The sequence below is a fragment of the Chenopodium album genome, chromosome 19 (assembly GCF_948465745.1).
Source record: "Chenopodium album chromosome 19, dcCheAlbu1.1, whole genome shotgun sequence".
Lineage (NCBI taxonomy): Eukaryota > Viridiplantae > Streptophyta > Magnoliopsida > Caryophyllales > Amaranthaceae > Chenopodium > Chenopodium album.
In genome coordinates, this window is record NC_137852.1 from 19,669,353 (window position 1) to 19,741,441 (window position 72,089).

The 72,089-nt window shown below is 35.3% G+C and overlaps 1 protein-coding gene and 2 non-coding genes across 3 annotated transcripts; 1 reads left to right on the forward strand and 2 right to left on the reverse strand.

The window, feature by feature from the left end:
- Positions 1-14,942: 14,942 nt before the first annotated feature.
- On the reverse strand, positions 14,943-15,048 carry LOC145596258 (small nucleolar RNA R71). The gene has a single exon (XR_014103116.1). It is a non-coding gene; the product is annotated as a small nucleolar RNA R71 (small nucleolar RNA).
- A 7,984-nt stretch (positions 15,049-23,032) lies between these two features.
- Positions 23,033-27,309, reverse strand: LOC145594888 (uncharacterized). Its single transcript, XM_081651231.1, has 3 exons — positions 26,769-27,309; positions 26,206-26,605; positions 23,033-24,114 (listed from the first exon to the last, which is right to left on the reverse strand). The coding sequence occupies exons 1-3, from the start codon at positions 26,881-26,883 to the stop codon at positions 23,280-23,282; spliced, it is 1,350 nt and encodes a 449-aa protein (XP_081507357.1). The 5' UTR covers positions 26,884-27,309; the 3' UTR covers positions 23,033-23,279.
- A 26,318-nt stretch (positions 27,310-53,627) lies between these two features.
- LOC145596303 (small nucleolar RNA R71) lies at positions 53,628-53,733 on the forward strand. The gene has a single exon (XR_014103152.1). It is a non-coding gene; the product is annotated as a small nucleolar RNA R71 (small nucleolar RNA).
- Positions 53,734-72,089: the final 18,356 nt, after the last annotated feature.

Here is a 72,089-nt window from a genome sequence, read left to right on the forward strand (position 1 = left end):
CCCCTTTTGGTTTGAGGCTCCATCAAAATATAGAGTCCATGTATCATCCTCTGTCATCATTAAATTTTCGTCTGGAAATTCATTCTCTTCTAAGGGTGTTGAATCTTCTATTGGGAAATCTGCTAGAAAATCCGAGACCACTGATCCTTTAATTGCTTTTTGAGGCATAAACCTTATGTCGAATTGGGCCAAATTTACTATCCATCTTGAGATTCGCCCGTTAAGCGTAGATATTTCGAATAGGTATTTTAGGGGATCCATTCGTGAGACTACGTAAACGGTATGCACGAGCATGTAATGTCTCAATTTAGTTGTGGCCCACACCAATGCGAGGCACAGCTTTTCCAATGGTGTGTAGCGTGTTTCATACTCGAGCATTTTCTTACTTAAGTAGTAAATAGCATTTTCTTTGTTTTCTACCTCTTGTGCGAGCATAGCTCCCATTGTTTCCTTTGTGACGGTTAAGTATAGTCTTAAGGGTATTCCGGGGAGTGCTGGAGCTAATACGGGAGGATTCGAGAGATAGGCTTTGATCTTCTCAAAGGCTTTTTGACACTCATCGTCCCATATGATTGGTACATTTTTCTTAAGTTTTTTGAATATTGGTTCGCATATCGTGGTTAACTTGGATATGAACCTACTTATGTATTGCAACCGGCCAATAAATCCTCGAATTTGCTTTTCGGTTTTGGGCGGTGGCATGGACATGATTGCTTTAATTTTAGTGGGATCTATCTCTATTCCTCTAGAGCTTATGACATAACCCAAGAGTTTCCCTGAGGTAACTCCAAAATCACATTTAGAGGGGTTTAACCTCATGTTGTATTTTCTTAATCTTTCAAAGAACTTCTTTAAGGCTATTGGGTGTCCTTGGTGGTCTTTTGATTTTACAATCATGTCATCCACATAGACCTCCACTTCTTTATGCATCATATCATGGAGTAGGGCAGTTGCTGCTCGTTGGTAAGTAGCACCCGCGTTTTTTAAACCAAATGGCATTACCGTGTAGCAATACGTACCCCAAGGTGTTATGAATGTTGTTTTCTCCATATCTTCTTCGGCCATGAGGATTTGATTGTATCCTGCGTACCCATCCATAAACGAGAGAAGTGCATGGTTTGCTGTGTTATCTACCAAAATATCGATGTGTGGTAAAGGGAAATCGTCCTTTGGACTTGCCTTATTTAAATCTCGATAGTTGTCACACATTCGAACTCTACCATCTTTTTTTGGAACCGGGACAACATTGGCGACCCATTCGGGGTATTTGGATACCCTGATAAAACCTGCAGTTATTTGTTTTTGTACTTCTTCTTTTATTTTAAGGGCCACGTCGGGTTTCATTCGACGTAACTTTTGTTTTACAGGTTTCATTCCTGGAATTAATGGTATAGTGTGTTGAGCTATTTCTCTATTAATGCCTGGCATATCTTCATATGACCAAGCAAATACATCGATAAATTCTTTAAGTAGATTAATTAAATCGGTTCTTTCTTCTTTGTTTAGCGTCAGTCCGATTTTAACTTCTCTTTTAATGGTTGGATCTTTTGAAATATCAACCGTTTCAGTGTCCTCAATTATTGGTGTCTTATTTTGAAGTGTTTCCATTGCTTTAATTATTTCTTTATCATTTTCATCATTAGTTAAGCAATGCTTGTCATCTTTAGATAAAGAAAAACAAGAGGAATACGGGGAAGAAGACATATCATTAAATTCAGAAATCATTACATCAAACAAAGAAATGTCCGTCGGGACTTGATTGCTAACTATCCTAGGAGTAGAAATAGAAGGTGAGGGTGCTACAACTAAGGACTTAGAAGACTCGATAAGGGAAGACTCTAACTCAGACTCTGACTCAGACGATTCTTCGAATATTGGTCCTTGCCCTGTAGTTATTGAAATCTTCTTTCCATTCGTAGTGATTATCTTCACTGTCTTGCGCCATCCACGCTCTTGATCTTCTATTGGAGTGATAAGTTCGGAGGGGTCGAAATTTTCGCTTTGGAGAACTGCTTGGATAAGTGAAGAATCATCTTCCGTGTATCTTGATTCGTTCTTTTCCCTTCCAAAGAGGAGTCCCATGACATTAAAGTCGAAACAAGGAGGTGCTTTTTCCTTATATATTGGAGCTGGGATCTCGTCTAGGAAACAACAATCCAAAAAGATCTCGAACCCAGGTTGCCTTATACCATTCACAACAAAGGGTTCAGGAAATTCATGACAAGGGTAATCCTCTCCTTCTCTTATAAATTGCCCATTTAAAGTGAGAGGATATTGATCCATGGGTATTTCCTTTTTTTGTATGCGGGCATTTCTTCGTGCTTTTGATTTTTCCTGGGCCCGTTTAAGGTCTTCGCGGGTTGGTTCAAAACCAAGTCCGAAAGTATCCAATTTAGGGAGGCCAGGTAAGCCCATGTGTTTAGCTACTCCTTTCTTCTTTCCTAGAGTCATTCCAGGAAAGTGTCCTTGTTTCCTTAGGATAGCATTTGTTATCATGTTTGAGTGGAGGTCATAATGAAGAGGGGTCCTTTCATCTTCCTCTATTAAGGAGACCTCTTCGCTAAAGCCCCACAAATCTTCATCGTTTTCATCATGTTCCACATTAATTAGTGGATTTTCTACTGTTTTAATCCTCATAGATGAAGCGTCAATGGTTATTGGAATGCCTCCAACTATAGCCTTTACTTGTTGATGAAGAGACGAAGGGACGGCCTTTAAATCATGAAGCCAAGGGCGTCCCATTAGCAAGTTAAAAGATGCCTTGATATCTACTACTTGAAATGTAGTAGCATGCTCAATTGCGCCCGCCGTTATATTCTTGGTAATCGTCCCTAATGCTTGACGACGCGAATTATCATAGGCTCTTATTCCTTGGGTTGACGGGGATAAATCCTCATCTCTTATTCCCAACATTCTTGCGGTTCTAAGTGGGCACACATTAATTGCTGAACCGTTATCCACAAGAGTCATAGGGACATTCATTCTTTTGCATATGACTGTGAGGTTTAGAGCTTTATTGTGTTTGTTACCTTCCGGTCGTAGATCTTTATCCGAAAAAGTGACCAAATTAATTGGACTTGGGAGATCGCTCGTGAGGAAGTTTGCAAGTCCCTCAGGAGTGGTGTCCGAATCTATGCCTACTTTAGCCAGTGCATCCATGACTGCAACTCTATGTTCTCGAGATGTGGCTAAGAGTTTCCATACATTCATTTCTACTTTAGTCTTTTTTAACTGTTTGACAAGATCGTTGTCTTCTATAATAGGCACGGGAATTTGCTGAATAAAGGTATGGGTTGTGTTGAAATGGGAGGTTGTATTCTCCCGGACCTAGTGAGGACATCTATGGGTGAGTCCTCCTCATCCCAAATGTCATTTACTGGGTATATTGTTGATAGAGGAGTTTCTTCAATGTCTTTAAGGTAAACATCCTCATCGTCACTGTCCCATACTCCATTAATCATGGCATCTTGTGGAAGTTGAACTAATTTCTTCTCATCAATCAAACGTTGAACCAAGTCCTTAAACTTGAAGCATTGCTCTATTGTATGTTCTCCTGATTGATGATATGCACAATAATATTTGTCTGTTCTTTTCAGCGATTCAAATGGTCTTGGTTCGAGAGGTTGAATTTTTCCATTCTCGAAGAGCATCTTGAATATATTTGTGTATGATGTCCCAATTGGAGTATATTTCCTATTATTCTTTTTGGGAATATCAATTACTTGGAGAGAAAAAGGTTTCTTTTGCTTAAGTGGAGGTTTATTTTTAAGTAACTCATTTTTCTCTTTTATGGCCTCGAAGGTTTGTGAGATTAGCTCTTTCAATTCCGACAATACTAATGTAAATGCCAATACTTCTTGCTTTGTTGAAGGTTCCTGACCGGAGAATTCGAGAGCATCTTCGAAGATTTCTTCTTCGATGGTCTCGATAGGCTCTATGAGACTAGATGGATCCTCTTGGTTTTCTTCGTCGGAAATAGCCAAAGAATCTGATAGCGGTGCAGTATTGATACTTGGCTTCTTACTTGCAGGAGGTAATGGGAGCTTGTTACTATCGATCAAATCTTGAATGGCTTCCTTTAATCTCCAACAATTCTCTGTAGGATGACCCCTACCTTGGTGATATTTGCAATGCGCATTTGGGTTCCAGCTAGCCGTTCTCCTTTCGACAGTTGGGTCCCCAAATGGTCCAATAGGAGTTATAAGACCTTTTGCATGTAAGCGATCAAATGCGGTGTCATAACTCATACCAATAGGAGTATAATTCTTCCTAAATAGTTTCTTTTGTCCTTGATTATTATTCATTGCTAATACTTCATTAAGAGGAAAAGTGCTAACATTATTTGAGTGGGTAGATTTGGATGAAGAAGGATTGTCATTCTTCTTATTTTTCCAGCCACTACTTGAGTTGTTATTAGCAATTTTCTGTTTAGCAAGGTCATCTTCAATGTTAATTCCAATATCATATACAGCTTTGAAAGTGTTTAAGTTGCTTTGGTATTTGAGGTGCTTAGAGTATTTTTCTTGGAGGTTCTTAATGAACATCCTGACGGATTCCTTTTCACTAGGCACTTCAACCATTTTTGCAGTGGTTTCCCTCCATTTATTGAAGAAGGAGGTGAAACCCTCGTTTTCTTTTTGTTTTAGCATTTCTAATTCTCTATGATCGGTTTCAACTTGTATATTGCATTTATACCTTTCAATGAAAGCGCTCACAATAGATTCCCAACTAGAGGTCTTTTCTTTATCAAGTGAAAAGTACCACTGTTGACATACAGCTTCTAAGGATAATGAAAATACAGAATGAAATGCTTTTCTATCTATCCCCTTAATACTCATTACAGTTTCAAAAGCTCTTAAGTGAAAATAGGGATTATCCATAGCCTTGAACTTAGGGATGTCATTGGGATTGAACTTTTGTGGAAGAAGGTCCTTATCCACCGAGACCCCTTGGGAGTTAATCTCTTGAAATCTGAAATCGTTGGACAGTTTGCCCAAGCTTTCCTGGATTAGGTCCATTTGTTTTTGTTTTTCAGGGTTACTTATTTGCAGCGATAAGTTTTGCAACATCTCAGCCAAGTTGGCTACCTGTCCCTTGACTTCATTAAGTTATTCTTGACTAGCCATTGCCTTCTTAGCTTTCCTTTTCCTACCGATTGGTTTGTCAAAAAGTAAAACTTGAACAAAAGTGTTGTCCTTGATTAAACGCCCTTCCTTTCTTGACCACGCGCTGTAATTTAAACCATATTTGTTTTAATATTTGACTCTAATTGACTTGACTTTATGTTTAAAAGATTAAAAGAAAAAGAAAAAATATGGGGCATATATTTTAAGGGAAGTTGAAAATTGGAGGATTAATATCCGACTTACCCCCCAAAAAAAAAAAATGGCGGAAAATACGCATTCAAGACTCTCTAGACATGGTTATAATGTGACAAACATGTTATGTGTGTGCTTTATGTGTATGTGAGTGACATGCTTTGACTACTAGTGTGTGACCATGGGACTTTTAAGTGCCTAAACTCAATTAAAGACTTAAACATGGTTTGAAATATTAACAAACTGATTAACCCGATTAGTAGACTGTTAATTAGACTTGTCGTGGTGACTCAAGCAAGAAAACTGGACTGTCGCTAAAACAACAGGACTGTCGCCACCGTTTAGAGCCTGTCGCCAGACGACAAAATTGTCGCCAGACGACAGACACTAGACTGCAGCGCCACAGTCCAAATTCCTGCGCCATTGCTGGAACATTAATCTGGACTGTTTCCAGTAATTTTACTCTAAATGGACATGCCTAAAGTCGTACTAAGTCGAATTGACTAATTTATTAGCCTTTAATTAATTCGAAATTAATTAATTAATTGATTAGACAAAGTCCTTTTAGTCATTAGTCAATTTATTTATTCTTTAACACAAGTCAAACAAATGGTTAACACACATATAATATATATAAACAAGGTAAACAAGTAGTTCACATAGTCACAATATGATGAGTTTGCAACCTAACTATGGCTCTAGTTCTCTAAAGTTCGAGGATATGGGTTAAGTCAAAAAGGTCCATGGTTAAGAATCCATATGCATTGCACACAAGCCTACCGGGAGGGTTGGAGCGAATGGACAGGATTCCGCGAGTTCGTGATGAAATCGAACTCGACGCCACAGTTTGGTGGATTCACAAACATTACACGTACCCAAATCTGAACTTTGCACATGATAGTGGAATATTCCATTGGGCAGGTGAAGCAGGAACCCCCAGAGGGTTATTTCCATATGTAGAACACATATGGGTTCAGAAAAGTGAGAAAATGACTCAATCAATAAGCAAAATCGAGCCAACAACTCTAGAAATGGTCAAAGCAAGAAGACAGACCCCTGGCTCGGTATTGGAAGAACTTGGCGCCAGACTACAGGGACTGTCGCCGCAAAAAAGCTCCTGTCGCCAGGTGACAAAAACTTTTTACGGGCGACAAGCCCTGTTTTCTAGACACTAGTTCCTACATGCCTTGGCAAGTTTCTGTATTCTTCGAATTTTCCAGATTTCGCATTATCTTTTCGATTCTAGTCATGAAAGATATTTCTCAAATTTCCTATGGATTGACTCATGGGGTACTCCCATGAGGACCTTTTAATGCATATGACAATAATGTTAATCAAATCACGCACATGAAATACTTAGAATTTTTCAAGTCTCATCCGCTCATTCTAAATAATTGCCAAAATTTAATAAATTTCAGGAATATAAATAGAAATCCTCCCCAGTGGAGTCACCAAAAACTGTATGGAATATTTCAAGCATTATGATAACCCCAAACTTGAACCCCACTGTGATCATACACTAAAGTACGGTGGCGTTCCAAAGGGAAAGACAAAGAGCAAAAAGAGTCGCCAACAAGTTTTAGGAACTTGTAAACCCAAAAGACAATCCAAAAGGACCATCAACTACTCCATAAGGTCTTGAACCAAACAGGGTCCGGGGATGAGGGTACGAATCCAATCTACAAAAGAAAGGACCCGCCCTATAAAATAGGCCTCTACTTTGTTCTGCTCGTATTCATGTGCGCTTTTCGAATAACATACAAACATTATACTAAGCCTACCCTGTTTATCTATGTTGGTTGAATATTAATGCACAAATAAACTATTATTGGCGATCACTTGAGTTAAAATCACATTAGCCTAAACCAAATTATTAATTATCTTTTTAAGCGTGATTTCAAGTACAAATTCCCTTTAAACATGCATAAAAGGTGTGATCAAGCAATAACAATAAAATAAATCAAGCAACATAATAATAAAGAATATATAATAATGATGATGATAACATGATAAGGCATAATAAAGCTTAATAATGATAGCAAGATCCTAGGCATGATACTAACAAGATTAATAACAAATCCTAGCATGTCACTAAACAATAAAGATCAAAACTTTAAACCTAACATGGTACTAACATGATATTAGAAAGAATAAAGCAATAAAAGGCACCCTAAACATGATTCTAGAAAGCATAAAATAATATCCTAACATGATACTAGGAATTAATCAATAATAAACATGCTTTCTACATTATGAAAGAGAGTAATAAGATTACATACTTTGAAGCCTCGTACCTCTTTCTAATAACAAAATACACAAGTTAGTAAACTTCAATGAAAATAATAAACAATAATTAAAGAATTAAATTGAAATCAAATTAAATAAAGTTTTGACTAGTTTTGGACCAAACCCTCAGAAAATATCGAACCTTGCACGTCTAGGGCGAAGGCAACTTCGAACTTGGCTAAGAGACTCTAAGTCTAATGAATGCGGAATACTGTATGTGAAAAGCTAGTTTAGAAAGAGAGGGAGAAAGAAAGCATATATTGCTCAAGAGAGAAAAGAGAGAATTAAGGAAGAGTTAATGAGAATTGATGATTCTGAAAACAGGAATTCGGACGCTATTTATAATGAAAATAATCCGGAAAATTGTACAATTTGATAAGGAATAAAACTCCACGCTGTCGGTAGGAATTAACTCTGTCGCGACGCGACAATGTCTGTCGCGAGGCGACGTGCGACAGAGTCTGTCGCGTGGCGACATACTTGTCGTTTGGCGACAGCCTGTATTAGCGCGTTTTTCTTGACGCGGAATCCGATCTTTAATCAACCTGATCTACGGAAACCGCACAGAAGATAAAATACATATTTTTCAAGATAACAAAACAATATTTTATTCCAAATAAAAATCTTTTAAAGATAATTAATTATTAAATCTAACAATATTAGAATTAAAAGGAACTTTCTAGAAACTTCTAGAAAACTATAATTAATCCTAATAAGTTTAGGAATAATAATTAATGTTGGGCCCTCCTCTAGATCATTGGGCCGTATTAAAATAAATAACCGGGCCCAGTTTAGTATTTTGGCCATAACTTCCTCAATATTCATCGGAATTGGGCTTATAATATATCGTTGGAAAGGTCTCTTTGAACCCCATCCAACTACACCATTATTGGACCCTTATCATGGACCAAAATAAACTGAAATGGACGTTTTTAAATAAATAAAGTCATTTTCAAAAACAGAGAGAAAAGAATTAAATTAAAACTAGACCGCAACACTTGGCTTTCGAATCACTTTCACCTAATTCGATAACAACACAACGTGCAAGGCATTCATCACTGGGTTTGGTTTTGGGGAGACACAAATGGGTGTCTACACATACCTGAAGTGCTCTGATACCAATTGTTAGTTGATACCAATTGTTAGTTGAGACGAACACTACAAGAGGGGGCCGGGGAGTGAATTGTATGTGAGTTCCTAGTGACTACTTTTGCGGAATTATAAAACAATGCATATAGAAACTTGCAAAGACACACATATTTTACGAGGAAACCTTCCAAGGCCCAACTGGAAGTAAAACCTCGACCCTATCTTAGGGATTTCAACCACAACGAACTTGCTACACAGTAGGAACCTTTCCTACCCAATCTAAGTACTACACTTAGATTCACTCGTACTCCCAAAGTACAAAAACTCTCAGCTTCACACTAGAAGCTTACACAAAACTGTATGTAAAAATTAAACACACTAACACCCAAATAACCCAACCAATACAAGTAATGATACCTAGTATATGATAGGCAAGCTATGCACAAAACCCGAAACTAATATGACAAGGTTGGAAGCCTGGCAACCTTACACAATTAAAGCTCTGTGATTTCTCCACGCATAAACTCACACAAAACCTAAAAGAATTCGATCTCTACTATTTATACAAGTAGAACTTGTATAGAAAGTAGGTTTTCTATAAGATAAAGATGTTAACTTGCCTTATAAATACGGTTTAAGTAAATCAAATAGAGAAAATATTTTCCGGGAAAATAAGATAGAAAGAAAGATATCAAAAAGAATTTTTTTTTTAAAAAAAAAAAAACCGATTTTTAGAAACAAATTTTAAATAAAATCTTTTCATAAAATCTATCGTTTTATCTTTTCCAATTTTTTCTTTATTTACCAAGCAACTTGTCATGATCTAATAAATTTTGTGCATAACCTACTTAACATATTTAACAATAAATCTAGAAGATAAAATCTTACTAAATAATATTGTTGCGCCATATTCTACATAAGTAGGTTACTTGGGCTTCACGCAGACTAAGTTCCTCAAGGAACTTACTGTCTTCAATCGCAGTCCAAGCTGACACCTCAGCATGCTGTCTTCAAGTTCCTGTTAGGGAACATTCCTATTAGGGAACTTAATTCTTGTTAGAGAACTCTTCTTGTTCTTTGTTTAACTTTCTTTTTAAAGGCTTCCTCATGTCCTCTTAGCTCAAGTTACTTCTTCCATCACCAAGATCAATTTCACCTAAACTAATCAAATACTTATAAACCTTTATTAGTCGAGTTTGCTTTAGTTTAAGTCCATCATCATCAAAACCTTTAAGCTTCAACACTAGCATTATTTAGATTTTCAAAAATCCTTAGACTATTTTCATTGTCACTTCCAAAATCCTATTTTAGGAAGGCGGTTTTGGTATCTATTTTTCCATATTTCATATGTGCAATTATGCTAGATCAATCACGAAAAGATTTAAGCATTCTAATTGGGGAATAGGTTTTTATTAAAATCAACTCCGTGAATTTAATTATATCCTTTTCAACCAATCTATCTATGTATGCATATCCATTTCCATATTTGTTAGTCTTCTCCTTGAAAACCTATTTGCAATCGATGGGTTTTTCACCCTTCATGCACAGTAATCAAATTTCAAACATGATTTTCAAACATGGGGTCTATTTCGGATTTTCATGGCCTCTAACCATTATTCGGAATTTGGATTTGTTGTAGATATCTTACAAGATAGTATTCCTTTACTATCTAATAATAAATAGTATGCTTGTAACTCTTAACTCTATTTCTAACTTAATAGAAATTTATAGGATTCAATCTAAGCCTTTGGTGAATTTTATACCTTTACGGGGCAATTGCATTAAACACTGAGTTTCAAGGCGCTTTATTTTTTGTGACAATATTCTTTCCTTAAATTAATTATTCTTAGTCACCTTAATATTAAAATTTCCATATTTCTTTAACTCTCTTCTCCAAGTAATTTCCTTAACTCTTCTTACCATAATTTTTCCTACAATCTCCTACCATAATTCTTGCATGAGCTAGCCTATAAATACCCCGTCATACCTCTCATATTCTTCACACCAAAACCCAATTCTCTTCTTCTCTCTTACTCTTGTTTTCCCTCAACCTTTTCCTACTTTCATCTCCTCTTTCCTAAAGAAAATCAACCCTTATATCTTTGAGCTAGTTTTCGGTGCTTCTGGTCCGTTTAGGGGTTTTTCTATTTCACAAAAAATTATTCCTCTAAACAAATCCTTGAGATTAGAATCTATAATCACCAAATTCGGTGTTGGGTTTTTGATGAGTGTCATTTTTGGCACTCATTTAATTCTCTTTAGGGTTGAATTTATGCTATTTTATGTCTTTTTTTCTTAGTTTTCTTTTAGTTTTGTTCTTTATTTTTTCCTAGTTTGCATTTCTTGTGGTTGATTTTATATTTTTATGCATCTCTTAGTTTATTTTGCCTTTTTCCCTTTTATTTGTTTGTTTTCGTTCGTTTTTCAGGTTGAGATCGTGTCTCGAAGATTCCCAAGACTCCTTCCCTCATTTTTCATCATTTTGGATGCCTTTTGCTTGCCATTTTAAGCTCTAGTGTGAAGGAACTCAAGGTGAAGTTTATGAGTTGGTGCATGCATGTGGTGGGGGCACCATTTTTGGTGTTGAACCCACCATGGAAGCCATTTCAAGACTACCTACCTTAGTGTTCATCATCATCATCAAATGGAGCGCACGAGGTTGAGCACCATCACAGAAGGGAAGGGGTTTCCCTGCTCCAGGCTGCGCGGCCGCGCTCCCCCTTAGCGCGGGCGCGCCACCTTGAGCCCCTGTTCCGTACCCTCTTTTGAGCGGCTGCGCATTTCTTTGGTGATGGCCGCGCCTGTGTGGGTTTCTTTGGACGATTCAACTACCTTTTCTTTGTTAGTTATACTATATATAGTTTTCCTACTTATTTGAGAGAGAGAATTAGATTTTAGATTAGAGTTTTTAGAATTAGGGTAGATTTCTAGAGAAAGAAACTCCAGTTCTTAGTTTTGAAGGTAGAGAAATTGGGGATTGAAGATTGATTAGTTGATGATTGTATCATTTGGATGATCTCAAGTGTGATTTCTTTGAATTTGCTCAAGTTTGTAAGAGACTCTTTCATTTTAATTGAATCTTTAGTTTGATTTCAATTGTTTTGATTAGTTGACCTAGTTTTATTGATTGTTTGATTGAATTGCTTAAATTGAATTGATAATGATGATTTTGATGAATAGCTTAGTTGACCTTCCCTCGCATCACTCGACTTAGTCAACTTCCTATCCCAATTTGCTATGATTCATTGCTAATATAAGTGGATCCTAAACCCTAGTGTTTCATTATATTGATTCTTATTGCTTGTTTAGTTGATAGTTTCCACATACACACCTACCCTTGATTTCGAGATAGCTTAACCTAAACAGTAGTAGTTAGCTCCCATTCCCTTGGTGTAGACACCCATTTGTGTCTCCCCAAAACCAAACCCAGTGATGAATACCTTTTGCGTCGAACCATAATCGAATGAGGTAAAAGTGTGAAAAGTCAAGTGTTGCGGTTAATTTTTATTAATATCCTTCTTTCTGTTTTCGAAAACCATTTCTATTTTATGAAAACGTCCAATTCAGTTTATTTTGGTCCATGATAAGGGTCCAATAATGGTGTAGTTGGATGGGGCTTGAAAAGACCTTTCCAACGATATATTATAAGCCCAATTCCGATGAATAATGTGGAAGTTATGGCCAAAATACTAAACTGGGCCCAAACCGGATTTTACCTACGACCCAATGATCATGAGGAGGGTCCAAAGGTTTAATCCTATTCCTAAACTCATTAGGATTGATTAGAATCTTCTATAAGTTTCTAAAATATCTTAATTATCCTTTTTTGAAAAGATAAGATCATGGAATTTGATTTGAATATAAACTTTCCTTTTTTAAAACTTTCCTAATTCTATTCGGATTTAAACATGTTCAAAGATAGTCAGATATTATTTTCGTGCCTCATATTTTTATCAAAATTTTATATGGTTGGATAGATCTTGAAATTATCTTTCCAATGATATATTATAATATTAAATCCGAGCTATAACGAAAAAGATATTAAAGATATACGAAACTCTATCCAAAACTGACACCCTTTCACTATTTCAGCCATATCTTTTTATCTACAAAAGATTTCAATCGGATTCTAATTGCATTAGAAAGTAGACTTCAAGAGCTTTCCAACGACATATTATATGACTTATTTGGACTTCTGGATCAAAAGATATGATAAAAACAAAATCCGCAAAAAACTGTCTTGTCGCGAAACGACAGGTTTGTCGCCTCGCGACAGACTCTGTCGCCTGGCGACAAGATAAATCTTTGGCGACAAGGTCGGTTTGATTAGCGACAGAGTGGAGTTTTATTCCTTATCAAATTCTATGATTTTCCAAACTGTTTCCTTATAAATAGGGTCCGAATCTCTGTTTTTGAATCATCAACTTTCATCAATTCTCTCAATCATCAACTTTCATCAATTCTCCCAATTCTCTAATCAATTCTGATTCACTCTTTCTTAATTCTCTCTTTTCTCCCTTTCTTTCTAAACTAGCTTTTTACATACAATATTCCGCATTCACTAGACTTAAAGTCATCTAGCCAAGTTCGAAGTTGCCTTCGCCCTAGACGTGTAAGGTTCGATATTTCTAAGGGTTTGGTCCAAAACTAGTCTAAACTTTATTTAATTTGATTTCAATTTGATTCTTTAATTGTTCTTTATTTATTTTCATTGAAGTTTTCTAATTTGTGTATTTTGTTATTAGAAAGAGGTACGAGGCTTCAAAGTATGTAATCTTATTACTCTCTTTCAATGTAGAAAGCATGCTTATTATTGATTAATTCCAGGTATCATGTTAGGATGTTATTTTATGCTTTCTAGTATCATGTTTAGGATGCCTTTACTCTTTTCTAATATCATGTTATCATGTTAGTACCATGTTAGGTTTAAAGCTTTGATCTTTATTGTTTAGTGACATGCTAGGATTTGTTATTAATCTTGTTAGTATCATGCCTAGGGTCTTGCTATTATTATCAAGCTTTATTATGCCTTATCATGCTATTATCATCGTTATTGTTATTATGATTATTATTGTTTGTCCTTACGTTGCTTGATTATATTTTGTTATTGCTTGATCACGCCTTTTATGCAGGTTTAAAGGGAATTTGTACTTGAAATCACGCTTAATAAGATAATTATTAATTTGGTTTAGGCTAATGTGATTTTAATTCAAGTGATCGCCAATAATAGATTTATTTGTGCATTAATATTCAACCAACATAGATAAACAGGGTAGGATTTAATATAATGTTTGTATGTTATTCGAAAAGCGCACATGAATACGAGCAGAACAAAGTAGAGGCCTATTTTATAGGGCGGGTCCTTTCTTTTGTAGATTGGATTCGTACCCTCATCCCCGGACCCTGTTTGGTTCAAGACCTTATGGAGTAGTTGATGGTCCTTTTGGATTGTCTTTTTGGTTTACAAGTTCCTAAAACTTGTTGGCGACTCTTTTTGCTCTTTGTCTTTCCCTTTGGAACGCCACCATGCTTTAGTGTATGATCACAGTGGGGTTCAAGTTTGGGGTTATCATAATGCTTGAAATATTCCCTACACTTGGGTTCGATCCTTGACTTTCTGTATACTTGTATGAAGGTGTGTCAAGAGTTATAAATTTGTTTTGACATAGGATAGTTAGCCCAACGACCTAGCTTCCACCTCGTGTAAAAAATGGCGTCGTTGCCGGGGAGTGGCGTAGTTGATTAATATTGTTGTTAAGTCTATTTCATTCTATCCTAAAAATACAAAAATATTTTTCCCTTAAGGCTACATTTGACAAGTTACTAATAATTTTTTTTGAGATTGTGTAAGAAAGTGAACATGGGTGAAGCTCTAAGAGTTACGTTGAAAGAGTTGGGCATTCCGGGTGCATACAAGTATGAGTGTGGGATTGCTCCACTATTGATTCCGGATGGCCGGTGACTTTGAAATTAAGCCGTCAATGATAACTTTGATTGAAAAAAGACAATATAGTGGAGCAAAAAATGAGAGTCCCCTCAACCACCTAAAAGAATTTGAGAAATATTGCAATACGATTAAAGTGAGTGGGGTGGCACAAGAATTCATTAGGCTCAAGTTGTTCCCCTTCTCTCTCATAGGTCAAGCCTTGGAATGGTTAGATAAAAAGGTCAAGACTAATTCCTTAAGAATGTGGGATGAAGTTAGCAAAGAATTTCTATCTCGGTTTTTCCCTCAAAAGAAAACGACGGAGGCTAGAGCTTTAATCCAAGGTTTCAAGCAAGGAGCTAGTGAAAGTCTCTCTGAAGCTTGGGAGAGGTATAAGGAGTATCAACGAGAGTGTCCATATCATGGAATCCCTACCTACCAAATTATACAAATCTTCTATGGTGGGTTGAGTTCTCGGTTTTTTGAGAGTGAGGTTCCTAAAAAGAATGATGCTAAGGAGAGTCGTAGCAAGAGCGAAGTTGAGAATGAGAGAGATGAAAGCCCTTTAGTTGAGGAAGTTGTTCAGGACCAAGTTGAAAAGGTGAAGGAGTATGAAAAGGAATTCTCTAAACCCAAACGTCCTTATCCTCAAAACTTCAATAGGCACAAATTGGATGAACAATTTGGGAAATTCATAAAGATGCTTAAACAACTTCATCTTACTCTTCCTTTAACCGATGTGATAGAGAAAATGCCAAACTATGCAAAATTCCTTAAGGAGATCTTGAGTGGAAAGAGGACATGTGATGTGGCGGAAACGGTTAGCTTAACTGAGATTTGTAGTGCAATTATAATGAACAAGATGCCACCTAAGTTACAAGATCCCGGAAACTTTTCTATCCCTTGTGCTATTTATAAAATGAAAATTGAAAATGCCTTGTGTGACTTAGGAGCTAGTGTTAGCATTATGCCATACTCGGTTTATCAAAGACTAGAGAAAGGAGAACTTTAACCCACTAACATCACCTTGCAATTGGCCGATCAATTAATATCCCAAGGGGGAAGCTGGAAGATGTTCCCTTAAGGGTAGGAAAGTTTATCATTCCGGTAGACTTTGTGGTTCTTGACATAGATGAGGATTCCTCGATTCCTATTATTCTTGGTAGACCATTTCTTGCTACTTCAGGTGCTTTGAGTGATGTCAAAAGTGTTAAAATTTCACTTAAAGTTGGTGAAGAGGAAGTTGAATTTGATTTGAATGAAGGTATGAAATATCCTTCTTCATCTCTTGAGAATTGCATGAGAGTTGAAATTTTAAATAATCTTGTACATTCCATGCATGAGCATTTGCTCACAATTAATGATCCTCTTGAGTGTGTTTTGTTGAACAAAGAAAGGATAGGTGCTCCTAGTAAGGAAATGGCTTTGTATGAGAAGTTACTAGAAGAAAAAGTTGAAGCTAGCAATGAGCAAATTTGCATGAAGATTTCAAGCTAAGAGGCTTTACAAGCGGCTTCAAACAAGGAAGGTAAAGGTGTTCCCGTGGTAGAGGTTAAACCTCTACCATCACACCTTAAATTAGGTATGAGTTCTTAGACCCAAATTCTACTTATCCCGTGATAGTAAGTGCATCTTTGAGTCAAAGCCAAGCTCAAGCGTTATGTGGTGTCTTGAGAAGGCACCAAGGTGCCTTGGGATATACCATTGACGATCTCAAAGGTATAAGCCCCGCCCTTTGTACGCACCACATAACTCTTGAAGACGGCGCTCTCTATTGAACGACAAAGGAAACTACATCCCCAAATGGGGGAAGTAGTAAAGAAACAGATAACTAAGCTTCTAGATGCGGGAATTATATTCCCAATTTCAAGCTCTAGATGGGTCTCTCCCGTTCATGTCATTCCAAAGAAGGGGAGGCATGACCGTCGTCGAAAATGAGAGAGGTGAGCTCATTACGATGAGGACGGTCACCGGTTGGCGGATGTGTGTAGACTATAGACATTTTAACACATCTACCAAGAAAGATCACTTTCCCCTTCCATTAATTGATCAAATGCTTGAGCGACTAACTAGACACAAGCTCTATTGTTTCCTTGATGGCTACTCGGGGTTTATCCAAATCCCAATCCATCCCGATGATCAAGAAAAGACTACCTTCACTTGTTCTTATGGAACCTACGCTTATAGGAGAATGCCATTCAGTTTGTGTAATGCTCCCGCAACTTTCCAAAGATGCATGATGAGTATCTTTGGAGATATGTTTGAGGAAGAAATGGAGGTGTTTATGGATGACTTCTCTGTTGGTGGGGTTTCTTTTGAGGCATGCCTTGAAAATCTTGAGAAATGCTTAGCAAGGTGTGAAAAGGTGAATCTTGTGTTGAATTGGGGAAAGTGCCACTTTATGGTGGAGGAAGGAATAGTGCTTGGACAAAAAATCTCTCATAAAGGGATAGAGGTGGATAAGGCCAAGATCGAGGTTATTGAGAAACTTTCACCTCCGGTGAATGTCAAGGGAGTGGGATCTTTCTTGGGACATGCGTGTTTTAATAGAAGATTCATTCAGGATTTCTCACTCATTTCCAAGCCCCTTAATGACCTTCTTCAAAAAGATGTTGAGTTTGTGTGATGATAAATGCTTGGAAGCATTTAATAGGTTGAAGAAGGCCCTAATCTCTACTCCCATTCTTCAATCCTAAGATGGGATCTACCCTTTGAGTTGATGTGTGATGCTAGCAATTGGGCAATTGGAGGTGTTTTGGGACAACGTGTGGACAAGAAACTTCATGTGATTTACTACATGTCCAAGACACTAAATAGAGCTCAAAAGAATTACACAACAACGGAAAACAAAAAATCACAAGAAATTAACTAGGAAGTTAAGACGAGTGGAATTCTAGAAGAGTTAGGACTCATGGGTATAAATAAATAAATGAATAAAAATCTATAATACTATGTTATACGAGTTGACACGGATTAAAGGTCTTGGCTAAGACTAGCTTGACACGAAAATATATATAAAAATATATTTAAAAAGAAAGAAAGTTGACGCTAAAAACACCTAAACTGGATAGGCTGTAGTATATTGGTTATCACTTTTGATCTGTGAATTTTATTGGGACGAAATTAACGCCAAGTGAAAGACAAAACTCGGGGCTACAGATATATAGGTAGCACGACACATAACTCTTTCTAGAACTCTAGATATGACAAAAACAAGTTGACTCTTGTGCTGGATACGAGAATAAAAATCCGGGTTGACTCAAAATTTAAAAAAATAAATAAAAAAAAAATAAAAATAAAACTATGACTCGACTCTAATAAAAAAGGAAGGTTAGATAAGAAAAAATAAAAAGAAAAAAATAAACATAAGCACATTGTCATGAATGATGCAATGAAGTTTGCAACCTAAAGTCAAGATCTATGTTCCACTATGGTCAGGTTTATTTGGTGTCAAAAGCGTACCATGGTTGAGAGTTAGGACGCGTTAGCAAGGCATCCTCCCTTAAGGGTGTTTGCCAACGAGCGGCTCCACGAGTTTGTGATGAAATCGAACTCGACTCCATGGGTTGGGTGGATGTAAAAACTCAAATTAACCCTTATTGCCATGAGCGTTTGTTGTTGGGTTGATAGAGCTTAAATACCTCGGGCTAGCCACGTAGAATACGTACTATTGTGGAAAAATAGGTAACCGAAAATGGATATGCATATGTGACAATGCCAATTAAATAGCAGGAATACAATTCAAGAATCTTTCAAGTCTCATCCACTCATCTCAATTAAATACTGATCACTCAAATCGATAAACAACCAAAAATAATCCTCCCCAGTGGAGTCACCAAATTGTAGGTGTCATTCGAAATGCGCCTATGTTAAAGCATGTGTGAATATGCTTGGCACTCATAGTAAGTGGGAATTGACACTACGATTAGGGACAACGATTAGGGGCAAGGAAAGTAGGGAGCCTGCAACAAGTTTTTACAGAACTTGTAAACCGTTCACGGATCATAAAAGGCAACCACGAATAAGGGACAATGAAGGCAACAATGATTGACCCGTGAAGGTTACACCCCATTCATAATCCATGAGATTACTAACTCCATATGGTTTGGAACCACGAAAGGAGGATCAGGGATGATGGTATGAAGTGAGTCATGGAGTCACATTCGCCCGTATTAGCCTCTACTCGATTCTTATAGAGAAACGTGATTCCTGCGATCCAAGGGCATGCAAACAAAGATTAAATTCGCTCCAATCTATTATTAGGCTAAATTGTTTTAATATTAATGCAACATATAATTCTAAGACATTTTGATCACTTCAATTAACAACAAGATTAAAAAGGATCCTAGACTGGTTGTCCAAATTATCTTATTAGGCGTGATTTTCAATTACATATTCTCTTTAACATCCAATATGGTGATCATAAATAATAATAGAATATACATTAATATTGGAAGCAATTTAACAATCAATGTTAGTCAAATCAAATAATAATATTCCTAATCATGATACTAGCAATAAGAGTAATAATAAGAGTAATTAAGTGATTAATTACTCACAATCCGCGTTTCCTTGAATTGCTACATCATGAATAAATTGTTAGTAACTTGAATAAAAATATAAATCAAATGGAAATTACATTAAATAAAAAAGTAGAGTTGATTTGGTCCAAACCCTCAGTTAATTATACCTTTAACGCCTTGGTTTAAGGACGGAACCTCGGGTGTTGTGTGAACTCCTTAGAATGCTTAACGGATGTATTATGAGATAATAGGGAGGCTATAAATTAGGTTAAAGAGGTAGAGGAGAATGATTTTTGGTGCAGGGAGAGAGAGAATGATTTTTTGTATAGAAGAGAGGAAGAGAGAGTGATTTGACGATCAAGATTGTTGATGATTGCAAAAGGGGATATATGACCTCTATTTATAGAGAAAAAAGAAGGGTCGAAGAATTAGGATAAGATAGATCCGAATGAAATCGGAATAAAACTCGATAGGTAGCAGTTTTTACAGTTTTTGTTTTTATCATATCTTTTGATCCAGAAATTGGAATAAGATAAACAATATGTCTTTGGAAAGCTCTTGAAGTCTTCTTTCTAACCCAATTAGAATCAAATTAAAATATTATTAGAATAAAAGAAATGTCTGAAATAGTGAGACGGTGTTAGTTTTGGATAGAGTTTCGTATCTCTTTTATATCTTTTTTGTTATAGCTTGGAATTAATATTATCATATATCATTGGAAAGATAATTTCAAGAGCTATCCAAATATTTAAGATTTAAATAAAAACAATGAAGCGCGAAAATAATATCTGACTTTCTTTGAACGTCTTTCAATTTGAATAACCTTAGGACTTTCAAAAAGAGGAGTTTAATTCAATTTCAAACTCTTTAATCTTATCTTTTTAAAAAGGATAATTGAGATCTTTTAAAAACTTATCGAAGCTTCAAATTAATCCTAATTGGTTAAAGAATGAGAGTAAATCCTTTGGACCCTCCACATGATCATTGAGTCGTAGGTAAGGTAGGCTTAGGTTCGGTTTGGACTTAGTTTAGTATTTTGGCCATAACTTATTTGTTATAACTCGAATTTGTGCTCATAATATATAGTTGGAAAGCTCTTTTCAACCCCCATCCAAATATTTAATCATTGGAAGCAGATTATGTACCAAAATAAACTAATCTAAATGTTTTTTATAAAAAGGACACGAAATGAATGATTTTAATGGACACGAAATGAATGATTTTGGGTTAAAAGCCACGAAAAGAGAAAAATAAGTTATGGTTTGGGAACTGGGCTAGGAATTGGATTGTTTATGAAATGTATTGAGATTGAACATGGATTTAAGCACTCCAAAGATTAAATACTCAACCCGAGCAATAATGGCGGTGAAAGGTTTTTCATCATCGGGTTTGGATTTGGGGAGACATTTTTGGGTGTCTACGTACACATAGGTACTTGAAAAGTACACAAGATTAGAGTTTGCACTATTGCAAGTTTTCATGAGTTCTTGGAGTTCGACGATGAGTTCAAACTCAAGTGGTTATGTGTGCACCACTAATTGGTGGAGCTATGTTTTGGAAATTGTGCTAAGCAACCTTATTTTTCTATGTTTGTTTGTAATAATCTAAATTTATTGCTCTTGAATTGACAGGTTATGAGGCAAGATGGTCAAAAGTATATGGCTCTTATGAGCAAATGTGCGTGCAAATATCCCATTTTAGGGGAATTTGTTGTGATTTGCAAGTTGTGGTTACTTTTGATTAAACCATGCCTATAATGGTTGATGTCAAAGATAATTTGTCGAATGGGGTGGTATCACTAGACTAGATAAAAAAAAATCTAAAAGGAATGTTATGGATCCATTAACTAATAAAGGCCCGTGTATAAAACTAGTTTTGGTAACATCGAAGGGGATGGGACAAAAAGCCCAAAGTATGAATTACAAGTAATCAACCCCTACTCATTATGAGTTCAAAGGGGAACATTATGAAATAATTCGGAAGCACAAAATTTTATTTTTGTCGATCCCTAGATGTTTGATGTGTGCTTGTTACAAACGGAAAGAGGATGAGCAAATGACTCTTAATGAACCCATATCCATATTTTTGGTGGTGTGATGTAGCACACTTGATGGGATTCACCTACTTAGGTGTGGAAGTGCGGCCGCTTCCTATGAGTATTTCGTGGGCTTATACTCTAGAGCACCTATGAGAATCTAGGCTGGACGTATATATGACCAGTATAATGCGTCACCTTTATTTGCGAAATTTCAGAATATTACACATGTTCAATTGTGTGGCTCAAAGTGACTGGTCCCTAACTCCCTATTGAGTTCAAGACGAAAGTCACTTGGTAGGTGAGAGATCATAGCTTGATGTCCACTATGTGTTAATTCAAGTCGCGAGACATTGACACTTATGCAATTGTTTTGTTTTGCCTAGAAATCATTTTTCTTCTTTTCTTTTTCCTCATCTTCGAATCTGTGGGGGATTGTTGGAAATTCTTGATGAAAAACAAGAAAAAAGTGGTTTTAAAGTGAGGTACATGTCTTACTTTAGAACCTAGACACTTGGTTGTACGAACCTAGACACCTTTGTGTTTGTAACGTATCCAGTCACTTGGTTAAATGAACCTAGACACCTTCATGTTTGTGACGTACCTAGTCATTTGGTTGAATGAACCTAGTTAGACACATTCGTATGGTTACCATGAGTTTTTTTCCCTATAAATACCCTTGCTCTCATCAGTAATCTTAACCATAACAATCACTTTCTCTCTTCTCAAAATTGCTAAACATGAATTTAATCTCTTTGGGTTTTTGGACAAGTATTCTGAATTCCAATCGGGTTTGTGAGTGCACACAAATTCCGGCGCCGTGCTTATCGTGGAGGGCGACCGCTTGATGTCTTCTGCACCGGGGTAGCGCGGAATCGTCTTTTAGGTCAGTGGTTTACCACGACGCGGCAGTTGTTAATTGGTCTACAACATTGAGATAAGAGTTTTTCGTTTAATTTACTTATATACTAACATTGCCGAGTAACATGTAAACAAAAACCTACGTCCTAAAGCCAAAACATCGAGTGTTTAGCAGCAGAAGAAGTTAGCGTTGAATAAATTGTAACAGGAACCAGACTTGAGTCATCGATCGTTTGGTAAATAAATAAATTAATACTCGTACAGTATATAGAAAGTGAAACAAATGTCTGTGGTCTCTGCATAAATGGAAAGATAGACAGTGATGAATGAACTCTGAAACGTACACATACACTGATTCCCACGTAGAAAGAGAATTTAATGAATAATTACATTACAGTGAAATTATATACAAACACATGGTGTACTAGATAGAAAGAGACAGGCAGGGTGGGCTAACCATAGCATTATTTCTTATAAAGAAAAAAGAAAAGTTGCACAGACTTGCACATGGTTGAATTCCTAAAAGGAATTAAAAGTCACTCACTTTTTCTCACTCTTTTTTACTTGCCTTTTCTTCTTTTTTCTTTTTCACTTACCTTTTTTCCTTTCTACTGTAATCATATCAGTATATCACCAAGCTCTAATTAAATGGAATATATTTTGAATCTAAGGGGTTGTTCACATTTACTAAATTGAGCTGAACTGAACTGCACTGAACTAATTGGAGCTGAACTAAACTGAATTGAGTTGAACTAAGCTGAATGAATATTTTATGAGAGAAGAAAATTAGGAGCTGAACTGAACTAAACTGATTAGAGCTGAACTGAACTGAAATTAAGTAAATATGAACAGGCCCTAAGTCATACGAAGTGGTAATTTACATTGCTAATTATATATAAGTTAATAATATCTGATATTTATTCAAAATTTTAATCTAATACAGAGTACCTACTATACAAATTTTTTTAACAAAATAAATTTTCATGTCCATAAATACTATAAAAAGCTAGTTATTATATAGTGTATGTTTTAGCTGAATTAATCAACAAATGGAAAAATTAAACATCCCACCACCAAACCCCACAAAAAAAGGCTTGTTACTAAAGCATCTCAAAATGCATAGTATCATATTATGAAACTAGTTAATTAAGACTTTCAAATGGAAACCACAAACGAAATTCTAATGACACCATTATGGCACAAACTAAGTACAAGTGCATGATCCATTATTTTGTTGTTTTTCAGTGTAGATTGTCATCTTCAACCTGGCTTTCCGCTAGAGAGCTATGCTGGTCTTCAAGTTGTGGACCACAAGACACATTATTCGCCGTTGTTGTCATCGTCATCGTTGTAGAGGCATGAAACTGTTGTTCACAAGCATGACAAGTGATTTGCAAGAGAGTAGACGTGATTTGTTTCATGGCATGCTCTTTGAGCGCTTGAGCCTTGTCTAAATCCGCTTGTGCTTGTTGCCTTATACGCTTAGCGTTGGCAAACTCCCTCTCAGCCAACTCAACCTGCCGTTTCGCCTCTCTTCTTGCTTCCTCCGCGTATGCCTTCTCCGCCATTGCCAACCTTAGCTGCTCGCTCGCCTGTTCCTTGATTGACACCGCACTATGACAACGATTACTATTATTATTGTGGTCATTTGAGGGGCTCGAAGCTGATGCTACCAGTGTCTTGGTATTGGATGAGCTTGTTTCAGGAGGAGTGTTCTTCTCACACATTACATCCGAGGTGGTCGAACCTATTGAAAGCTGAAGTTGCGTTGAGTGATTATCGTAATTATTGTTGGTCTCATTATCAACACCCTTGGGAGATACCGCTAGCTGCAGGTCCAAATTATGTAGGTTACCCGGCTTTTTAATGGCTGTCATGGTGGTCGTATCATTCGATGGGCTCGATATAGCTGCTCGCGACAAACACATTGTGGACTGATGCTGTTGCTGTTGCTGTTGCTGTTGGTGTTGGTGATGGGGATGTTGATTTTGGTTTGGATTACTGGTCTGTTGATGATCGACAGATCGGAGACGACCCATGTGGCAAGCGTCTTGGTGTTCAATGAAACTTTCCACCCTACAATATGGTTAATGGTATTATATAGAAGATGAAGACAATAACAAGAGAAACAAAAATAACAAATTCTTGAAATTAGCTGGTCAAATTCAAAATGAGTGAGTGGTGGATGTTATAAAAAGTGGGTTTGTCTCTATACAAAAAGATAAGTAGTAGAGACAAGAAGAGGAAACCAAGTAACATTGTTATATTCATTGACTTAATTGACATGTAGGGATAATCAGATAAACCTTGAAAGAATAAAAATTATTCACTTCTTCCACAAACTTACATTTACTATAAAAAAAACGTAAGATACCACATTAACCTAATCATTATAGGGTAATGCAATATGTAGGCCTAAGGACTATGTATAAGCATTAAATATACTCTTGGAAACTGTATAAAATTAGAAATTCATGACAAAAACACGCGTAAATCAGTGTAATTAGTTTTTTTATTTTCATGATTTATTAACTTTTTACAATTTTTAAGAGTATATTTAATGCTTATACATAGCCCTTATAATCCTTGATATGCATTGCATTATTGAAAATGCAATCATCTTGTAATAACTTCGTACTTTAATCTTCATCACCCATCATAATGGTGTCATCGAGTTCATCATATAAAGATTCCATCCAAACAGCCCTTCATGGGCTTTTTACTCTTTTTTTTTTTTCTTCTTTTTCTTTTTCTTTTCAAGTATGGGGTATTTAGAAAACAATCAAGCACTCGGCCAATGACAACTTTTTCTTAAAAGTGTTACATTTTAAGATAGAAATATACTAGTATTTAAATTTTGAAATAATCTTATTAATAGAATAGACTCCATTAGTGTGAGGTATATTACTGGTGTCCAAACTTTGTCAAAAGTAAAAATGAGGGGACTCATGTTACACAAGTCAAAAGCAGGGACTAGACCTATATTTCCGACCAAGCTTACCTCTAGCAACCAGTTACCAAAATGAATTTAATTTTTTATTTTTTTTTCCTCTGAATGACTGGCAAGAATTAATTGTATTGGGAATTAAATTTTTCATAAACAAAAGTAGCCATTACAATTCATTTGCCCACAACCTCCACGAGCTATGTTTGTAGCCAACACAATAAAAAAAAAAAAATAGGGTACTCATATATTCCTAATTCCTTTAATTTGTCTTGTGAAAAAAAAAAAAAAAAAAATCCTTTATTTGTTTTTACTTTGCACAATTTCCAGAGTTTGAGATTGACAAATTGACTCATCTCAGTAAACAAAAGTCTGTATTATTGCCAATTTTGCCAAATACATTTTTTTTTCTTTCTAAAATAAATTTATATAAGCAATACTGCAATAATAATCATTTTTAGAGATTTAGCAATGACATTTCACGTATGGTACTTTCTAACTGTACTTGCTAATGATTCTTATAATTTATTTTATTTTTACTTTTATTTGACACATAAATAGAGGTTTTTTTTTTAAAAAAAAAAGAGTAATGCTTTAATTTGTTATTATTTTTAAATGGGAGTAATACTTTATACAACTACTACTGTCAAAAAAAATATAGGATGGATTATTTGATATTGTTATTAGTGTCTACCTTAGTTTAATTGTAGATATTTAACTTCATTTAGCCCCAAAAGAAAGTTGTCAAGATCCGCAATACCACCCTACACCCATTAAAACCTGTTAACAACACAAACTACCACCACCCCCGAACTTACATTACAAAACTTCAACTAAGGTTTTCTTTGATTTTATCTAAAAAATGCAATAGTGGAATCAAATTATTGTAATTATTTTGTAATTTAATTCGAGCGTGTATCCTGTATTTGCTAAGCAAATACCGCCGCCGCCGCCACAACTACCGTAGCGGCGCAGCCCATCTGAAGTCCACCAGTCCCCTACAAGTAGTATACTTTACTCGACTACATTACCTAAAAGAGTCAAATTAAAATTATAGTAAACACTTAGATTATTCATAGTCTTAAAAAAGGAATATTATAATTAACAAGCATACAATATAAGTACTTATTCTTTATTATTCTGAAGTCAAAACAGCAACTTCGAAAAAAAATAAAATGAAATGGGATGTTGCTGCAATTGAAGGGGAAATGACATTATTATACCTGGAAAAAACACGGCCGCAATCGCAAGAATGACCACGAGTACCACAAGTTTTGAGGTGAGCTTTATAATCAGATTGAACAGCATAAGCTTTAGAGCACTTATCACAGACCCATTGTTTGTGGTTGCTATGTTTACGCCTGAAGTGTTTCTTGATGCCAACCAAGTCACCTAGTGCATGACACGGGTCGTGGTGAAGACAAGTTGGTTCCGGGCACACGAATACCCGTTTCTTCACAACCGGATTCTCTCTCTTGAGTAATTTCCATGGTACTTTGTGTCTCCTTCTATGCATCTGTAAATTCTGATCTCTTTGAAACCCTTGGTTGCAGATCTCGCACACGTACCTGTCTGATTCTAGGAGTGTCTTCGGCGAAAGCGAAACCACCTCCGCATCCGGATCTGTAACCATGAAATGTATTCATTACATACTCAATACTTATACTTATTCCTTCCGTCCCTAAATTTAAAGTCTCAATAATAAATAGAGACTTTGCATTAAGAGAAAGAGGGGGTATCATATAAATTGTAAAGATATACAAGAATAATTAATAAGATGATCCACCTGGAGTTCCAGCAGGGCGGCGTTTGCGCTTGCTGCTGTTGGCGTTATCGGCAGCGTAACTAGAGTTGACGTGCTCGTTAGACGGAGCAGAAGAAGAAGATGAACCCCCTAACATTTGGGAATTATGACTAGTACTGGGTTTTTGTTTCTTGTTGTTGATAATGTATGGTATATATTTTTCAAGGGTGTAATATTAATATGATGATACATAAAGTTTAATTTTTGTAAAATCAACAGGGTGTAAGAATAATAATACACTGAAAATCTAATGATGAGTACGTGTGGTGTGTTTCATTAAGGAGAAAGAAAGAGAGGGATCAGGGGAGAACATGGAAGAGAAGGAAAAGGTAACATCTTTCGGTTCTAAGCTTTATTGTTTTTTCCTACCTTTATCTTTAAAATCAGCTTTTCAAAAGCCTACTATTTGCAGTGATATTTAATCTAATTGATAAAAAAGAAAACCGCTTAAAAAGTTGAGGAGGAAGAGTGTGATTTGAAGTGAAGAGTGACAAAGAGAGAGAGAGAGAGAGAGAGAGAGAGAGAGGGGTAGTGAGTGAAGCAGGCAGATCCAACCACGTTGGAAATTGAACCCACAGCTCGCAACTGGACAGAAAAGAAAAACATCCCCACAAAGAAACAAAAACATCATCATAACGCAAAACGACTGTAAAATATTACTTGTATTATGCATGCACAAATGCACAATATGCAAGTATTGCCTATATCTCCCGGATTTTTGCATCTTTACAAAAGTTACATTTTACTAATCTAACAACTTCCAATAATCATCCCTGATCTTAATATCACAGAGTTTTATATGTAGCTGGCCTAAATATGTTAAACTGAACGAAATCGAAAAAAATCATTGGTTTCGAACTGTAACCGATTCGATTTGATCCGAGAAACTCAACATCCAAACCTGATTTGTAACCGAATTGAACTCAGTCCGAATCCAAAATTGACCCGATTTGAACTTGACCCAGCACTGATTTGACCTGATTTGAACTCACCCCGAAACTGATTTGACCCGAATTGTATTCAAATCGAACCGGTTAGGCCTGACCTGGACTTAATTCGTACCGAAATTGACCTGACAAATTCCCGAATTAATCCGATCCTTTTTTATCCTAACTGATATTAACTTGGCCTGATTTTAACTCAAACTGATCTTAACTTGTCATGATTTCAAACTAGCCATAATTTTAAACCTAACTTGTTATTATTCACCTTATTTTTACTTAAACATATATTTATGACACGATATTGAAAAATGACACATTAATAATTTGATATCGACCCAATAACAAGATTTACAAAAATTTCAATAACTACTCAAATTTGAACAATGTACTTATTTGATTATTAAGTTTGGTCAACTCAACCAAAATTCAGCCATACGAAAAGTATCTAAATCATAATTAACCGAATATTGAATTTACTTTAGTAATCAAACCAAACTTATCAGAACAGAAATCAATCGAATTGAAACCAACTCGATCTAAAGTCATCCGACCCGAGATTAACTCGGGAAACCCGTTTCGAACCCGATATGATTGTACCCGAACCGAATATGAACCGATCTAAAGATAACCCGACCTAAACTCGATCTGGACTCGACAGAGCTTTACCCGAATTTGCCCCGACCCTAAAGTGATCTGATCTGACCCGAAGCAGATTAAAAGGGTAATTGTGAACCGAATATATCTGACCCGAACAAACTCGACCCGGATAGACCTAATCCAAACTCCATCCGGTTATCCGAATTGACACCTCTAGACTGGTCACACCGTTTGGCAGGGGTTATCTCGTTAGTGTAATAGGGATTACTTGATCAGTTTCAAAGAGGTTATTTCGTCAGTACTATAGGGTTACTCAGTTAGTGTTATAGGGTTATGCAATTGTATTACACGGGTTATTCAGTTAGTATAAATGTATAATAGGGTTACTTGGTCAGTTTTATAAGGGTTAATATTACAGGATGTGGGGTTGTATTAATATTAATTTACAACTATGTATAGTTATCTCTTCAAACAATCGCAATAAATAATAACTACTAAATAGCTTATGCACAGCATGACTTAAATTTGTATTGATTTTTTTATTTAATTTTTGAAATTGCAATATTTAATTTAAATGAAATTATTCCTTAGTAATGAATTTAAATGAAACTATACGGCCTTATTATAAATTTTGGTAGAATTAATGGACAATCTAAAGGAGACTAGCGTCGTTGGAAATACCAAAGAGAACTTTACGAAGATGCAACTATTGAATGAATTGTTTTTTCTCTTAAAAATAGACGTGGGCATTAAATTTCATTTAAATGACCATTAAATTTCATGTAAAAAAGAAAAAAAAAAAAAAAAGTAACCTAGAGAAAAAAAAATTAAATAAAGTGTTGTTTTTCAAAAAAATGAAAGGAAAGAGGTCACATGTCACTTTAGGTTTGCTATAATTTCTTATAGAACTGTAAAAAAAAAATATTGAACCTTATTATTTCCTCCGTTAACTATTATTTGCAACATATACTATAAATGGATGCTAATTATTATGTGCAACATATTTTCGTTCCTTTTTAGGTAATCATTTCTCTCTATCTCTCTCCTCATCACACGCACCCAACTTTTTCTCTCTCCATTTTACTCTCACAAACAAATTTTGCCCAGGAGTCCGCAAACACCTCCTTTGTTGCAAATAATAGTTAACGGAGGAAGTATAATGTTTTGTAGAATTAATGGGTGAGCTAAAGAGGAATGACATCGTTTGGAATACTACTGAAAAGCGTGTTAAATAAATTACAATATAAAATTATATGGAGGATATAGAAAATTGAATAGATAATTGTTTTTCTTTTTCTAAAAAAATTAACTAAAAGAGGTCACATGACACTTATAGAATATTTGAGAGAGAAAAAAAAAATGAAAGAATTCTTTCTAAATAAAAAAATGACAAAAAAGGAAATAAATTAAAAAGGAGAGGATGCCATGTCACCCCCTTACAATTTCCCTGTTATTAAATATAGTAATAGATGATAGATAGTGATAATAATAATAATATTATTAACAATAATAGTAATAAAAAATAATAATAATAGTAATAATAGTAGTACTATAATAATAATAATAATAATAATAATAATAATAATAATAACATCACATTCTTTCTCGTTTATAGCGATAAGGTTAGGGTTGGGTAGGGTTCCATGTCAACTTTCCGGCTGATTTTTCAGCAGCATCAGGTTCTCGGTGGTAGTGCAATTAGGTCCGGCGATATTAGCCATTATTTGTGCTTCTTTTTGGGCAAATTACTAGTGGAATTAGGCTATTTCAAGGGCGTTTTTCAGGCATTTTAGTGGCTGCTTACGTACATGAGAATTTTGGTGATTTTCCGGCTTTGGTTTTTCTCGTAGATTTGCTTCATTTGTGGATGGGTTTTTAGGTTATTTTCAAGCATAATTAGGTGGTTTTGAGGCAGTTTTTGTGCGTGTTTCTGGCTCGTGTTTATTTCTCGTTTCAGGAGGTAATTTTCTCACGGTTCTGGCTCGTTTCTGGTCATATTTCTTGCCATTTTTAGCTTACGGTTTAGACTGCTTTCTGGTTGATTTCAATCGGCTTTCTCATGCAGCAATTTTCTGTCTTTAGGTTTTTGTTTTCTATTTTCTGGTATCGGTTTTTTGGGGGCAGTTTTGGGTGCGACTTTGGTGCGGCTTGTAGGAGATTATAGGTACCAATTGCGGAATAAACATGAATCACATTCATAAAGCACCCAAACCAAGGATCTCATGCATAACACATAAAGAGCAAGAATTTACACTTTTGAAGCGTGATTCCACGTATGATCGAGCAGGAACAAGGGAGACAAAGAACCTCAAGTGTGATTCTTCTACTTGGTCCGCGGGCACGGATTAAGACCTCCACTAATGCTAGTTAGTTGCAATCGAACCCTTCAATTGACCTTCTAAGGAGAAGAACTAACAATGAACCAATCACGAATCACCACACGCGCCACTAGGGGTGGCCGGCTGTGAGTCCAAAGGGGGGGAGGGGGGAGGAGAGTGACGTGAGTTTGAGAGAGAATTAGGGTTTTTGGGATAAGGTTGCCTTGATTCACAATCTACTGTAAGTTGATTATGCCTTAATTAATCAACCCTAGGCATAGATCTTATTAATAGATCTCATCTCTTAATAAGAGTTCATGACAAAGCCCAAATCCTAATTCTAATCAATCTACATTAGCCCAATCCTTTTCATGATTAGTTAATTGCTCATGAATGGGCCTCTTATTTGCTTAACCCAATACCCTTGTGTGTGACCTCATAGGATCCATTCTAGTAGGCTTTGGAATATTTGAATAGTCCAAATCATCGCTCATAGTCTAGCAACGGATGATGACGAACCAAAAGAATGAACTCATTATCTTAATAATAGTAATCCTTGACATATCTAGTAATTGCACTTATAGAAGACACAATTCCTTCAATCTCCCACTTGTCTGAGACAAGTGCGCAATATTCAAATTCCTTGATAATATGATTACATCTCATGTCATGATCATATTAATACACAAATCCTTTCTTGAGATCTGAGTTAGAATTACTAAACAAATGATTGCTATTTAATCCATTTGAGCACGGCCATGCATTTTGTGAATCCTCCCTCTTCAAGGGGCCAAGACACATTCCTAATTGAGTAGGTAGACTCAATCCAATCTTGTGGCAACTAAAGCTCCCACTCAACTTCCGAAATAACCGGGAAACACCCTTTATAATTTACAGCTACGGGTAGACGTTTGAGTGCACCACAGCCATAACATCCATTAAATGAAAACAATATTCCACTCATGTTAAAGGAATTCACTAATATATCCGAAAGCTCTATACTTGAACTTCAAAGTAGGTCTATTGTTCGATCATACATCATTCATGCATATACATGTGATTGATCGAGTATCACCACGCTCCTATTGCCCATGAAATTGCGTTATCCAATCAATCTTAACATGCTAGTCCATTAATTGAAATCATTTATGTCCAGTTTAATGATTCTTAACTAGGAACTTAAATAATATATGAATTTAGTTCACCTGTGGGGTTTCATTCACCAGGTGATCAACCTGATGAGCCCATCAATCCATAAATATTTTGGACATTTTATTTAATACTGAAACCATGATTAAATAAGAGAAATGATAAATTTTCTGTTTAAACATAATTCTGCAAATGAATGTATTACATATGTAATAAGTTTTTCTCAAAAACAAATACAACTTAAATTACATCATTAGCCTCAATCCAGTTGCACTAGTATGTTTCTCATGCTTAGGCAATGGAAGGGGTTTAGTAAGTGGATCAGCGATATTCTCATCCGTATGAACTTTGCACATCTTGACATCTCCTCTGCCAACGATCTCTCGAATTAGGTGATACTTCCTCTCAACATTTTTGGATTTGAAGTATGACCTAGGCTCCTTTGATTGAGCAATGGTGCCATTATTGTCACAATACAACTCGATTCCCTTTTGAGCGCTTGTTACGATATCCAGCTCAGTTAGGAACTTCTTTATCCAAACTGCTTTCTTAGCTGCCTCAACAATAGCTAAATACTCTGATTCTGTCCTAGAGTCTGCGACAGTGCTTTGCTTCAACTCTTCCAGCTCACTGCTCCTCCATTCAGACAGAAAATGTACCCAGATTGTGATCTGAAATCATCTCTGTCTATTTGGAAACTCGCATAACCTTTGACAACCAACTCATCTTAACCACCATACACTAGAAACATTCCTTTCGTCCTTATCAAGTACTTAACGATGTTCTTGGCAGCTGTCCAGTGTGCATCACCTGGATTTGCCTGAAACCTGCTACACATGCTTAGATCATATGCAACGTCTGGCCTTGCACAAATCATGTCATACATTATCGATCCTACTGCAGAAGTATAAGGTGTGATAGCCATACGTCTCATCTCATCTGGCATAATAGGGCACTGAGATTTACTGAGCGTAATGCCATGTGACATGGGAAGAAATCCTCTCTTGGAGTTTGTCATCTCAAACCGGTCAAGAACCTTTTCAATATAAGTCTCTTGACTTAGTCCAATCATCCCTTGAGACCTGTCTTGATGGATCTTGATTCCCAAAATGTACTCGGCGTTACCCAAGTCCTTCATGGAAAAATAACTTTTCAACCATTCTTTGACTGACTCAAGCATTGGTATGTCATTTCTCATGAGTAGTATGTCATCTATATATAAGACTAAGAAAACCACGCTGCTCCCACTAGACTTCTTGTATACACAAGGTTCTTCTTCTCTTTTGAGAAAGTCAAACTGTTTGATCGCTTCATCAAAACGAAGATTCCTACTCTTGGATGCTTGCTTCAATCCATAGATGGATCTCTGAAGTTTGCATACCTTTCAGGCTGTGTCATATACACTTCCTCCGCCAAGAACCCATTCAAGAAGGCGGTTTTGACATCCAACTGTCAAACTTTGTAATCGAAAAATGCAGCAATCGCTAGAAGAATCCGAATGGACTTAAGCATTGCTACTGGGGAAAAGGTTTCATCATAGTCAAAACCATGATTCTATCTATATCCTTTTGCAACCAGTCTTGCTTTATAAATGTAGGCATTTCCATCCTTGTCTGTTTTAATCTTGTAGACCCATTTGCAACCAATGGGTTTTACCCCGTCAGGCAAGTCTACTATGGTCCACACTTCATTTTTAGACATCGATTCCATTTCGGATTTCATGGCCTCAAGCCATTTATCTGAGTTGGGGCTCACTAAAGCTTGCTTGTAGGTTGCGGGTTCTTCATTCATCAATAGGAAGATTTTAGAATCCTCTGTTAACAGAACCTCAACAAACTGTTTGTTTATTCTCGCAAACCTATGTGGGGTAGGAGCAACAGTAGAAATGTTCTCTTCAACTCTTTGAAGATTTTCACATGAATTAGACTCAAGTGGGACGATAGGAGTCTCGCTAGTCGAATTAGCTTGCTCCGATGCATGATTAATCGACTCATGTGCCTTCGCCTCTGATGTGGTGTTATCCACATCCATTTGTTGCTCGTCTCGAATTTTCTAGATAGACACCATCACGAGCAACAAACACTTTGTTATCTTCACGATTGTAGAAGTAAAGCTCAGATCGTAATTCTAATGCATATCCCCCATAATGATATGTGAAGATCAGTAAAGCTCATCATAGACCGAACCATATCTAGTAAGGTCTTGTTCCTTCTTTTTGACACACCATTTAATTGTGGCGTTCCTGGAGGGGTTATTTGTGAAAGTATTCCACTTAATCAAATGTTCATCAAACTCTTGAGTCAAATGTTCACCACTAAGATCAGATCGTAATTCTTTAATTGTTTTCCCAAGTTGGTTTTGTACTTCATTCTGGAATTCTTTGAACTTATCAAAGGCTTCCGACTTGTTCTTCATTAAGTAAATGTAAAAAAATCTACTTAAATCATCAGTAAAAGTAATGAAGTAATTAAATCCACCCCTAGATTTTGAACTCATTGGTCCACACACATCTGTATGTATGAGTCCCAAAAGGTCACTAGATCTTTCACCTATACCCGTGAAGGGTGACTTAGTCATTTTTCCAAGACAGCATGACTCACAATTTTCAAATGATTCATAATCAAATGAAGAAAGGAGTCCATCCTTATGTAACTTCAAGATGCGCTTTTGGTTAATATGTCCAAGCTTACAATGCCATAGGTAAGTTGGGTTTGAACCATCTGTTCTTTGCTTTTTATGATCTATATTGTAAACATGAGTTGCATAATCTGAGACATACAAACCAATAATTAACTTTGCGTTAGCATATAACATATTTTCTTTGGAAATAAAACAACATTTGTCTCTTATCTCAAAAGAAAACCCTTCAGTATCTAAAACATGAACTGAAATAATGTTCTTGGTAATTGTTGGGACATAATAAAAGTTATTAAGCAACAAAATAAGACTAGAGGGAATTTTCAAATGATAATTTCCAATAGCAAGTACATCAACTTTTTCTCCATTTCCTACTCGAAGTGTTACTTCCCCTTTCGCTAAATTCTTACTCCCTCTTAGGCCCTTCATGTTATTAACAATGTGAGCACCACACCCAGTATCAAATACCCAAGTGGAAGATCAAGTAAGATAAATTTCTACAATAAAAACACCAAGTAACTCCTTACCTTCTGTTTTCACTAGTGTATCATGGGGACACCCTGGTGTGTGGCAAGACCACCTACCGCAATAGAAGCATTCACTTTCTCCCTTTTTTAGGTACTCATCATCATGGTTGAGTAAAAGGTTGACTAATGTCACTGTCGAGCCCTCATCATTATGAATGATCTTAACTATATAAAATCTATCGTGGAGTGAGAACAAGATAGTACATGCGCAGAGTCATCATCGAACGGTCTCCCAAGGATATCCATCTGATTAAGTAAATTAACCAGTACATTGACATGGGTCCTTACTGAATGACAAGGCATAAGTTTCTTAGCCATTATCTTACAATGAATATTGTAAGTCTCAGACCTTACGCTGTCAGTCCAGGATTAGTAAATCAGAGGGATCGAGTTAACAACCTCTCTTACATTATGGTCATTGATTTCTCCACTTCCTAATGCCCCAATACCACCTCGAAAGATGGCACAAAGACATTCATGCAAGTTGGTCAACTCATAGTGCCTGAACCTTCTTTTCCAACAAGTTGGAACAGATTCTAAAATGAGATTCCTGATTTTCGCTGCACCCGAAACATCTTTCGCATGTCTTTCAGGTTTAAAACCAACAGTAAATCTGCTCTCAATGGTTATATATAAACGAACTTCAAGCTTTTGGCTTTTGAGAACATTTCTCAGCTCGTTCTCCCATTCCCTAAAGTTTATGAGATTCAGCCTTGAATTTAGTTTCATTGGCAAAATAGTGTTGTCGTTATAGTTATTCATCTACAAATAAAAACAAAATGAGGCAAAGTTCAATAATTATGTTTAATAAATTTAAAGTACCATAAGCGATTTAAATTTGGTAACTTTAAAGCATTTATTCAATATTAATTAATCCCTTATAAATTAAATGATTCCAAGATCCTTTATTTGTGCAATAATTGACCGGACTGAGGCCCTACAATCAAGTATTACATTTTCAAGGTGACTAAGCTCTTTACTGTTTACAACTCTTGTAATTCTTGGTTGAATAATTATCCATCACAAGTTTAATTATTACCCTTAGCTTCAAGGTTCTAAACTCTTTAAGTAACCTTGTTGAGTATAACTAATTAAATGTGTAGAACGTGATCTACCCCAAAACGCCTAAGATAACAAGTGACACTCTGCTGAGGCCGACCCATCACTCATGATCAAAGGGTATTTGGGTATCTAATTTGGAAAAGCAACCTCAATATTATTGGGACCTAGATCTATTATGTTGTGATTATTTAGTGAACTCTAGCGCATTATCAAGCAACATAAATAAAATCTAACATGCATAATCTACTAATACATAAATAAAACATGACATAGTATGACCCCTTAATCCTAAGAAACTAATAAAGAAATAAAGGCTCCTACTTGAATCTTCATGGATCTCATCCATTTGACTCCTTTGGGCCTTCACTTATTGGCTTCTTGGATCAACTGCAACCTGTAATACTATTATATTTTCTCTATTACTTAAATAAAATAAAATAAATTACAAAAATACTTAACGGTACGCAGACTGTATTTAGATTTCAAAAATACGTCACGATGCGCAAATTGTATTTAGAATCTATGGGCTATACTAGTCTATATATATAGCAATAAACAATATCATATATTATAAAGTGCCACATAATAAATCACTCATCATGCTTTCCTAAACAACAACATCAAATGTTCACAATTAAGGAAACATGGCTCCTAAATATCTCATATATTAAGTAATAACTGCAATTAGATACTATCATATATTATTCATGACCAATCATAAAATATTATATATTTTAATTTAGGTATGAGATAGAATCAAATCTTATTTTAATTGTGGAAGATAAATCATATTTATTTCCCATGATTATCCTAACTAATTTAGGAGATTCTATCCTAATTACTAGCCAATCACATATTTAAGTCAATAAATATCCTAAAATAATTATGGCATAATCTCATTATTTAATCAATTATTATCCAAATAGAATCTTTTGCTTCATAATTATCCAAACTTAACAAAATTAACCACTTTAATCTTGGTAATTATCTTTTCAAAATCAAAACTAATTTTATATTTTGAAATCTGATTTTATCCAAAATAAAATAAAATAATTTTTTTTTTTAAAACGTGCGCTAGCCACGGTGGCCGTATACCTTGCGGTGTACGCTGCACGGCAGCGACACAAGGGCAACAGCAGCAGCACACGCAACACTTGCACGGCACTGCTGTTGCCGCTCCTATTGTCCGAGTCCCCTGCCTAGCCCCGCCCTCCCTCCTGGACCACCTGGTGCGGCAGTCGCCGTGGCAGCGCCACCTAGTCGCGGCTGCCGTACCCATAACCCCTTTATTAATTTTTTTTTTATTGATTTTCATTAAAACAAAACATTTTTATTAAAATAAAATTAACTTAATGTGGTCCTTTTAATTTTAAAATTAAATCATGTTTAATCTCAAAATATGGATTCTTCATGAATTTTAATCCCCAATTCAATTTAACTCTTAAATTAAATAATTTGATCATGAAAAATTCATAATTTATCTTGAAATCAAATAGGTTAAAATCATTAAGTACATAGTGAACGAATTAAATCAAAACCAAAATACAAAATTCATAATTTAGGGTTAGGGTTTCGAAATTTTTGAAATTAGGGTTAGGGGGGGTCGAAATTTTTTAGTAATCTAGGGAAAAATTCGGATCTATGCAAGGCTAATTTTGAGCAAATTAATTAAACAACTTTTTAATGATTGTTTAATGTTAAATCACATTTAATCTAATAATTGACCCACAATTAAATTATTCTTCCTCCTAATTAAATTAAAATTGTGGATTATCAAAGTATTAATACTCAATATATGTACATGCAAGAGGCAATCTGATACCACTATAGGAGATTATAGGTACTAATTGCGGAATAAACATGAATCACATTCATAAAGCACCTAAACCAAGGATCTCATGCGTAACACATAAAAAGCAAGAATTTATACCTTTGAAGCGTGATTTCACGTATGATCGAGCAAGAACAAGGGAGACAAAGAACCTTAAGTGTGATTCCTCTACTTGGTCCACGGGCACGGATTAAGACCTCCACTAATGCTAGTTAGTTGCAATCGAACCCTTCAATTGACCTTCTACAGAGAAGAACGAACAACGAACCTATCACGAACCACCACACACGCCACAAGGGGTGGCCGGCCGTAAGTCCAAGGGGGGGAGAGTGCCGTGAGTTTGAGAAAGAATTAGGGTTTTTGGGATTAGGTTGCCTTGATTCACAATATACTGTAAGTTGATTATGACTTAATTAATCAACCCTAGGCATGGATCTTATTAATAGATCTCATATCTTAATAAGAGTCCATGACAAAGCCTAAATCCTAATTCTAATCAAACTACATTAGTTCAATACTTTTCATGATTAGTTAATTGCTCAAGAGGCTTAATAATGGGCCTCTTACTTGCTTAACCCAATTCCCTTTTGTGTGACCTCATAGGATCCATTCTAGCGGACTTTTGACTATTTGACTAGTCCAAAGATCATCTCTCATAGTCTAGCAACATATGATGACGACCAATATGAATGAACTCATTATCTCCATAATAGTGATCCTTGATATATCCAGTAATTGCATTTATTGAAGGCATAATTCCTTCACGGCTTTGGGTGCTTTTCTAGCCGTTTTCTTGGTACAAGTAGGCTATTTTTCACCGGCAGCAGAGGGTCTCACGCATCGGTTTTTTAGGCAGCCTAGCTATGGTTAGTTTTTAGCGTCATTTCTTGCTTGCTATTTTTGCTATTTGCATGCTTGCGGGGTTTGGTTGTCTTGTTGGTGTTTTGTCCTGTAGTTATTGGTGGCCAATTGAAGCTATGTCGACTGTAGGTGTGAAGTTTAATTGTGCCTTCGTGGGGCATAGTGGGTGTCAAGATGGAAGGGGTAATGGGATTAGAAAAAGCTCTTTAACAAGCATCTTCATGATTGCCATTGTTGTCTTGGTGCGCGGTCACACGTCATTCTCTTACTTCTAATTTGGCAGTTTATACTGTGGTAGAAGTTACTTTTATGAGTATGGGGATTTGGTTATGTTGGGTTTGTTACAAAAACTCATACAGTTCATTCTAAGTGTCATCATGATAGGGGTGAGGATGTGTCACCCCCTGATGTTAGAGATGGTATTGTTCGTTTTGTGCTTCATAATTTTTCCAAGCCACAAGCTCCGTTTTCTCCGGCTCGTATTGGGCATGTGGATGGTTTGGCGCGAGATCAGTACAGTGGTTTTGATGTGGCTGTCATTGATGGTTTGTTCTTAAAGGGGTTTCACACTGTGAAGTCTATCCCTCCCAAGTGTCGTTTCGAGTTCTGAAAGGTGCTTTTGATAAGGTGATCAAGCTCAAAGCCGAATGATATTTCTAATTGGGTCTCGTTGTTGTTGTTACCTCTTTGTATCCTTTAAACCTTTTGCCCGCGGAGTAGTTGTAAGTCTAGGTCTTCCGTGAAACGTCGACATCAAGAGGAGAGTTTTTGTCGTGCTATTTAATCTTGGAGTGCCCCAGGTGGTAGTTTGCAGTGTGTGAGGGAAACTTTGGTAGAGGATTCTCCAACTTTGTTGGTGGTTGATGATGAGGACCTTGATTTGTAGGAGTGTAATATCAAGCAGTGTCGTAGGAAGATTTGTGATGGCCATTACACCGTTGCAGTCCGGGTTCTTTCTTCTTTAGGTGTTGCTCAGTATAAATAAGGCCACTCTTACAGATTTACAATCAAACCACCCTTCTTCTATAGCTCCATCCTTGCCTGCTGAAATACTTGTTTATCAATTTCATCTCGTTGGTACTTCTGCAGTTGGTTTGGATCGAATTAAGAGTTTTCCACGTGGCACTTCATGTGGTAGGGATGATTTACGTGCTCAACACCTTATGGATTATTGCTTGAATGGTGCTATCGTGGCTGTCTCAGATGAGATGGTTGACTCTATTTCTGGGGTGGTTAATCTCTAGGAAGATGTCTTATGGAACTTGGAGAGTATATTGCTAGTGCTCCTCTCACACCACTTGTCAAGCCCGGTGGTGGTATCCTTCCAATAGCCGTGGGTACTGTTTGGCGGCGTCTAGTCTCGAAGGTTGGTGCTGTTATGGTTCGCCAGTCTTTGGGCAGTTACTTTGATCGCCTTAAATTTGGCATTGGGGTTTCTTCTAGGGGTGAGGCTATTCTTTATGTTGTGAATCGGTTGATTGAAGATCGTGGTTCTGATGTTGGTCTTTCAATTTTTCAAAATACCTTCAATCTAGTAGATCGTGCGGTCATTTCACGTGAAGTTCGTCGTCATTGTCCGGGTATTTCGCGGTGGGTTGAATTCTGCTACTCTAATCCAGCCAGATTGTATTATGGGGATCACACCTTATGGTCGTCTCAGGGGGTGCAACATGGTGATCCTTTTGGTCTTCTTCTTTTTTCTTTAGTTTTACAACCTCTTGTGTGTAAAATCAGTGATGCTTTTGAGGTTTGTCTTCAGGCGTGGTATTTGGATGACGACATTATTATTGGTGACATTTCGGTGGTAGGGAAGGTTATGCCGTTGATTATAGAGGAAGGGCCTCGTTTTGGATTGCATCTCAACGTGGAAAAAACTGAAGTTTCTTGGCTTACAGAAGACCCTCGAAGTAGGTTTGTGGGTGTAATTCCCCCTTGTATTGCTCGACCTATGCATAGCGTTAAGTTTCTTTGTGATGCAGAGGGTGACCAAGACCATTGCGCTTATGGATAAGGTTGCTAAGCTTGATGATTCAGAGAGTGAGTTGTTATTACTTAGAGCTTGCACTGGAGTTTCACTCAGCTTTGCCTTGCGTACTTGTCCTCTTAGTACTTTTGAGGCGGCTCAGCGCATATTAAACAAGGATCTTCGATCTTCATTGGAACGTATTGTTACTGCTTCGGGGCCCGGGTTTGGTGATTGGCAGTGGCGGCTTGCCACCTTACAATTTTCATTTGGAGGGCTTGGTGTTTATTGATAAGTCTATTTTATTTATATTTTAGTCCCCGTCCCACGGTCATATTTTCGCTTATTTCTACTCTAAGGAGCTATTTTTATTATTAATATATGTTTTATAATTTTTTGTAGAGTTGGTATTATTTTTTAGGAATTTGCAGATTTATGACAATTCCTAAGCTTATTGAGCCACTACAAAGACATTGGGGTTGGATCGTATTTTATGACTGTATATTTTAAGCCCAAGGCCGAGTTAGATAAATTTTATTCGGTGACTAAGGACTTGATGCATGAGACGGTCCAAGATTTCACAAGTTATATTATTATTACGAACCAACCAAGGAAAGAAATTGAGCCAAAGAATTAAATAGCTCAAGCGTTCAAATCCAAACTTGCAAGAAAGTTAAATGGGCTTCAATCTCTGAGCTTCAACGCGGGTCCAATCGGGCGGATCAAAGCAAAATCGGGCTGCTGATCTTGTTATTTGAAATTTCGTAATTGGGATAGGAAAGCAAAAGTCCGTGGACTTGATTTGCTTTTAGGAGGAGTTTGAGTTGGAGTTGGAGTAGATGTTTGATTCCTCAAAAATCATCCTTTGACTTTTCTTATATAAGGGAGGTAGTAATACGTAGGAGCAATAGGTAGTTATTAGCTTAGTTTTAGTTTCGTTCTTTTATTATGTTATTGCTTTAGTTACTGAATACTTCTGTTTTGCTTATGTTTAATGTTTGATATATATCGGTTTCATAGTTAGTTTATTATTATTATTGTTTTTATTATGCTTAATTTAATTGATTTGATTTTTTTATCATACTTTCCTTAATCGCTTTGATTAGTTTAGTTTTATTTATGCACGAGTAGTTTAATTCTAGGGATGTGGGGATCCATGATTAATATGAAGAGGTAATTTATTATTGTTGATTGTCAATGCTTGATTAATTTCCTATTGATTGATTTAATGTTATGCAATTAGATTTGGCCAGGTTTAATTGTATGAGGTATGCAATATTGATTCGAGATTCGAGAAATGAGAATTGATGTTTAGGCTTAGTTTCAATAGGCAGATTAATTTATAAATGGTTAAGTCAAGATTCGAAAGATGCGATTTAATACCGGTAGATTAATTATGTGATTGTAATACGTAGCGAAAGCCCTTTATGATCTGATTAGTTGATATATTGAAATTGATTATTGTGTTTTTACCCTGGAATATTATTTATCGGTAAATCTATGCCCTAGGGTTTTATTAATTGATTTCTCCCTACTTTTATTCTTCCCTACTTTTATTCTCCTTAGATAATCTAGACTATATAAATTTATTAGGAATAGTAAGACTTGTTTCCCTGTGGATTCGACCCTACTTCCCTATCTATTGTTAGTTAGTGGTTTTAGGAATTACTTTTGATTAGGTGATACCACTATAGCCTATCATTTATTTAGCAGGTGATGTTCGTCATTATGCTTTTCTTGCTCCTTGGTTACAGTCAGATGGATTGCAGACAACGCTTCTACGTCATGCTGACATTATTGGTCTTGGTAGAGTCTTTGAGGATGTGTTGAGTCTATTTAATGAAATGGTATGTAGATTCTGATATTTTTGGTAATCCTAGTGAAGTCGCTGCCCCTAAACTCATGAAAAAATTGGCAAATGTATATTTCACAAAGGTTACCGCTTCAGTAGAATCTGCTTATTCTTTAACTCCTCAACAATCAGCATTATGGAAATCACAGCAGGGGGATCACAATTCAGCTTGATTTTGGATGGTCCCTATTTTAAGGTTGGGTCAGACGATGAACTCCAAGACTTATCGTTGTGTGCTATGCTATCGGTAGGGGGTTCCATTGTTCTCTATCATGATGGCGTGCTCTACTTGTTCAAGGGTTTTTGTAGGGGATATTTTCGGTGATCACGCGATGTCTTGTGCTGGTATTGTGGGTTTTAATCATCGACATAATGTTGTTCGGGATACCCTTGTTGATATTTGTTAGAGATTTGGAGTTGTCTAGAGGGAATGACAGGGACCTCAGACCTACCAATGTGTTACTTTATTCATGTGATTGTGGTCGTGATGTATGTGTTAACTTCACAGGGTCTTCTCTATTGACACAGACAGGGCTATCTGACTTTGTTCCTGGACGAGTTGTGGTTGATGCGGCTCATCGGAAGCGGGTTAAGTATGAAGCTCGTTGTCGGGTGATTAGATACGGTTTCATTCCCTTCTTCTTTTCTTCACTTGGGGAATTAGAGAAGGAAGCTGTTGTGTTGCTGAAGCGGGTTCAGAGGTTCTTGACTACTCAAGACATTGGGGCTCGTGCTGCAGCTCATATCTTCACTAGGGTCGGCTTTGCTATAGCTAGAGGAGTGGGGGCCTATTGTATCTCGGCTTCCCACTAATTTATTGTAGGTTGTATGTTTTTGATTTTTGAGATATAATAATAATAATAATAATAATAATAATAATAACAATAATAATAATAATAATAATAATAATAGAGTAATAATAGTAATAATAATAATAGTAATAGTAATAGTAATAGTAATAATAATAATAATAATAATAATAATAATAATAATAATAATAATAATAATTATATTTAAAATAAATACTCCTTACTTATATTCTAATAAAGTGTACATTTAATATTTTGGAGAAAATTAGGAATAATGTATTAAAATGAGTGGGGTTAAAAAATAAAATTGACCAGAGAGAATGTGTAAATAGGGAAAAGTACAAAAAAGTGAGAAAAATAAGGAAAGTGTTGGGTCTTAAATTATTTAAGTATGGTAAAAATATGTCCCAAAATGGAGTAAACCAATATGTATATATCAATAAAGAACGTTGAAATGTTGAATATTGAATATGCACACTTCAAATAACGTATAGAGGGAGTATGAAGGTTTTAACATACTCAAGAGGGGGGTGAAATTGAGTACTTATGTAACACCCCAATAATTCTCCCTTTTCCAAACTACTTACTTTAAATAAAATAGTGCAGAACTATTGACGTGCTACCGCCACGTGTTAAAACGTTAAGGCTTTATCAAAGTATCGCAGCGGAAAAACAAACTTAAGTCTTTAAAATAACATAGTTTAGAAATAAATAAGTCAAAGCTTACAAGTTGGAACCATGTAAGGCCCTTATTTAAAACTAAACCAATAATCAATATCAAAACATAAACAAAATAGCAAAGCATAAAGAAGTTCGACAAAAAGAACGAATACGCTCAATCACACCAATCCCTTGACAATGCGTATGTCAAATCCCCGAACTTCACATCATCAAGCTAACCTGTGCGATATTGCTTCCCAATAATACAAGTGTAATAATTGGATCATCACAGGGTCATTGAAAGGCGAAGGCCATGACCAGAAGAAAGACACACACAAAAGCACGCAATCAGCAAAGCTGAGTACATACAAGCTACAACGTACCAAACTTAGCATGCTCAATTAATTAAAGTAGATAAACATTCAACACAAATTCATTAATCAAGACTCCACACTTAAACAATTTAATTGACTCAACATACTTTTTGACCAATTCTAAACACTTGACTCTTTATATTTAATTAATTAATTTAATTTGGAGTAAGAAATAGACGAGGTTGTCCAATCCACCAAATCATTTTGGTCCCAAATGACCATTTGAAATAAAAGTTTAGCGCGATGCAAGAATGGGCGCGACTCCATTCTCACAAAGTTAGTCTAGGATCCCATCTAACTTTCATTATAAAATAATATGTAAATACCAAAAGAGAAGAGGACATGTTGATCAAACAAGCCTCGAAAGCCACGGGCTACCACCGTGTACCCCAACCCATAATTGTCAATACTCTAGAAGTGCACGCTTTCCAGAGTTTTATTGCTCATCCATGTTTCACTTTACGTGATTACAATTTTAATTAATAGCCGACTCAATCAAGAAGACCATACATAACAATCATACATCAATTCATTTTTAATCTTATTTAGGACAATGATCACAACACAAATTGACCTTTAATTCCAAATTAAAGCAACAAGGGAATGGGAACAAGTTGACTTTAACAAGCAACCAAGGAGGGAATTTGAATGGTCATAATGGGAATGGAAAGAACGGAAATGTTGGCAACAACAACTCCGAGAATCAAGGAAAGAATGTCACTCCAGGTCATTTGTTTGTGATGAGCAAAACGGAAGCTGAAAGGTCTTTTGACAGTGGTAACTTTTCTATTCATTCTATTTTTGCTAAAGCTTTATTTGATTATAGAGCCACCTAATCTTTTATTTCTAGTTCTGTTGTAGTGAAACCATTTGGACTAGTTGAACCAAATTCGATTGACTTACTTATTAGTTTTCCTACTAGTGAGATTGTGAGGTGCACCAAGATACATAAGAGATAACCTAAATTATTTAATGAGGTGAGTTACGAGGGCGTAACTCTTGTTCTTTAAGGGGGGTAGAATGCGTATAATTTCGCGCTTTTTGCCCTATTTTAAGCTATTTTATGGTGTTTTCATGGTTTTCATAGCTATTTTATTTGTTTACGCATATAGTGAAGTGCGTAAATTGGGATGGTGATAAGGTATTAGTGTCAATATTATGACACAATTGGAATTCCAGCAACATAATTTTGATAATTTTGAAAAGTTTTTATGCAAATGTTTTGCAATTTAAGGGATTCGTGCTAAGTTTCGGGACGAAACTTCTTTTAAGAGGGGTAGATTGTAATCCCCCATATTTATAAATATTTTATAAATGAATTTTTATTTTATTTATAATATTTATATGTGTTTTTCCGGGATTTAAGTTTTAAAGTTCCAAATTATTTTTTGGTTGATGATTGATTTTATTCTAAAAGGATTTTTAATTGTCCATTCTACAATTTATGCCATACAAACAAAGCTAGTCCATTTCATTTATCTAATTGGCCCATTAATTTTATGAGGCCCAATCTTAAAACTAACCCTACACCACTCTTTCTCCTATAAATATCCCATTCATCCCCAAAATTTTTCCCACACTAAAGGTTAGTCTTATTTTCTCTCCTCTTTATTTTATTTTCTTTTTCTCCTCTTTATTTTTCTTTTTCCTTTTATTTTTCTTTTTTCCTTTTATTTTTCTTTTTCCTTTTATTTTTCTTTTTTTCCTTATATTTTTCTTTTTCCTTTTATTTTCTTTTCTTTCTTCTTTCTCCTTTCCTACGTGAGTTACTAGTCACTGTTGCTGCTGAGTCCGCCGCCCCTACCTGCCGGAAACCGGCGACGACCACCGGCGGTTTGCCCAGCCACCGCCGGTGTAACACCCCAATAATTCTCCCTTTTTCAAACCACTTACTTTAAATAAAATAGTGGAGAACCATTGACATGTTACCGCCACGTGTTAAAACGTTAAGGCTTTATCAAAGTATCGCAGCGGAAAAATCAAACTTAAGTATTTAAAATAACACAATTTAGAAAACGAATAAGTCAAAGCTTACAAATTGGAACCATATAAGGCCCTTATTTAAAACCAAACCAATATTAAAAATCCAAAACATAAACGAAATAGCAAAGCATAAATAAGTTCAACACAAGAATCGAATACTCTCAATCACACCAATCCCTTGACAATGCGTTTGTCAAATCCCTTAACTTCACATCATCAAGCTAACCTGTGCATACTGCTCCCCAATAATACAAGTGTAATAATTGGATCATCACAGGGTCATTGAAAGGCGAAGGCCATGACCAAAAGAAAACACACACAAAAGCACGCAATCAGCAAAGCTGAGTACATACAAGCTACAACATACCAAACCTAGCATGCTCAATTAATTAAAGTAAATAAACATACAACACGAATTCATTAATCAAGACTCCACACTTAGACAATTTAATTGACTCAACATACTTACTAAATTCCAAACACTTGACTCATCATATTCAATTTAATTAATTTAATTTAGTTTGGAGTAAGCAATAGACCAGGTTGTCCAATCCAGGTCCCAAATGACCATTTGAAATAAAAGTTTAGCGCGATGCAAGAATGGGCGTGACTCCATTCTCACAAAGTTAGTCTAGGATAATCAACATTACTAGCTCAATTAAATAATGTAGTTCAAAACTACATAACACATTGTACTCTGAAAATAACCTTTATCAACTCAACCTCGAATAATAATACAAACCTTTACTCAACTCTCTATCCCGTAAGTGTGCCATGCTCATTGTTCTATACCTAGCCTTGGACATGGGTAATTCGAATAAAACCAACAAGTATAAAAACTTGAATACTCCCAATAACTAGAAAACACCTTGAACCAGACCACATACGGGTCAATTCCCACTGTAGGGGACCATAGAAAAATAAATAATAAAGATTGTACCTCATTCTTAACTCATGATCATTATCTCATTACCAACATGCCAAGGACTAAGGTCTATAACGCCGAGCCTCAAACCCATAACAAAATAAATAATTCTCAACCTTTTGATCTCACACATTGATCAAATAACCATTCACAAATTAATTTATAATATCTCAATATTGGCACATGTTCCCAAATAACATAACAATTCGATTCATAATGCCTCAACTCTTAAAACACATACTAATAACCCAAATATAATCATATCTCAACCCAAAAATAATACTCTGCATTAATAATCCTAAAACCTCAAGAACAATACTCCCTATAGCAATAACATTAAAAAAAAACCCCAGAAATATAACACAATCATTCAATATAACAATAGTAGCAAGACAATTAAATCAGATCATATCATAAAATTATATACGTCAATCATATATACATACACTCAAGCATATGAATATCCAATTATACAATAATAATATAAGGTAATAATTATACAAACAATTAATCCAATAATTCAACATGTTTGCATCCATAATTCCATACAAACATAATCAATTCACCAAAACATGTCTCATAAACATAAGCACATGAATTAATTAAATGTATAACCAAACAATTTTCATCCAAGTGTTCTCTAATCATGAAACTAAGTTCTTTTCTTTGGTACCTAAACATGATACTACTTACAACGAAGTAGACATGTACGTACCTCATACAAACAATCCTTTTGAGCCACTTTTAATCACTTAAAATTCTCCTAGGGAATAATCACTTCCTAGAAAACAACCAACAATTAATATTACTATCCCAAGTAATTTCCAACAATATAATATGATGAAAAACTTATTAAAATAAATAAAACATATATTTATATGCTTAATTAACTTTAAAAATAATTAATTTTATTAATCAAACTCAAGGATAAAATTTTAAAAATAAAAAACTTCGTTAAAAATGAAAAACTGCCCGAAAATCATATTTAGAGGCAGAATTTGGCCACGAGAGGGTGGTGCCCGAAAAACATCGTTTCCACATGGAAAACACTACTTTTTTGTCAAAATCGGATGAGTTCAGAACCTGATCGGAATTAAAACGGGATTAATATTAACGAACCGAAATCTAAACATTAAAATACGAATTTACGTGTTCAAAATAATCTGGAAACTAATTAGTAATATAATCACCAAAATTTCAAAACATCATTACTATTAAAGCCCTAAATCAATTGTTCATAAAAACCCTAAAATCATGATTTTCAATAATTAAAAACCCTAGGTTATAATTCATAAAATATGAAATTTATAACATAAATATAATCTGAAATTTATAATCTTTATACCATTAAAATATAATTTAATACTAAAAATATAATCTTTATACTAAAATCAAAACCCAAAACAATTAAAATAACATTAAGCAAAATAATGAAACAAAGGAGGATGAAAATAAGACTAACCTTTTTGTGTGGGAAATTTTGGGGATGTATGGGGTATTTATAGGAGAGAGAGTGGTGTAGGGTTAGTTTTAAGATTGGGCCTCATAAAATTAATGGGCCAATTAAGAAAAGAAAGTGGGTTTGGTTTGTTTGCTGGATATAAATTAGTGAAGAAAGGTTCATAAAAAGTTCTTTGTAATAAAATCGTTCATCAAACCCAAAAATAATTTGAAACTTTTGAAATTAAATCCGAAAAAAATACAAATAAATATTATGAATAAAATATAATTTCATTACTAATATATTTAAAAATACGGGGGATTACAGCCGGCCACCTGCCGTGGCCATCCTTCCCCTTATTCCTCCTTTGTTTCATTATTTTTTTTCTTAATGTTTATATAATTAGTTTTGGGTTCTGATTTTATGGTTTAAAGATTATATTTTTAGTATCAAAATCATGTTTTTAATAGCTTAAACCTATAATTTCAGATTTTAATTGTGTTATATATTTTCAGATTTTATAATTTATAAACCTAGGGTTTTATTTTAATCAAATTGGGATTTTAGGGTTCTAATGAGCAATTAATTTGGGGCTTTTGTTCCTATTATATTTATAATGATTAATTAACCATAAAAACATGTTTTTGATAAAGTTTGAAGGACTTTTAATCTAATTTATATTGCTGGAATTTTGGTTAAGTATTAATTTATTGTTGTTGGGTGTTTTCTAGGAAGTGACTTTTCTCTAGGAGACTTTTAAGTGAGTAAAAGTGGCGCAAAGGATTGTTTATATGAGGTACATACATGTCTACTTCGTTATAAGTAGTATCATGTTTAGGTTCCAAAAGGAAAGAACTTAGTTTCATGATTAGGGAACACTTTGATGGAAATTGTTTGGTTACACATTGATTTAATTCATGTGCTTATGTTTATGAGATATGTTTTGGTGAATTGATTATGTTTGTATGGAATTATGGATGCAAACATGTTGAATTATATTGGATTAATTGTTTGTATGGAATTTTGATACAAACATATTTTATTGGATTGGTTTGTTAACCACATTTGGATTATTAAAGGATTGGAATTGAATGGTTCAAGTGGAATGAATTTATTAATTATTCCACAATGTTATTATTTATTTATTTATTACTCAATCATGACTTGTTAGTATGTTGAGTAAAGGTGGTTTATTAAGCCGAAATGGCTAGGTGGGTTGACTGTGTTCAACAATTTTGGATAATTTGGAATAATGGAATTAAAGGTCAATTTGTGTTGTGATCACCATTGTCTTAAATGAGATTAAAAATGAATTGATGTATGATTGTTATGTATGGTCTTCTTGATTGAGTCGGCTATTAATTAAAATTGTAATCACGTAAAGTGAAACATGGATGAGCAATAAAACTCTGGAAAGCGTGCACTTCTAGAGTATTGACAATTATGGGTTGGGGTACACGGTGGTAGCCTGTGGCTTTTCGAGGCTTGTTTGATCAACATGTCCTCTTCTCTTTTGATATTTACATTTTATTTTATAATGAAAGTTAGATGGGATCCTAGACTAACTTTGTGAGAATGGAGTCACGCCCATTCTTGCATCGCGCTAAACTTTTATTTCAAATGGTCATTTGGGACCAAAATGATTTGGTGGATTGGACAACCTCGTCTATTGCTTACTCCAAATTAAATTAATTAATTAAATATAAAGAGTCAAGTGTTTAGAATTGGTCAGAAAGTATGTTGAGTCAATTAAATTGTTTAAGTGTGGAGTCTTGATTAATGAATTTGTGTTGAATGTTTATCTACTTTAATTAATTGAGCATGCTAAGTTTGGTACGTTGTAGCTTGTATGTACTCAGCTTTGCTGATTGCGTGCTTTTGTGTGTGTCTTTCTTCTGGTCATGGCCTTCGCCTTTCAATGACCCTGTGATGATCCAATTATTACACTTGTATTATTGGGGAGCAGTATCGCACAGGTTAGCTTGATGACGTGAAGTTCGGGGATTTGACATACGCATTGTCAAGGGATTGGTGTGATTGAGCGTATTCGTTTATTTGTGTCGAACTTATTTATGCTTTGATATTTTGTTTATGTTTTGATATTGATTATTGGTTTAGTTTTAAATAAGAGCCTTACATGGTTCCAATTTGTAAGCTTTGACTTATTTATTTCTAAACTATGTTATTTTAAAGACTTAAGTTTGTTTTTCCGCTGCGATACTTTGATAAAGCCTTAACGTTTTAACACGTGGCGGTAGCACGTCAATAGTTCTGCACTATTTTATTTAAAGTAAGTAGTTTGGAAAAGGGAGAATTATTGGGGTGTTACAACTTATTTAACTTGGCTGTCAATTACAATTAAGTTGATTTAAGAAGGAACTAGTTGAGTTAATTCTAGCAGCGAAAACCAGTGAAAGAAATAGAAATAGTATAATACCAAATTTAACAAGGTTCGGCCCAACCATGGCCTAAGTTTCATATCTTATGTATCTTATTAATCAACTTAGAAAAACATTGCACTCAATTGTTTTCAACTTTGGGAACTAAGTTACCCCACACTCTATTCCGAATGCTAATTTGCACTTGTCCTAACAATCACTCGTGTCTAACCTCACAAACACTCACCTATATCTAACTCCTGTGTAAAACAGAAGTTTCACATTTAATCTCACTTACTCTCAAAGTATGGAAGAGTAATTTTATACTCTTAAGTGCTGTGTGTATTTGCTCAAAGTATTACACGATTGTTCTCAAGTAGTGTGAATGCTCGAAAAAAAAAACTCAATTCATTCAGCTAAAATATAATAAACAAATAAAATTAAGGTGGGTCCGATATTTCAATTCTTAAGTTGAGTCTTAGAATTGTGAGACTCGACTTGAGACTTGGTTAAGATTTTATAATAAAAATGGAAAAAATCTTAAAGTCGAATCTTATAACACAAAAAGATGATGTCACCCTAAGACTTGGAGCTAAACATGCCCTAAATGCAGATTAAAGGAAACCCAGAAAGAAGGAAGATATATACTAAGACAAATCCAAGTGTTTCGGCGCTAAAATTAGTAACAACAATTCTTTCATTCTCTCTAAATAGTAGCATGTCAAAAGGAGGACAACAACAACTAGCAGGTCAAAAGGAGGACGACAATAACAACAATAACACCACCGCCAACAACAACATAAACAACGATAACAACAACAAAAACAGTTTAATCATGCTCTTTACACTTTCTAAGACAAAAACCCTGTTGACCCTCTACTCTCCTCAACTTGACGCCCATGAGGAGAAAATTGTAAAGTGCTCCAAAGCTAGCTCGGGAACTAGTCATAATTGAGGACAAACCAGCCCAGTAGGTTCCCGAGACTTGCATACCACTAAAGGAGTGGTATGTCGACCCCAACTTCATGAAGGGAATGGGTCTTCAACGCTGTTCTCCCGAAGAGAAAGGTAGCTCCTCGACTTCCTTAGAGATCTTTCTTTATTTGGTAATCTAATAATTCTTTCTTTGTCTTTATAAAGGAGGCTCGAGAAAACCTACTTGACGTCCAAAATTTACCATCGATCGTGCATCTATGACGCTACTCTAGTTGTTGTTCGACTCAGGAACGTGCAGGATAAAAGTGCTGAAACAAAGGTAACAATCATCCTGATTAATTCTAAATTTTGCAAGTTTGAATTCAATTCGGCACTAATTTATTTTACCTCATTATAAGCATGTTCCAAGCCTTCGAATTTCTTGGCCTCTCCCAAAAAATCCAAAGGCGAGTGTTCCAAGTCTGGGACACCCGGAAGTTAAAGTCCACCGGAAACAAGGGTGGAAGAGGTGGCAGTTGATGGGAGAAGAAACGGTAGGTCGTTGGGCTACCTCCCCACCCAATCAAACAATATTTATAACTCAACAAACCCCTATACGAGTATAGTAGTAAGTCGAGGTCGAACCCAAAGTTTGAATGTCTATTGTCTAATGTTAAGCTACTCCGAAGTCAAGTGCGGGGTTTATGGTAAGGACTAAGGCTAAAGCTAATAATGCAAATGAACTTGTATAAAATCAAATGTAATAGACACTAGGGGAATGGATCCACATGTAAATGCAATAGAGAAGGGTAATTGGGGAGGTCAAACTAACTAAGTCAAGTGATATGAGGGAAGATCAAACATGCATCCAAAAGAGCATACCAAGTTATTCTCCTAGAGGTCTAACTACCGCCAACTACGCTAAACACTAACTAGGAAACATCACAAGATACCTCAATCGTGAAATTGCAAGTCACAAATCAATGGTCCGTATCAATGTGAGCTTACAATGCAATCTAGCGCAACAATCAAAGATGGCCAAGCTTCAATCAATTACACACATGCACATGAATCATGAACCAAGTTTAATCACATCATCAACTCCATTAATTATCCCCAAATTACTGTAATCCATCACTCATACATGCTTCACCATTACCCTAGCAAGTAAACTACTCACTAGCCATAGAAATTAAGATCAAAACTACACTAATCATCAATTTCATCATCAACATATTAGAAATCAAAAGATCAAATCCAAGATCAATCAAACTTTAATCAAACTTCAATCAAACATCAAACAATCAACAATAATATGAAAAACAAATGAAATCAACTAAAAACAAACTTATATTGAAATCAAAGATGAAAGATCCTTACAAACTTGATCAAAAGATCATTTATAATGGAGAATTCTTGAACAATTAACCAAAAACCATGAGTTTCTCTCTCTACATCATGCCAATCCATGTAGTTCCTTACCACATCATCTATTACATCCACAACCTCTTCTTCCGTTTTGTTCATAATCGGCCCTCCGGCTCCGGCATCAAGGCTCGATCTACCTTGAAAGCTCAAACCACCATAGAAAATTTGTTTGACTTGATAGGTTGGAATTCCGTGGTGAGGGCATTCCCTTTGGTAGTCCTTGTACCTCTCCCATGCTTCATAGAGATTCTCTCTAGGCAATTGCTTGAAACTTTGGATTAAGGCTCTAGCCTCCGTCGTCTTCTTTGGTGGGTAGAAACGGGACAAGAAAGCTTTTGTGACTTCATCCCACGTCCTAAGGGACTTTGTCTTTACCTCCTTGTCCAACCACTCTAACGCTCTTCCGATGGGAGAGAAGGGAGACAACTTGAGCCTTATATACTCTTGAGCAACTCCGGCTACCATGATTGTATTACAATATTCTCAAAATCCTTGAGATGGTTGAGAGGATTTTCACTTTTTGTGCCACCATATTGTTTCCTCTCAATCAAGGTGATCATAGCCGGTTTGATTTCAAAATCACCGTCCAGGATCAATAATGGTGCAATCCCGCTCTCATACTTGTAAGCGCCCAGAGTGCCCAACTCCTTCAATGTCACTCTATGAGCTTCTCCCATGTTCACTTGCACACAATCTCAAACAAAATTATTAGTAGCACGGCTACAAGTGTAGCCTAAAAGAAAATCTTTTTGTATTTTTGCAAATAAAGTGGAATAGACTCAACAACAATACACAATTAAGACAACATTCCCCGGCAACGGCGCCATTTTGATGGGAGAAGAAACGGTAGGTCGTTGGGCTACCTCCCCACCCAATCAAACAATATTTATAACTCAACAAACCCCTATAGGAGTATAGTAGTAAGTCGAGGTCGAACCCAAAGGAATGGAAATTGAATGTCTATTGTCTAATGTTAAGCTACTCCGAAGTCAAGTGCGGGGTTTATGGTAAGGACTAAGGCTAAAGCTAATAATGCAAATGAACTTGTATAAAATCAAATGTAATAGACACTAGGGGAATGGATCCACATGTAAATGCAATAGAGAAGGGTAAATGGGGAGGTCAAACTAACTAAGTCAAGTGATATGAGGGAAGATCAAACATGCATCCAAAAGAGCATACCAAGTTATTCTCCTAGAGGTCTAACTACCGCCAACTACGCTAAACACTAACTAGGAAACATCACAAGATACCTCAATCGTGAAATTGCAAGGCACAAATCAATGGTCCGTATCAATGTGAGCTTACAATGCAATCTAGCGTAACAATCAAAGATGGCCAAGCTTCAATCAATTACACACATGCACATGAATCATGAACCAAGTTTAATCACATCATCAACTCCATTAATTATCCCCAAATTACTGTAATCCATCACTCATACATGCTTCACCATTACCCTAGCAAGTAAACTACTCACTAGCCATAGAAATTAAGATCAAAACTACACTAATCATCAATTTCATCATCAACATATTAGAAATCAAAAGATCAAATCCAAGATCAATCAAACTTTAATCAAACTTCAATCAAACATCAAACAATCAACAATAATATGAAAAACAAATGAAATCAACTAAAAACAAACTTATATTGAAATCAAAGATGAAAGATCCTTACAAACTTGATCAAAAGATCAATTACAATGGAGAATTCTTGAACAATCAACCAAAAACCATGAGTTTCTCTCTCTTCAATCTTGAGTTTCTCTCTCTAAAATTCTAATCAAAAACTAAGATCTAATTGTTGAATGAATAACTTCGCCAAAAATAGAAGGAAATAACTTTATATACAAAGGAGAATTCGGTTATGACGCCCAAAAATAGACCCACGCCGGTGCGGCCGCTCGCGCCTCTGTGCGGCCGTACATCCCTCGTGTGCGCCCGCACCTGCGTGGGTGAACTTCCTTCCTTCTTCGTCCTAGCTCATCCGGTGCACACACCATTGGTGATGGTGATGGGGAACGAAGTAGGCAGCAACTTTTCTTGGTAATTTTGGTGAGCACAAGGCATGAAAGGTGCACACACAAGGTCTTGAAGCTTACTCTTTGAGTCCTTCTTGACTTGGAGCTTTTTGCGCTAGCATAAGGCATCAAAAGCGATGATAACCATTGAAAGGAAGCTCGGGAATCCTTGGACAAACGATCATAACCTACAAACAAAGGAGAAAAAGCAAATAATAGAGAAAAACAACAAATAAACTAGAAAATGCACAAAATAAAGAAACTAACTATGAAAAGCACAAAATGAAGAAATCAAGAGTAAAACTAAAGAAAACTAATGAAAAGAGTTATAAAATGAAATGAAATTTATCCAAAAAGAGATCAAATGAGTGCCATAAATGTCACTCATCAGCAGTGACAACAAAAAGGCACCAGTAAAAACTGGCAAAAAACAACCAGCTTAATCCACCGATTTCCACGTTCGGAAGAAATCAGCTAAATTCGGTTCCACTAGTGGAAATGAGTCGGTTAAGACCGTTTCTACTGGTGTAAAGGAGCCTTTAAAGACTATTTCTACCGGTCTAAAGCAATCCCTGGGTGATCCAAAGGTGATTTCAGAGCCCATAAAATCTAAGTCCTTTAGGACTGATGCCGCTGGTGAGTTTCCTTTAGAAATTTTGAGAAGTGAGGTTATCATTAAATTCAGTAACCAGAGGGGTAGCCCCTAGCATCCTAGAGCAATATAGGGTGCTTTGCTTGTTGGCAAAGTGTAAGAATCGTCTCCACAAGTTTTTTGGCAACCATAGTGGAAAAACTGTTACAATAGTCTGAATCACAATTATGAACGATTTTTATGTTTATAGAAGTTGTCTCTCATGAATCTTAGACAATCATCTCGGAAAAGAACAAATCAAGAGGGTGGTAAAACATCTGAACTCAATCCTAATAACGTTCCTCAAGAATTCATGGAAAATGTGGATCTTTCCCTTTCTGAGCAACTCAGACCCATACCCAAGGGCAAGTGGAGTTAATGTAAAACCCTGTATTTTTATGTATTTATAAATAATTTATTGATTTATAACATACTTCCTTCGTTCGATTAATATTGCAACGAGGAGGAAATTACGCATCCCAAAGCATATTTTATATACTAAATATCTATAATTGTGTAAGAGTAAAAATCATAAAAAGTTGATATTGTGAAAGTATTTTATGAGAGGAATCCAACAAGATCCTACATGACTATATTTTGTTTAATGTATAAATTATACTACTTCCATCCCCAAATGATAGTCCCTTATGGGCAAAAATCACGGGAATTAAGAAACTTAAATAAAAGTAGTAAAATTACATTGGAAATATAAATTTACATTGGGTATGTAAAATAGTAGAGAGAGAAAGTAATAAAAGTACATTGAAAAACAAAATTTACATTGAAAAGTTAAATTTGCACAAATATTGTTGCAATTAAAGAGAATTTTGATAAAAAAATTGATATTAATGGTACTTGAAAAAAGCAAATGGGACTATCAATTTGGGACTAAAAATAGGCCATAAGGGACTATCATTTGGGGACGGAGGGAGTATTATATAGTCAAACAAGAGTGGTGAATAGTGCAAAAAGTCCATTGTTGCAATATTAATAGAATGGAAGTATATTTTTGGGTCAAATTTTTTAAATTATTAAATATAAATAGAGCAAGTTTTAATTTTTGAGTCAATAAATTCTATTTGAATGTAGTCCATTTTCATAATAAACTTAATCATACTATCTTTATATTTAGGCCAACTATTTCGTCATCCAAGTCTATAATACTTATAAGCCCAAATTTACCCTAATCTACTATATTCCTTGATTCCCCAAAATTTCCCATATAAAAAGTCAATTGGTCAAAGTAATTATTTTTTTCCTAATTTCTCCTTTTCTTTTCTTTATTTTCTAGTTCTTTCTTTCTTTTTCCCTTTTTCCCTTAATCTTTTTCTTTCTTTTTCATGATGTTACTGTGCGTGACTCATGGGAACAATGACCATGTGGCGCCGCCACAACACCTACTGCCGCCGACCGCCGGCAACCTAGGCGACTGACCGCCGACCACCATCCGTGCCCCCCTCTTTATCTCATTCTCTCTCCTCTTTGTTTTCTTATTTGACTTATTAGTTAGGGTTTTGATTTTAATTGTTTAAAACATGATTATATTAGTATCAAATATGTTTTAATGTTGTCAAATTATAATTTCAGATTATTAGTTTGGGGTTTATGTTTTATATTTTACGAAATAAAGTTGGGGTTTTAACATTATTAAAGATGTGATTTTTAGGATTCTTATACAAATTGATTTGGGGTTTTTGTTTACCTAATGATTCTATTGATTAATTGGAGATAAAAGTATACTGTGTTTTAAATGAAGTTTTAAGTAGTTTTGATTAATTTATAATGTTGAAAATTGGCCTTAATTGTAGTTTTGATGATTTTATAAAAAGGGTGTAATTACCCATTAAAAAGGAGAAAAGTTAAGGATTTTAAAGTAATTTTCAGATTATTATAAGTTTTTTAATTTGAGTTTAAGTTGCTTGAAATTGTATATACAAGGGTAATAAATAAAGTGTTATTGTTCCTCTATGTAGGAGACCTTGAGTTGGATTAGTTGAGAAAGGTTACGGATTTTAGTAGCTTAGAGTTTTGAGGTACATACGCATACTCGGAATTTATTAAGCTTGTAGAAATATGCTGGGATTTATCTAATTGATTCCAAGTTAGTATCATGCTAAGAATTGGTTGCAATTGTTGAACTGAATTGATTTCGTGGAATTGAATTGGATTGTTTAATTGAAACGAAATTGGTGAATAATTTATGAAGCATGATTTATTTATTGGAATTGGTGATTATGGAATATTGTCTATGAACCATACATTTATTATTGGCATGAATGCGAGTATGTTTAATTAAACTAAATGTTAATTTGGTTTGGAAATAATATAATTAAAAAAAGGGAAATTTATTATGATTCATATAATTTTTATGAATGCTTTAAGCATGGGAATTAAGCTATATATCAAGTGTCTTAATACACAGGAATAAATTATATTGCGGTGCCTGTGTGCACTTAAGGTGTTTTTAACCACCGAGGGACAGGATTTGCGGTGCTTTTTGCACTTAAACTGTTATTTAACACTAAGGTAGTTAAAAAGGATTCAACATTTAACTTTATGTGGTAACTAATTATTGAATAATTAAATTGGTATCTTTGGTTGCTTGAATGATTTATGATGATTGGTTGTGTTGTGGATTGAGAGTCATCACCAAGTTAAAATATGTAAACAACGTACAGTGAAAGAGGTTATGCACCAAAACTCTTGGAACGTATATACCTTGAGTATGAACATATGAGGGAGTTATGCGACTTTATATTTGACCATAACTCCTAATAGGGTACAAGAAGTTGTACTTTCCTTTTTATTATTATTATTTGAAGACATTCGTCACTTCATGTGTCATTTGTCTACCCGGTTAGCTGTCGGTGTAGTTTACCTCAATTTATTTGGGGCAGGGATTTTATTGGAAACCCGTTCGATGCATAATTAAATTAAAGGAATAATTTAGTTATGTGTATTTATTGATGGGTTGTGTTGTGTGCTTATATACAGGTGCAACAAGGTAAGTTGTGTGTTGATAGTACTAAACCATGTTAGTGTGTACTGTTTGTGCTTATGTACTCAGCATTGCTGATTGTGTGTATTTATTTTGCCTTGTCTTTATCTTTGCCCTACGTCGACCCATTCTAATTCTGTTTAAAGAGAAGCTTTTTACGTAATGTGGCATATTCATGTTGGGGGTTAGAGTAAAAAAGCGAAACCTATTCCAGTTCTGTTTTGAATATGCAATATTATTATTTATTGTTGGATTATTATTCTTGTTTTATGAGACTAACACATCGTTTAATATATTTGTTGGTTTTGAAAGGGCCTACAACGGTTCCAAATTGTAAGTTTGACTTCGTTGGACTTTGGGTTGACTTTTATTTCGTTTATTGGGACTTTTGAACTTGGTTTGCTTTGAATGGTTTTTGAAAATGTCTTCCAATGTGTTTCTTTGATAAATGCCCAAGCCGTTATCAGTTTATCGTGGTGGCGATAATGCCTTAGATTGTCCTATTTCATATCTTTAATAGGCAAAATAGATATTTTAAAGGAAAGGAATTTCTAGGGTGTTACAAAGTGGTGTCCGAAATTTTTATGTTGGCCGAATATTTTGGTCTTTTTGGAAATTATTTTTCATATTTTTTTAGAAGAGGAGTCTAAAATGTTTTTAGTTTAATCATTTTGCAAGAAAGTAAGGATTAAGGTAAGATTATGTGTTAAAAGCTTTAATAAAGCATGTTGGTGTACTTGGGTAGAAAAGAATTTGGACATAAAATATACAAATGATCGTGTTCTTGTATGCATTAATATTTAGATTGTGATGTTTGATCATGTGAATTGATTGATTGGAAACATGTAGTTATGTGATTAGAAATAAAGAAAATTGTTTGATTGAACATTGAACCTAATTCATGCAAAACTGTGTTATTTTATTTTCATTGGAAAAGGAGTTCTTTCCTAGCCTTTTTCCTTTACAAAATGTCGGTCTTTCCTAGTTAACACTCATCCATTGGTATTCTAATTAATTTAAGAAAGATTTTGAACATCCCTTTGACTATGTCAAGTAAATTTGTTTATATTGTTCACACATGAGCGATGTATTAGGAGACAAGCAATATGACCTTCCTGGTCGTGTTTCAGCTATGATCATTCACTGTCATCTAGATAAACCCCCATATCATGCTATCAAAGCAAAGTTTTCTGATTTTGACATACCTGGGGACATCCCAAATTACTCTGAATACAAAGATTATTATGGACAGTGGTACACAAATACACTGATTACAGATACTTGATTTCTTATCTCGTTAGAGTTGAGAAACATCATTGTGAGCGCTTACACATTCCATATCCCAATTACTATTATGATGATCCATCTAGGAATGATTCCCCTTCCACTAGTCATCAATCATGAAATTCTTCTCCACCACAGGGTAGTCAAGTAGGAATATATTAAGGGAAGAGGAAGAAGAGCTAATGGATGAGAGTAACCATAATGTTAGTAGTTCCATTACGGATATCTCAAAACTCAATCAACCCCCAACTCCAATTAAAATTGTCATTTCATCTAACGATACAAAAAAAAGGAAAAAAAAAAGGATTGAAAAGTTTATTAAAGTACTGTTAAATCTAGAGAAACCTGAACCAACGGAGGAGGAAGATGGCCCTAAATTCGATCTTAGAAGCTACAGATAATCGAAGTACAAGAAGGACAATGTTTGAAAGGACTAGATTTTTGTTGTTTCAATTTTGTTATGATTCTTAGTTACATTTCTGCAATTTATTTATTTCCTTTTTCAGTAAAGTAATAAGTGACATGTCCACAGTGAGTCAATAAACCTATTGAATTACGTAGGTTATTCAAGCTCATTTCATTCAAGTCATTTTCTTTCTCAGCAATAAAATTTTATTCATTTCCTTACCAATTAATTCATTTTACTGCCAAATAATTAATTTCATTTCCAAATCATTCATTTCATATTATTACTCCAATGAACCGTTTCTTACTCAAATATCCCAATAATAATTTATTTCTATACTATGGTAAACCATGTGAATTATTTTTATTTATTATTGTGATGCTTTATTAAATGTGTGGTTGGTTGGTAATCAAAATTTGACTGTTCAAGCTGCAAAATTTGGGAGTTGTAATTATTCAACCTCAATTTGTTAGCTTAAATAAATAATGTGTGTGAATGGTATAAGTTAGTTAGATGGTGCCTAACTTGATAGCTAACCATGACCATAATTAATAAAAGCCTTTGAGAGCTAATGTCAGGGAATGAATGATCGATGCAGTGAAGGACACGCCCAATTGTAATTGGTAAGCATTAAGGCATAACTCAGAAAATGGCTGCTTGTCCATGGTTGCTATAAGAAAAGGTATACAAGTGATAATGGATTTGGAAGTAAAGGATTTTCTTTTACAAGAATAATAGTTGTATTTTATTGAGTTACTTACGGTACACATGAGGAGGTGGCCTGGTGTTTATTAAGGAGGCTACGATGAACAAGTGAACAAACATGAAAGAGGATTGAATATGGATTTCAATTGATGAAGTTGTTAAGAGTAAGTCTTTGAGACTAGAATTATTTATATGAAGAAACATCTTGTTGATATACTCTTAGGAAAATAGGTGTTAAGTTTAAGGATGGAATATAAGAAATAAGGCGTTTGGGAAATCAATGGTAACAACCAAGGAGATGGTAAAATGAATTTTAAGAATATATATATATATATATATATATATATATATATATATATATATATATATATATATATATATATATATATGAGCAGTAGTGTAGGCTAGGGATGGCAATATTAAGTGGATATCCACGAACCCGCTCCACCCGCTATAAATAAATGGACGAAAACCCGAATTAAATGGATGAGAAGCGGGTGACGGATGAAGCGGGTGATGGGTCGGATCGGATGTGGATGATACTTTTTTCACCCGCTAACCATCCACCCACCCGTTTAACATATATTATATTTTTTAATCTAAGAATTTTAATAATAAAATATGAAATGTGCAAGAAAATTACTTTATTTTTTTTTGTTGCAAATTAATTTTTCAAACAATATATTGTTATTATTACATTTTGTATTAATAAAATAAAAAAATTATTGTACAAATAACCGAAAATTAGAGTTTATGTGAGTTCACTTTAATACTCATCCATTAATCATCCGCTCCACCCGTTTCATCCGCTGATGATGGACGGACGGATATGGATGATGGGTGAAGCGGATGACGGATGGATGTGGATGGAGCGATTAGAGTAATGGATGGATGCGGGTGAAGCTCCACCCGATCCGAATCCAATCCATTGCCATCCCTAGTGTAGGCGTTGTTTGAAATGCGCCTACGTAAAAGCATGTGGTGAATATGCTTGGCACTCTTAGGAAGTGGGAATTGACATTACGATTAGGGACAAAGCAAAGTAGGGAGCCGCCAACAAGTTTTTAAGGAACTTGTAAACCGTTCATGGATCATTTAAGGCAACCACGAAAAGGGACAACGACAGGCAACAACGATTGACCCGTGAAGGTTACACCCCATTCATAATCCATGAGGTTACTAACTCCATATGGTTCGGAACCACGAAAGGAGGATCGGGGATGATGGTACGAAGTGAGTCATGGAGTCACATTCGCCCGTATTGGCCTCTTCTCGATTCTTATTGTGAAAAGTATTCCTGTGATCTCAAAGGCATACAAACAAAATATTCAATTTGCTCCAAACTATTATTATGCTAAATTGGTTGAATATTAATGCAACACATAATTCTAAAATATTTGTGACCACTTGATTAAATAACAAGATTAAAGGAACCTAAACCGGTTGTCCAAATTATCTTATTAGGCGTTATTTTCAATTACATATTCCCTTTAAACATGTAATATGGTGATCATAAATAATAATAATAACCAACATTAATATTGGAAGCAATTTAACAATAATAGCGTTAGTCAAATCAAATAATAATAATAATCATGATATTAGCAATATAAAATAATATTAAGTAATTAAATTAATTAATTACTCACATTTCGCACGCTTCTTAAAATTGCTACATCATGAATAAATTGTTAGTAACTTCAATAAAAATAAATCAAATTAAAATAATTAAATTAAATAAAAGTAGAGTTGATTTGGTCCAAACCCTCAGTTATTTGTACCTTTCACGCCTTGGTTTAAGGACGGAACCTCGGGTGTTGTATGGACTCCTTGGAGTGCCTAAGGGAAGAATGATATAATCAGGAATGTAGGTTTGAGGCTTAGAATATGAGAGAAAGAGAAGAGAATGATTTTTGGTGGAAAAGAGAGGAAGAGAGAAGGATTTGATGCCCCGAACTGCAGAAAGGGGGGTCCTATTTATAGGTAAAATGAGTAGAGGGAACACACGTAACCCTAAAAAGATATAAACCCTTAAAAAGGCTACCGCGACACGGTAGATTCTACCGCGACACGGCAGGTTCTACCGTGTCACGGGGAAAATTAGTGTGACGCGGGGAAAATAAGAGTGACGCGGGAAATATTTGACCTACGGGAGTAAAAAATGCGTGAAGGGTTTACGCGGAAAAGACACAAGAAGATTCCGTGACACGACACAGGTACTGTGACACTGTAGTATCCACCGTGTCACGGTACAGTACACCGTGTCACGGTATGGGAAACGCGGAAATTACACGGAAACAGCACCGTGTCACGGGGAATCCTGCCGTCAGACGGTGCAAATTCCCGTGACACGGTGAAAAATGCCGTGACGCGGGAGTTGTTTAGGTACATGGAAAGCAAAAACGGTGGAATTGCACTGTGCGCGGTGATTCCAGGTTTTACCCGTTTTTAAAACCATCATAACTTTTGATCCGTGACTCGGAATGAGGCATATAATATATCATTAGAAATCTTATCAAGTCTACTTTCCAACCCAATTAGAATCAGGTCAAAATAATTTTTATATTTTGAGATATGGCCGTTTTAGTAGAAGTGTGTTGGTTTTAGGCCGAGTTTAGTGTTTTGCTCATATCTTTTTCTTTGTAGCTCGGAATTGGGCTTATGATATATGGTTGGAAATCTTATTTAAAGGCCTATACAAAAAAATAATAATTGGATCAAAATTATATATCCATGAAATCAGTTCAGCTCGGTTTTGTAATGTGGATATGGAAAGTGGAAAGTAAGTTATGGTTTAGGAAAATTAGCTAGGAAATGGATTGGTTTATGAAATGTATTGGGTAGAAACGTGGATTTTAGCACTCCAAAGATTAAATACTCAACCCGACTAATAACGGCGGTGAAAGGTGTTCATCATCGGGTTTGGTTTTGGGGAGACATTTTTAGGTGTCTACAAGTAGTATTTTCAGGGAAAAAATATGGCAGAGCTGGCGTAAACAATTCTTGAACTTGGGGAACTTTTTGAATTGATAGAAAATGGTAACTTCAATGGATGGAGATGGCTAAATTATGAATTTGAGATGTCATTGGGAGGAAGTTTAATGTCGAATTCGATGAAAGATATCTTGACATAATGTTAATTAGTAACGATTATGCAATTTAGATTTGTTGTGAGTCACAAAAAGAGTCTATATAAGGAATATTCAAGGAAAATTTGGTGACGTGTTAAAAATTTTATGATGTTAAGGGACCAAATCGCAAAAGCATCACAATCCTGGAATTTAAATTTGTGATGAAGTCTTGACTATGATTATAAGTATGCATTGGTACGTAGGAAAAAGGTAAAGTTTTATCAACTAATAAAAAAAATGGAGTTGAGAAATGAAATTTTCAGAAATTGTTAAAAAAGAAGTTACATCGCCTTAAGAAGTGTTTCTATAGGTGTGCAAACGTGATAGATGGAAGTAAGAAGTTGTGTTGGTGTTATTAAGGAGTTACATACAAAAGGTGATATTAAGAAAAAGTATTTCTACCAAGGATTGATTGGTTGATAAATGGAGAGAGGCAATAATACTTTAAAGTTGGAGGATGGACATCAATTGAAACAATTAGTTAAGTTTAATTTTATACTTTTGGGTTGACAATTGCACTTACGTCGTTAAGAGTATAAGGAATTAAGTATTATATTTTGGGATAAATTTATCATTGCTCATTGAGGACATTTTAATGCATCTTAAGGACATGAAGAATCATGCTTGGAGACGTAATTAGTTGTGTGAATTTTGATTTGAGTAAATGATATTAATTGCAAAAGGAAGGCACATAAATGGACTAAGGAAAGATGAAAGTTGTTGGGAAATGACCTACACCTTAAAGGTGTTTGAATTCCAAAATCCTTGGTTCAATAGGACATTATTGGAATGGGTGAAGGATTACATTGTGAAGGCATCATGGTGTGAAGAAAGAGTATACAAAGATTAAAGGAATTTGAAGTTCAATTTCAAAAAAAAAAAAAAAAAAAAAAAAAAAAAAAAAAAACAAACAAAATTAAACTACGAATCATGTTAAGAAAGATAGTTGAATTTGAATATGAGTTAGGATTTTGATATCCCATATTATGAAAGAGTGTGTATATATAGTTGAGGATGATCAAGGTCAAGGATTAAGTTTTGAGTTTAATGCAATGATTGTAGCATGGGAGTTGTTTAAGAAATAGAAAGATTAAAGCATGGAATCTTGGGAGAAGAGCTCGTTAGGAACTACGCTATGCAATATGATAAAAGAAGAGAACTTTCATAATTTGAGGAGATAAAGGAAAGCAAATTTTGAGTGTTTAATGTGATCGAAATTGTGACAAAGCTAATATTAATGAAGATGGAATCTTGGTAAAAGAAGGTAGGTTGTAAATATGACGAATTTAATGAAGAACCTATGGAAGAAAGACATTACTCATCATATTGGGTGCAACCACAAAGTGACGAAGTTATAAAGGGTTGAGAAAGTGTTTTGGTGGCCTAGAATAATTAATGAACTAGAATTATACGATCAAACATTACCTGCAAGATCTAAAGATTGAGCATAGGAGAATTATGAGGATTAACCATCCACTCGTACGAGTTAAAGATATGATTGCATCCTCAATGAATTTGAATGTATAGAGGGAATGATATAGCTGAATTGCAGTGGACGAACTGTTAACGAATTATGTCAAGAAAGTGATGAGCTCCATGAAGCACCTAAAAATGTTGTTACAAAACTACATATATCTTTTGATATTTTAAAGGAGGGCACACTAGAATTTTGGGTAAACGATTGAAGTATAATGAAAAAACGCATGTTGAGGGTATTATTTACGAACTTTCAAGGTGATTGGAGAGGCATTTGAGATATAATAGAATTATTCTAATAACAGTTTCTATGGTAATCTATGCTAACATAGACATGATATCGTTTGAGGCGTTGTATGGAAATAGTAAGAAAGTCTACTATATGGAAATAACATTAGTGGGGTGATGATTTTAAAACCTCAAATGAATTTGTTAACGCAAAGCTTTAAGTAAACAGAATAAACAATAGATTACACATATTTAAACATAGAAAGGGTATTCGAGGTTGAGTATAAGGGGTTTGTAAGAGCTCACCCAAGACATGAGTCAAAGATCAGATAAGGAAGAGAAATGGAGCCCAAAGTATTTGTTCTTATATTAGATTTGAGAAAAAAGTGGTAAATATGACTATTAGACTAGCCATGCAACGACCTTGGTAAGGTACAAGTGTTTTCGTATGTCCCAAGTTAGGAGAAGTGGTGCGATTATAATCTCGAATTTATTGAGTTAAACTAATGTTGAACTTACAAGGAAAACTTGTCGACACAAGGAGTGCAGGTTGAAGTAGGATTCATGTATTGATTATTACATTAGTACTAATTATTGCTTACTCATGACTTCTTAGTTTGAATTCAGTGAAGGATTGGTTTTACGGCAACTTAGAGAGTACACGCAACAAGGATGTCAATAAGTTTAAATGAACATGGTCTAACCAGGGATTGAATGAGAAATGAATGATTTAAGTTATCTAAGTTGATTGGAGTGGAGTTACGGGGACATAACTCGTTTTCTTTAAGGGGGTAGAGTGTGGTAGAACTTCCCCCTTTTCCCCTTGATTTCAATACTTTTAGTGTCTTTTCAGTTTGTTTTTCTTAGACTTTGTTGTTTTGTTTGGATAACTTATACTCTAGTTTATGTAAGTTTGTGTTTATTGGGGTGTATATTTCACAATAGTTTGTGTAAATTTGGTAGTAGGTATGCTAGCTTACGCACTAGTTTGTATAAGTGAGTGAGTGAATTGGTTATTTAGCACACTAGTTAGTGTGGAAATGAATAGATGAGGTAGAAGAGGAACAAATTAGGAAGATGGTAATACATCAAAGCTCGATCCTGAATATATATGTTCCTAAAGAATTCATGAAGAACGAAAACGCACATCATACTGATGGAGAACCTTCCCTCTCTGAACGATTCGAGCCCCACGATAACGAGCAAGAAGAGATAAATGTACATAGAAGGGAAGACCGATCCCCTACCCAAAATGTACTCAATTCCATATAGATGAAATATGTGAATGTTATTAATTAAGAGTACGATGGAAAATTTTGAAAGTCAATCATAGAGAGCAGTTCCATGATCTTCATTGTATGTGGAATGGTACAAGAAACCGCGTGATAAATACCGAGCTGAAAGAGTTCAGTTCTCACACTCAACAAGGAGTTACCACGCAAGTTAACATAATAATTCTAATGCAACGAATGTAGCGTTGTATAATAGTTTGGCCACTGAGGTAGTTACAAGGTTGGAACATTTGGTAGAAAAACGTAACCGCCTCAACGAAAAGTTGATGGAAGTTTTAAATACCATGGGATCGCATATTCCTCAAGTTCCTCCACTTCCTCAGACAGTTTCAAGGAGTATCCCTCCCCTCGGAACTAATGAAGAGGCTTAGAGTTGGAGGAGAATGGCTGAAAATGGTTAAGGTTATGAGTTAGGCTATAACAATAATGACCTCGGTCCTTCCTCTTCTTCTTTTCCTCCACAAATTCCTTGCCCATTAGCTTCTTTAATGGGCCCACCAACCGCTCATACTATAGGAGAAAAGTTGGAAATGGATATACTAGTCTTTGTCAAGGAATACGTGCCGCACATGAAATGGACGGTTCACCCATCGCCATGAATATGTGTAGGACACCTATGCCTAATACTTGTTTCCAAGATACTCAATCACGATATTATACCCAACCTGGGAACCATACCTATCGTCGACAAAGTGTTCCCAACCCAACCTTCCCTTCATATCAAAATCCATAGTATGAAAACTATCCAGTGCCTCGAGAACCAAACATCCTTCATACTAGTGGCTTCTACCCCTGAGTCAAGAACCTTATGAAGGTCAGTATCAGTAGGGAATATTTCAAGCATTATAACCCCAAGCTTGAACCCCACTGTAATCATACACTAAAGTATGGTGGCGTCCAAAGGGAAGGAAAAGAGAGCAAAAGAGTCTCCAATAAGTTATAGGAACTTGTAAACCAATCACGAGATGAAGGTTACACCCCTTAAACGACCCAAGAGATCGTCAACTCCATAAGGTCTTGAACCAAATAAGGTTCGGGGGTGAGGGTACGAATCCAATTTACAAAAGAAAGGGCTCGTCCTATAAAATAGGCCTCTACTTTATTCTACTCGTATTCATGTGTGCTTTTTGACTAACATGCAAACATTAGATTTAACCCTAAACCTGTTTAATCTATGTTGGTTGAATATTAATGCACAAATAATACTATTATTGGCGATCACTTGAATTTAAATCATATTAGCCTGAACCAAATTATTAATTATCTTATTAAGCGTGATTTCAAGTACAAGTTTTCTTTAACAAGCATAAAAGGCATGATCAAGCAATAAAAATAATAAAAATCAAACAACATAGCAATAATAACGATAATAATCATAATAATTATGTTAAATAATAAAGCTTAATTATAACAGCAAGATCCTAGGCATGATACTAACAAGATTAATAACAAATCCTAGCATGTAACTAAACATTAAAGATCAAAGCTTTAAACCTAACATGCTACTAACATGATACTAGAAAGAATAAAAGGCAACCTAAACATGACACTAGAAAGCAATAATAACATCCTAACATGATACTAGGAATTAAAACGATATAAACATGCTTTCTCCATCGTAAATAAATAGGTAGTAAGCTAATCTACTTACTTTTAAGCCTCGTACCTCTTTCTAATAACAAAATACACGCGTTAGTAAACTTCAATGAAAATAATAAAAAAAATTAAGGAATTAAATTAAATAATGTTTAAACTAGATTTGGGACCAAATCCTCAGACATTATCAACCTTGCACGTCTAGGGTGAAGGCAACTTCGAACTTGGCTAGATGTTTCTAAGTCTTGTGAATGCGATATTGTGTTTAAAGGGGTTGGTTTAGAAAGAGAGAAAGAGAATAAGCTATATTGCTCAAGAGAGAGAATAGAGAGAATTGATTAAGAATTTATGAGAGTTGATGAATGAAAACAGAGTTTTGAGACCCTATTTATAAGGGAAATATTCCAGAAATTGACAGAATTTGATAAGGAATAAAACTACACGTTGTCGCCAGAAATACACTCTGTCGCCACGCGACAGGGTCTGTCGCCAGGTGACAGACTTGTCGTTTGGCGACAGCCTGGCTTTCACGCGCTTTCCACGCGGAATCCGATCTTTAACCAAATTTGATCTACGAAATCCGTACAGAAGCTAAAAACGTATAATTAAAAATAATAATATAATAATAAAATAATAATATTTTATTTCAAATAAAACTCCATCTTAAAATAATTATCAATCCTAACTCTATTAGAATTTAAAAGAACCTTCTAGAAACTTCTAGAAAATTATAATTAATCCTAATAATTTTAGGAATAATAATTAACATGGGGCCATTGGGCCGTACGTAAATGATGAACCGGGCCCAGTTTAGTATTTTGGCCATAACTTCCTCAATATTCATCGGAATTGGGCTTATAAAATATCGTTGGAAAGGTCTTTTCGAACTTCATCCAATTACACTATTATTGGACACTTATCATGGACCAAAATAAAATGGATTGGCTATTTTTAATAAAATAAGGTTGTTTTTTTTTCAAAAAACAGAGAGAAGAGAATTTAAACTAAACCACAACAATTGATTTTCCACACTTTCACCTCATTCGATTATGGTTCGACGTGAAAGGCATTCATCACTGGGTTTGGTTTTGGGGAGACACAAATGGGTGTCTACAGTATCTTAATCAGCTTGCTAGTCAAATGGAGGACATGATTCAAAGGGCATATACAATGGATAGTGGAATCCAACTCACATAAATAATATTATTTTAATGTCTCTATTATGGGTAGTTTACCTACCGGGTAGATGTAGCAATGTCCAGTAGATCATATAATTTTTGGACTTCAGTCTGATATTGGGCCCAAGCTAATTAATGTTGTTAATTTTTTTGGTATATGAATATTTTTTGAATTTGGTCAACAAAAACTACCCAAGGACAACCAAACCCTACAATAGTGTACCTTATTACCTTATAGGCTAAATCTACATTTTGATGCAAATTTTTAAGAGTAATAAAGAATTATATGTCCCTTCTCACATATTTTGATTATTTTTTACATATATGTCATATGGTGTATATATCTGCTCAACTGAGCAAGGTATAAAATGTACATCAATTAGTATTTTGGCTTAAGTATGATCTTATTTTTTTTTTCTAAACTTGATACGCATTTTTAGTTTTTCCTTATAATATTTTTCTCTTATCAAAAACATCGAATATTCAAAAAATATAATATTACATTGACATTTAAAGCATTAATGTAGAGGTGTCAATTCGGATAACCGGATGGAGTTTGGGTCGGGTCTGTTCGGGTCGGATATGTGAAGGAGTTATGTCTTCGATAAGTGCAATTACTAGATATATCAAGGATCAATATTATGGAGATAATAAGTTCATTCTATAGGGTCGTCAATATCTGGTGCTAGATATGATAATTGATCTTTGGGTTAGTTAAATAGCCCAAAGCCTTATAGAATGGATCATATGAGGTCACACAACAAGGGTATTGGGTTAAACAAGTACGAGGCCCATTAATGGGCCTCATGAGATTATGACATACCATGTAGAGTGTTGGGCTAGAGTAGTGTGTTTAGGATAAGGGTTTTGGGCTTTTTACATGGGCTCTTATTTAGAGATGTGATCTATAAATAAGATCCATGCCTAGGGTTGCTAGCAAGCAGTAACAATCAACATACAGTAGATTGTGAAAGAAGCAACCAAGCCCCAAAACCCTAAACACTCTCCTCACTGACGGCCCTCTTCTCTCCCCTTCACGTCCGTACGTGCGGCGCCCCTCATGGTGGCTCGTGGTGTTCGTCGTGGTGGTTTGTGGTTAGCTCGTGTCTCTCTTCTCCGTTGAAGGTTGATTGAAGCGTTCAATCATGACTAACTAGCATTAGTGGAGGTTTAACTTGTGCCCGTAGACCAAGTAGAGTAATCACGCTTGAGGTTCTTTATCTCCCTTTGTTCTTGCTCGATCGCACGTGGAATCACGCTTCAAAGGTACAATTATGTGTTCTTTATGTGTTATGCAATGATCCTTGGTTTAGGTGCTTTATGAATATGATTCATGTTATTTCCGCTGCGTAGTACCTATAAACCCCTACAATGGTATCAGCTAGCCTATTGCATTTACGCATATTGCCAATAATTCTTTGATAATCCACAATTTAAATTCAATTAGGAGGGAGAATATTTAATTATGGGTCAATTATTATATTAAATGTGATTTAACTCTTGGAATTGATTAAATGTGATTTAATAATGCTCAAAATAGCCATGAAGAGATCCGAATTTTTGCCCTAGTTTATTCAAATTTTTTCGAACCCTAACCCTAATTTTTTCGAAAATTTCGAACCTAATTAGCCATAAAATCTGATTTTTGTGCTTGTTTTTTTGTATAAATTATGAATTTTGCATGATCAATGATTTGATTTA

Coding starts and splice junctions, on each gene's coding strand:
- LOC145594888 (XM_081651231.1), bottom strand. CDS start 26,883: ATGTTAGGGGGTTCATCTTCTTCTTCTGCTCCGTCTAACGAGCACGTC. Junction 26,606..26,768: donor CCGCCCTGCTGGAACTCCAG/GTGGATCATCTT, acceptor TCATGGTTACAG/ATCCGGATGCGGAGGTGGTT. Junction 24,115..26,205: donor TGCGGCCGTGTTTTTTCCAG/GTATAATAATGT, acceptor ACCATATTGTAG/GGTGGAAAGTTTCATTGAAC.